Below are 72,089 nucleotides of genomic sequence, written 5' to 3'. Positions count from 1 at the left end.
TAAAATCGCTAAAATGACAACATTAGATGACAAACACTCCGGATCGGGAGAAACACATAAATAAATTATACAATAGTACGGTATATCAAAGTTACAAAACGTGACGTATTTTTTGTAAAGTTCATTCCAATACAGATAAATTTCTAAACACATCATATATAAAATTGGGATTGAGTTTGTAATGGTGTTATTTTATATACATATTTCTAAACATTACAAGAATATTATCACCAGCCCAGTAGTCAGCACTTCGGTGTTGACATACATATCAATTATATGGTCGTTTTTATAACTTACCTGTTTGAAAAACTAAGAATCTTCTTATCCCAAGCATAGATTACCTTAGTCGTATTTGGCACAATAATTATATTAGAATTTTATGGTCCTCAAAGCTCTTCAACTTTGTACTTTTTTTTCTCTTTATAACTATTTTGATCTGAGCGTCACTGATGAGTCTTATGTGGACAAAAACGCGCGTCTGATGTATTAAATTATAATCCTGGTATCAATGTAGAACTGTGTTTCTAATGATGTAACTATTTGTACTTTTTATCCATATCGGTTCAAACTGTGTTATTGAAAACAAATAAATCATGTGCACATAGTTGCTTTTACTTTAAAATCCTATATACGAATTGACTGATTAATTGTCTTAACTTTTACATACATAAAACAAATGAAAATAGAATTCAAACCACAAACGATAAGACAAACACAATATCCAAATAGACTTACAGAAGAGACATCATAACAAAATACATGAATGTTGGATATATAAACACAGCGTATAGATCAACCAATTCGTAATGGTTTCCATAAAATTTACAAAGTGTCAATTTTAATAGTTCCTCCTCATAAGTCTGTTTGGACAGGTTTTTTTATAAGGAGTACTCTCCCAGTGTATATAAATTGTGAATCATTTTGACTGTCGTATAGTCCAATCAATCTAGCATTTATAAATTTGACCCTAACCCGAAAGTAATTGCAACAGAAGATTTTTTTTAGTTTTAATCTTTAGCATTATATCCCAAATATACACAGAAAAAAGTCCCATAAAATCTAACTAGAGGAAGGCTAAAAAAAATCACCATTCAAAATTCCGATGGAGATTTGCATTGAAAAGGGAGATAACTCTTGCAAAAAAGGCAAACACATCAATAAAAATTGACACAAAATTATAACGTTACCGCTTCTATTCATCAGAATGTATTGATTCTTGATTTTTTAGCGGTCTTTAGAGTATAAAAAACAACCCTAAAGGTGTTTTCATATATTTTATCAAGCTGTAATCTAGATTTCGTAATTCATTAGTTGATCATTTATTGAATTTTTCAACATGTCAAGGTAAAGAATCTCAAATTTAACCAAAATAATTAAACATGTATTCTTCTTTTTGTGGTTTAAAGTTTCTTTAGATAAGTAAGTTACTGAAAAAATATAATATACAGATATAAACAATAACAAATTTTCACATTATTTCTTCAAAATGGTTACAAAGCTTCAAATTTGCAATATCTTTAATGAAAAATGCACGAGAAAAATAAAACTACCCATAACACTTCGGTTTTGAACATTTCATGCGCAGAATATTATATAATTTAGTCAAATACAAACTTATAACCCCATCAAAGTATCATACTTTACATAAATTTCAAGAAAAAACAACCAAAAACTGATAAAAAGACTCATTTTTGCTAGAGTTATCTCCCCTTTCAGTGTTCATTTCCATAGGAAATTAAAAATGCTGATTTTGATTTTTCCTCAAGTTAGAATTTATGGGACTTTTTTAGATAAGTAAGTTACTGAAAAAATATAATATACAGATATAAACAATAACAAATTTTCACATTATTTCTTCAAAATGGTTACAAAGCTTCAAATTTGCAATATCTTTAATGAAAAATGCACGAGAAAAATAAAACTACCCATAACACTTCGGTTTTGAACATTTCATGCGCAGAATATTATATAATTTAGTCAAATACAAACTTATAACCCCATCAAAGTATCATACTTTACATAAATTTCAAGAAAAAACAACCAAAAACTGATAAAAAGACTCATTTTTGCTAGAGTTATCTCCCCTTTCAGTGTTCATTTCCATAGGAAATTAAAAATGCTGATTTTGATTTTTCCTCAAGTTAGAATTTATGGGACTTTTTTCTGTGTATATAAAGGGCACAATGCTATAGATTAGAACTAAAACATTTTCTGTTGCAATTAGTTTGAGGTTAATTCTTAGTTTGACTGTTCAAAGTAGTATGCGAGTATGTCTATTGTAGAATAAAGAATGATGGGGAAAGCTGCGTTTGTTTACTTGTTTAAAATACAAAATAAACGCTTTGAAAGAATGTGTTTACACAATTTAATTCGAATATACTGTAGAATATGTAAGTGCACAGTTTGTGCAGATTTTTAGTTAATCTATTATAATGAAATTATTAATCATTTTGATCATACCCCCTTTTGTAAATATTACATGCTCTGCATTTTACCAGCTTTTATGCCTAGTTTACACTTATTTGGTTTTTAGCTTTAATACCTAGCTTATGCTTGCATTCTGCTAATTACTTTTATCCTTTTAGTGCTTCATTTTGTGCTTTGTAATGTTTTGCATGTGTATTATGTGTTGTATCTTTATATAAAAGTCTTGTATGTCGGTTAAAAGCTCATTAGATCATATGTTGTCTCTGTTTGTATACCTTGCCGACTATTAATAAAGTTTATTTATTAACTACTATTATTAAACCCTTTTAATGTTATGAATAACAGAATTAAAGTCCAAAAAAGTGTAGTTAAAGCAGCTGAAACCGTAATATTGATTGTGATTCATTTCAACTATAAAATTTAATGCGATGCATTATTACTGCAAGTGCGATAATTTCTGATCTAGAATTTTGGAGGTGCAATGAATTTCCATTGTTGTTTTATATGATAATTCGACATGAAACAACTGAAAAGGTCTTTTAATGACTTTAATAATGACGATATTAACAATTTGAAATGCAAGATAGTCGTAGATGCTCACTTGAATATACATAGGTATAACCAACGTATTGTTTATTCCAGATGTTGTGCGTTATGTATCGGTCTCGTTAATTTTTTTCAGTAAGTTCGTTGAATCTATTCGCCATAGGTCAGTATAGTTCGTTAGTAAAACATCGAACACAAAATCACCTGTTATTAGCAAGCATTTAAACTACTCCAGCTATTTGACATTTCTAACATTTCGAATTGATGATTTAAACAACCTGAATTTTATATTTGCTTGACGTGAAACAGAACTTTACGGAGCTAGAGAAGCCGACTCATCGGCAGCGCCTGATTGCATATAAATATAAAAAAAGAACATGTGGTATGATTGCCAATGAGACAACTCACAACAAGAGACCAAATGACACAGAAATTAACAAATATAGGTCACCTTATGGCCTTCAACAATGAGCAAAGCCCGTACCGCATAGTCAGCAATAAAAAGCCCCGAATTGCAATCCAGTTTTTTACTTTAAAAAAGTATTTTAATCTTCAGGTCAAAGATCAAGCTCACACGAAAGTCAGGATGATATGTGTGACTTCGCTAAGGTGAAACAAATTCATATCATTCATATCAGAATATAGCTTGTGAGTTTGCCATAAGTTTGTCATGGATCCGAAAATATACTGGAGAAGAACATGAGAAGAATGTATATAATGTGTTTTAAAGCTTTCTCAACTGAATTAAGACTTAATATGATGAACATTAATTAATTTCCTTCAATGTAAAATGCATCGTATGTACTATAGAAATGAATTCAACGAAAATGAATATTTTGTATCATTATTCAATACTTAAATTGAATCGAATAACTAAAACAGCTTTTAGTGGAATTTGATCCCATATCAACAAGCTGAATTACAAAACCTGTTTTAAGTTATACAACATTAATAGTAATAACAAAAAGTGCATTTTTCTGTGAATGAAACTAAACTGCTGCTTTTCAATCTCCTCACACCTATATCATCAATTTATAAAAACAGTACACATTAATGTATTATTTCTTATTTTATTAAAAAAAATAATGAATTTGTCGGATGTTATTCATCATTCTACATTAGAAATTCATAACGGAAACAGTGAAAAGTATTTGAGAAATAATTTAACTTTGGCTAGTTTTTTTGTTTGATTTCTTCTTAAAGGTTAAAAAAAAGTACATTATCGGGTGGGTTTTTTTCTGTTTCACTTCCTATGTTGACATTCTTTTCCTTTTAATAACTGAAAACGCATCAGTCATGCGTAATCCATCTCTATTTAGGGGTTTTAAAAAATGAAGGTCACATAAATACTGATTAAAAAAGGTCAAATTAATCACTTGCAAGTGTATAATTCATCATCGATCTTTCTTTGCTTATTTTGAAAAAAAGTTTAACCATACTGCCTGCTTAAAGCGAATTATCATTTCACTATTTCACCTTCATTATTAATTGAACAATACAACCCAAAGTATAATTATTTTATATAGCTCGTAGCTAGTGCCCCTCTAACTACTCTGCCAAATCATTTTCATGATATAATGCAGCTTCCCTTATTTTCAATACAATTATGTTTTGCTTCAGATGTATAAAATCTATGATGTATTATTTTCATTTTTATAGCACTGGGAAGATACTCTGTTGGTACACTTTAGTCCTCGAAGGTATCTTCAGCAGTCGCTGCTTCAGTACTGACATGATTTGGAACATACTTTTCATTAATCTAAAGACTTTATTTAGAATATAACCTACTCCCTTATATATAGTTGATATTAGATGGATTATGTTTATGTCTTATAGCTCTCTGTGTGTTTTTGGCGTTCAAAAATTTGTCTTTTAAAGATCCTGCCGTGAATTAAGAAAAACTTTTCGGACTGATACAGTTTATTAGTATTATTCCCATTTGTTTAGATTATTGATTATTTTACTTCCTGTAAGAATGTCCTTATATAGTAAAATTGCTCTTTTTTTGGCATAGTTTTTAAAAGAAATATATAGCGTTAACTGCACTATGCGATAAAAGTATGACTTGCTGTTGCAACAGACTATTAATTTTGACGTCAATCATTGTCAATTTCATGTGCAAAGGCGGTGCTTGCAATTTGTTGCTTTGACAAACAAGAGGGTTGGATTTTATTAGCTTGACAAACAATTGAACAATACGGGAAAAATAGTAGATAACATTTAAATCTCGGTCTATTTCTGAAATTCATTCTTACATACTTTTGATTTTTTAACCCTGTATGCTAACATTGTAAATTTTAAAATTGTTTGTATGTACATTGAACGACAAATCTATGTGACGTATACAATTTTCTGACGTCAGACACACAAATCAATGAATGTGTTCGTAGATAGATGTTTTTGTGTTCTGTTAAATTGTTCCTTTTAAAATTGTTATACGATGATGACTGCTGCACCCATATTTTGACTATTTTATTTACTGTGTCTGTTTAGTTAACGCATCAATGTAAATATAACGGAATTTGTTTGATGAGACTGTCATCAAAGTGAGAGGGTTAGCGCTATAAAACCAGGTTTAATCCACCATTTTCTACATCTGAAAATGCCTGTACAAAGTCAGGAATATGACAGTTTTTGTCCATTCGTTTTTGATGCGTTTTGTTATTTGATTTTGCCATGTGATTATAGACTTTCCGAATTGATTTTCCTCTAAGTTAAGTATTTTTGTGATTTTACTTTTTAAATATTTGTGACATTTTTAGAGACTTTAAAATACTGTAGTTTCTGGTATAACGTTTTTGTTCTGCTTACTGCCGTTGAAGCCAAAATTGTTTGAATAATTTATAAGTCATTTGTTATAGATAAATAGTTATGACCACATCAGGTTTTTTTTGTAAGTTATTGAGTACTATGGAAAATGTATATAAGAATGAAATGGAAGGGGTATGTAGTAAACCTTGTTTAGACAAAATTCAAAAACAATACCGGGCAATCAAAGTTATGACACGATGCCTTTTTGGTACTTCATCTTGAAGTAAACATGACTTCATGTCTTCAAGAATGAGCAAAATAAAATACATCATAACAAGTTTAAGACAACCTTTAGCATCAACTTACAATGTAAGCAAAATTAAAAGTTTTAACTAGTCAATAATGATTTATATTCAGATAGACTTAAAAGACTCTTTTTAACTGTCAAGTTGATTCTTTAAGACAGCCTGTATGTATGCAGTGTTACATAAAGGGCTTCTTTTCATACTAAAAGCATTTTTTTTTACCCAGAAAATACATAAATAGCACTATTTGAGGTTGCACTTTGTATATACAAACCATACGGTTACCTCTTTCGGGGAAATATTGAATATTCATAGAAAATTAATTTTGTGTTTACATACTGGTTACACAGAGACATCACTTGGAAATATGTTACCAGTAAATATACATGTGCATATTGTTTATATTGAAATATATGGTAACCTTTCATTTGAGGTAGGGGTATTTAAGAAAATTAGTGTTGGTTTAAACTCTGAGAAGTTCAGAGCATACAAACGTTGAAAATATGCCGCACACAGCCCTATATTTTGACCTTTGAAAACAATTGTAGTGCATATGAACTTTCGATTCTAGAATAAGCTTTTTATCAAACTTCAAAGTAAAAGTGGTACAGTTTTAGCCGTAAAAGGAGTTCCTATGAGAAATTGCATTGTCAATATTTACAGAAATGCAACCTTGAAATAGTAAACAGTCAGTATAATAATGATATTAATGTTGTGTTTAACATTGACTACGGAAAATAGTAGCCAGAGTGAGAGACGATAGTGCACTCCCCTTCGGGTCGTCCACTATTGTCTCTCACCCTTGCTACTATTTTCGCATACTCAATGCTAAACACAACATTGTTATGAAATATATGTGAGTATAGTGTCAAAAATTGGTAAATTCCTAGTATATTATAATGTATACTAAACATTTTGCATACTTAACTTCCTAATCAATCAAGAATTAAAATTTGCACATTACCATTTATTCCCCATGTTTCAAGTTTCCCTATGATTTGATTCTCTTCGTTGGAACTCAGACTAAGATCTAGTATGAGCTTCTTCATCAGCTTGAATGCATTAGAATACATTACAGCATCCCATTTTGTAAAATCACAGTGAGCCCACGGATTTCTCAAATCTCGTCGTACCTTACATAGACAAAAAAAGTATATTACATGAAAAGCTTGATTAAAATGAGGAAATAGTTGGAACATTCATTAGCAAACCATCAATTTTGTTTTGCAGCCTGTTACTACATTTTGCCTACGGGATTCTTGAACAAATGGGTATTTTGATATCATGAGGACGATGACTATTTATACATAAATAAATAGTGACATTTACTTGGGTAAAAATTACACCGACGACTTAGATTGTTTTCCTAGTTGATATATTTATTAATTAAATTGTTTTCTCAAAGTACAAAAAATTGTATTGTCTAATGTTAAAGATAACCATCTGTTAACAATGGTTTGCGGTTCTATACACTCAAATAATTATGTTTCCTGTAATAGAAATTCCACTGTATCTCAAATAATTAAAATAACCTCGATTAGATCAGAAGTTCACATCATGCATTGAACTAAGTGCAGTTTGCATAATACTTGAATTATTTTATCATCTCAGCGTGTAGTTTACATCACTCGGTCTGTTTAATTTTCTCACTTGAAATATGCAATGATTTAGCGATTAAGACCAATGGTTTTATAAATAAACATTATAACTAGAAGAAAAAGACAAATATTGATATATTTTTAACAATTAGTAATATATCAGCGTACACAAATACTTTACGTACTTCAACTGCATCGGACCTTAAAGCTGGAGCGAATTTGTCAATGCTGATAACCAATTCCAGCAAAGCACTCGTTTCACATGTTTCATCAAACCCTGTATACTGTGCCATGTGTGTGAGTAGAAAAAGCTTTGATAAATCAACAGCATGCTTGATAGTGTAGTTGCACTTTGCCTTCTGGAAACGATACAGTGCTTTGTTGTTATTGACAGCTTCATAATTCAGGGGGAAATGTGTTGGTGGGTATTTTTCTAGATGAGTTGGATATATTTGAGTGTCGATCTTATGATAGCTATTTAGCTCATTATAAAGGTCTGATAAAATGGGAGCAATGTAGTTCCTCAATGCTGGTGCTATAATACTATGAAGACATATTCCAACAACCAACCATCTTTTTTTGTTATCATCTAAATCCGCTGGAGTTGCTGTAAATATGATAACAAATTAAGAATTAATAATTGCCACATAAGTATCAGTTAATTATTTGTTGAAATGCACATCTGGTGCAAGAAAATTGGTACCGTAAATTAATTTGATCTTACCCTTTATAGTCAGGATACGCTGCGGATTCAAACAAAGCACTCTACTTAAATTCAGTTTGAATAGTTATATTTTGGGCTCTTTATAGCTTGATGTTCGATATGAGCCAAGGCTCTGTGTTGAAGTCCGTTCTTTAACCTATAATGGTTTACTTTTACAAATTGTGACTTGGATGGAGAGTTGTCTCATTGGCACTCATATCACACCTTCGTATGTCTATCTGTGATTTTGTTTTTTCAGTAGCTGAAACTCACTGGTATGTAAGAGATAATAATTTAATATTTTTCAGCATTATAATCCAAAACATGTTCCGTACTACAAATCTGAATATTTTTTTCATTTTTTTTATATATAGGTCAGGGTGTCTTAAATTGTGAACTTTCCATTTCTATGTATCAACATTCCAGCAGCCCCTGAATACAGAGTATATATTTCCCAATTGATACGATATTCCCGTGCTTGTATTTCCTATCATGATTTCCTCGATAGAGTGTTGCTACTCAGAAGGAAGCTATTAAACCAAGAGTTACAAATAATGAAGTCGAAATCATTCCTTCGTAAATTTTACGGACGCCATCACGATTTTGTTGACCGTTATGGAAAAGCCTGCATACTGAGTAATTGATACGATATTCCCGTGCTTGTATTTCCTATCAAGATTTCTTTGATAGATCTAGAGGATTTCTGCTCACACGGAAGCTATCAAACCAAGAGTTCCAAATGGTGAAGTTGAAATCATCCTTTCTTAAATTTTACGGACGCCATCACGAGTTATTTGACCGTTATGGAATAACTGTTTCATAGATGATAATATTATTGAATATGTTTCTTACGTCGTAACTACAATCCCTTTCCCTTTTCATGACTATGACCTATCGAGTTGAACTATTTACCGGGTTTGTAATAACATAAGTAACACGACGGGTGCCACATGTAAATTAGGATCTGCTTAACCTACTGGAGCACATGAGATCACCCCTAGTGTTTGTTGGGGTTTGTGTTGATCAGTCTTAGATTTTCTATGTTGTTTCTTGTGAACTATTAATTGTCTATTTGTCCTTTTTTTCATTTTAAGCCATGGCATTGTCAGTTCATTTCCGATTTAAAAATTTGACTGTTCCTCTATTATCTTTCGCTCCTCTTTTACAATTTTTTAACTACTTAAAAATATTTTCCTTTTGATTTTGCCATTTGATTTGGAACTTTCCAATTTGAATTTTCCTCAGAGTTCAGTATTTTTGTGTTTTATACTTTTTCCAGCTCAACATAACATGAGTTTTTCTTGTGAAAAATATGTCGATTATGATATATATGTCGTGTACAAGTTGCGATTTTGTACAGGTTATAACGTGTACAAATATTGTACATGTTATAACTTGTATAATGCAAAAATACAAGTTATAACATGTACAAAAGTACCTCGTACATGTTATAACCTGTACAAAATATTGCTTAAAAATGGTTTTAACTTGTACAAAATCGAAAAATAAGGATATGTTTCTATTATCGTAACAGACGTTATTAACCTCAATAGTATTTTCACTACTTTTTTATTATTCCTTCATGTTAGTGTGTTTTGTCCTTTTTTGGTATAGTTAATGGCCAGGGGTCGGTATTACGAAGCATTCCTAAGACCTGTCATAAAATATATCTTAGGACATATCTTATGATATATCTTAGAACATGTCTTATGATCCTGTTATGTCTATCTATGGTCATATCTTTATTTGATGAATTATAATTGTGAGTGTCCACTTTGAGGGTAATAGTAAAATAGTTTCATTCTAGTTGACACTAAAAGACATAAGAGGATAGCCAGGACAGATGTGTCTACAAATAAAATTGGGAATGCAAATGGGGTATGTGTCTAAAAGATAACAACACACCTATGGAGCAGACAACATCCAAAGGCCACAAAAACATGTTTTCAAAGTAGAGGATATATATTTAAAACATCAAAATGACATTCGCCTCATGCAATGATGTTATAGTTTATAAACAAAAATTAGTTATAAATTTACATAAGTGACATGCCGAAGGCCAAAAATGTTGAAGAGTAGATCCAAAGACATTGATAATGAAGCGTGGTCCAATGAAAACTATTTCAGCTCTCTCTTGCTTTTACAGAGTAAGAATATAAGACATTGTTTAAGTCTTTGCATGCTATACAAAGAGAGGGAGGAATATTTCCCAAAATTATTAGGCATTGTTCTTAAATTTTTTGGAAGAATTTAGTTACTAGAACTAGTATGTAATGTAATTGTCATTTAGAAAATGCACACCAAGGGTGACTGGGGTATAGAAATATGGTCACTTGGTCTTCTCCCGACCGGCAGTAAAACGCTTGCCGAAGTGGGGCGTCCGTTTAGCTGTGCGGGATGTATCAAGTTCGCAGTCACGTCCGGTCAGAAGGGGGGCGTTAAATCCGATGCCTCGAGTAAAGAGAGTGCCACGCTCTTTGCACGTTAAGAACCCTTGCAACAACTCTTTGAGGGGTCCACACTTATTTAAGCCATGATGGACTGCATAAAACATACAATTACATGAAAACACATTTTGCCAATATAAGTCATGAAACAAATATTCCTAAAACTTTGTGATCATTCTCCTCTACGGAAAAAGACACGTTCTGGCCTTTTTATTGTTGTTCTTTATGCATTGGTGAATTTAAATGTACATTTTATTTCATTAAGATTTATCTTAAATTTTGTACAAGTTAAAACCATTTTTAAGCAATATTTTGTACAGGTTATAACATGTATGAGGTACTTTTGTACATGTTATAACTTGTATTTTTGCATTATACAAGTTATAACATGTACAACATTTTTGTACATGTTATAACCTGTACAAAATCGCAACTTGTACACGACATATACATTGATACACATAACTTGTATTGAATATGATCGCAGTAGTCTTAATTGAAATAGGAATACATACCTGTTACTAATGGAGAGTTTGATGTTATCTCATCGACTGCATCTTGTAACGATTGTGATATTGGTAATTTATAGTTATCTGAAATGGAAGGTTTCTCAGCCATGCTCTTTTTGTGACAATACTGTATGAGTTGCTACAGAATGTGATCATACATAGTGTCTTCCATTACTTAAGCTGTTGTTTGGTTGTTGTTGGTTTTTGTTTCATCATTTGTAACTTTCTTTTTGCTGATAAATCATTCTGTAATATAATAATTTAAAGCATAGAGTCATTGACCAGTTACGGTTTTCAAAATAGTTTTACCCAGTATGACTTTTTTTTACAAAATGACATATTTGATGGTTTGTGCATTATGTATTAATATGGCATTTTTTCTCTCAAGTTTTAGTAAGCTGCATCATGCATTTGATTTTCATTTTTTTTTGTTTTAACGCCACTTTTAAACACCGCATTTAGGCTATTTCGTGGCGGCGGCCATTTTTATTGGTCGGTGAAGCCAGCGTACCAAGAATAAAACCAGCGACCTTCGATAGGAAAACTGACAATCCTAGTCAATTAAGATTGGAGTCGAGTGCACCCGCACGAGCGGGGTTCGAACTAATTGTTTTACATTGTCTTATCGGGGCCTTTTATAGCTGACTATATGCGGTATGGGCTTTGCTCACTGTTGAAGGCCGTACGGTGACCTATAATTGTTAATGTTTGTGTCATTATGGTCTTTTGTGGATAGTTGTCTCATTGGCAATCATACCACATCTTCTTTTTTATATTATAATTTCAGTGTTGACTGGCTGGTGATTACAGTATTAACTACTTAAACCACACGGCCGCCGAGACCCTTTTGTATAAAACATGTAGGGGGTAGTAATATAAGCATTTATACGATTTTGCTAAGACAAAACGTATACTTAGGAATTAAGTTATTGTTTCGCTTGACAAAAACAAATACAATTCAACTAAGTAAGTTTTTTATAATTTCATAATTTCACACTTAACAGCGGTGTAATACTGTTACTTTAATTATTTATCCCTTATTTTATTTAATTTTACTTACACTGTATCGTAGTCCAAATGTATCCGTTCATTGTATGTTCATTTGTGTGTAATGTCTTTTCAATCATTTTAATTGATATTTTATAGTGTGTCTTTCTATGTTGTCAGTGATGTTACATTTATGTTGCAGATAAGGGTGAAGGTTTGGTATTATTAAAACGTTTAAACTCTCTATAATTGTTTGCACCAGTCCTAATTCAGGAATCTGATGTTCAGTAGTTGTTGGTTGTTGATGTGGTTCATGTGTATTTCTAGTTTCTCGTTTTTTTATATAAATTTGAACGTTGGTTTAACACCAGTAATTTGTGGGGACCCTTTATAGCTTGCTGTGAGCCAAGGCTCGGTGTGAAGACCGTACTTTGACATATAATGGTTTACTTGTAAAAATTGTGACTTGGATTGGGAATTGTCTCATTGGTACTCAAACCGCATCTTCTTATCTTATAGTATGATTAAAATATATCATTTTGTCATTTATGCTTTGGGTCAGAAATAGAGGCAACAGTATTATACCGCTGTTCAAAAGTCATAAATCGATTGAGAGAAAACAAATCCTGGTCAAAAGATTTTATTGAGAAAGCGAAATCGAATTGATTACGAAAAGAGAACCGCCAAAACCTGTGAATTAAATGAATCAGAGATGTGTCAGTATTTTAATAATTAGGGGGGAGGTATAAAAAGAATAGTATAATATGACTCTAAAATCTATATTGAATGATGTTATCGGGATTTAAGATTTGACAGTGTTAGAAAGTGGTGAAAAATTTAAAAAGGCTATCATTAATTGATCCTTTATGGGCCAGTAAATACTACCATGCCACCTATAACAAACGGTTTGTGTTTACAAAAATAAGGTAACAATTCACAAAAGTTATATATAAACAATCAGTAAACAAATCTTTTGGGAAGCAAAGATACTGTAAAAAACGTCTCTACTTTTTAAGTTTTAACCTCGTCGTATTTCATAAACTTGAGTCAAGCGTAAAATTCATTCATACCGCCTTTTTTGTCCTAACTCTTTGAAGGATAATAATAATCAAATTGGAGATATCTATTTCATCTGAAAACAAACCTTTTTATAATATTCATTATACTAAGTTTAACATAACATTTTAAAATATGCTATTATAATAAAACTACTTAAAAGACTTCCATTGTACTACGACTAAAAGTCAATTTGCAAGATACTGCAGTTCATAAATGATTTATATATCCTGCAAAGTATATTCAAATTTAGATATTTTCACAAAAGTTTTATAACAATTCAAGTAAATCGTTAGGTTTGAAAATGCACAATTGTATTGATATTCATAATGGCTTGATTTGTCAATTATTTTTTTTTAATTTCAATTTAGTTTGTATTTGTTAAATGATAGCTTATAATAAAGCTGACATATGCAGACATGATTATAACAAAAAGTTGACCGTTGTTATTATTGACATTTTTACCTATTCGTCTGTTTTGTTCACCCATCGTTGTCCATATAATGAATTGTATTATGCGACTGTCATACACGTGGGAGGTTTGGCTAGTAATTATACCAGGTTTAATCCATCATTTTCTACAGAAAAAATGCCTGTACCAGGTCATGAATATGATGAATAAGGTTGATCTTTTGATTTTGCAATTCGCTTAGGGACTTTCCGATTAGAATTTACCTCAGAATTCGGTATTTTTGTTATTTCACTTTGTAATATCCGGTCCGAGATGTCTGAATTGGCTGTCCAACTTTTTTCGGTCGATTTGACTCTAGCTGATTATACACAATCTTGTTTTTCATAAAACAGTTAAATTTACTATATAAACTGTTCTCTTGTACACCAATATTAAAATGCTGCAAACGTATTATTCACAATGCATTCTTGATTCAAATAGAAAATAAGATATTAATAAAATTAAATAAAACTAGAGGCTCTAAAGAGCCTGTGTCGCTCACCTTGGTCTATGTGAATATTAAACAAAGGAAGCAGATGGATTCATGACAAAATTGTGTTTTATAGTTTAAACATATTTATTCATCATCAATACAAATATATAATCATACAAAAAAAACACAATAATAACAGGATTCGTAAACAAGCTATATATAGCTTATGTTAATCCGTTCCCTTGAAATACTAACTCCAGTTAACTATTACATAAATATAGCATGCAATATTACAATGATATGGAATAAGAATAAATTAGTTACTATGTAACTGAAAAAGAAAGGAGGGAAAATTTTAAAATAATGAAAAGAAATATAAGAAAAGAAGAAAAGAAAAAAAAGGTTAAAAAAAGAAAAAAGAAAACTTCACTGAAATACTATACACATGTTTAGATGGAATGCAGCTTTGTGAAAATAGTGAATAACAAATTGTGTTTTGGTGATGGTCTTGCTGCTTACAATTATCTCTATCTATAATAAACTTGGCCCAGTAGTTTCAGTGGAAAATGTTAATAAAAATTTACAAATTTTATGAAAATTGTTAAAAATTGACTATAAAGGACAATAACTCCTTAGGGACTATTGACTATTTCGGTCATTTTATAGACTTTATCAACCAACAGATCGAATGGAAAACAAATCCCATACCCTTAATTGGTGCAGGCATTGTCTAAAGAATAATGGTAGTTTATACCTGGTTTCACTGCTAGCACAACCTCTAAATTGTAAATGTTTTATGTACTGAGATAAATTCGAAAATATCAATCTTTATATACATTTCACTGAAAATAATTCTTATATGGTACGTCCCAACCTCATTCTGGATTGTTATACATCAGGAACACTTAATAAGTCCTCTTACATGTTACCCTGGAGCAATACTTTCTATTTCCGCTTGTTGTTCCTTTATTTTTTATTTTTTTAACTTTGTTTGCTCATATTCTTTCTTTATTTTTTGTTTGCTGTTTTACTACCAATGTGCCATGAAATAAATCAGCAGTAAAACGGAATTGAACAAGTATACGAAGTGCTTCAGATGCATAAAATTTAGAATATTTAGAAATATCATCAGCTCAGTCAGTAGTCAAGGAGTCAGTCGTTCAGATGTATCCGAACTTGAATGCTTTATCTTAGCTACCTTACAGAAATGAAATAAAAAGAATAGTCAAATCAATCTGAGATCATTTCTCCTTTTTCCTCAATCTAAAGTATAGGGATTGGTGTTTTGACATTTTTTTTATATATACGTCAATGAGACGATTACTAATGACAAAAGTGAAAGAAGTCATATTACAAACGTATTGATTTCTGACAAGATGAAATATGTTATGTGTTGAATGATTAAGGCAATAGTACTATACCGGTGTTTAGAAGTCATGAGTCGATCTAGAGAAAAGCAAGTTCAGGTTACAAACTAAAACTGGGGGAATCACATCAACTATAAGAGAAAAGATACTTACATTAAAAAGTCGCCGCCATTTTATGACAATACTACGATCGTGGATACGGCTTCGTGATTATTTAAAAATGTATTTGGGGAAAAAACCTTGAATTCGATATCATTGTAAGTGTTTCTTTTTTTAGATTCTATAACCTGGTCTGTTTTTGTAAACTAGGTTATAAGCGTTATTTCATTCATACCAACTTGTTTATGCTAACCTTTTTCAGCATGGTAATAATAACAATTTTTATTTTTTGTATTTCCTATTTTCAACAGTTTTAACAGGTGTTTTGATAAGACAACTTCCGAACCTGTACGTGCAATTTTGAATTTGAATTGAAATGTAAAATAATTGTTTTAGATACCCAGGACGATCTCTTTTGTTTACTTATTTGATCTTTCACATGTACACTACCTTTTATGGATCAGCATAAATTATTTTATTAACGTTTCGTTTGTACACATATTTTACGGTAGCTTGACTTATTTTAAATGAGTTGCAACGCATGACGGACTTTAACGTGTTTACAGCTTATCGATGATGATGGGAATTTATTACGACCTAGATTGGCTATACAGTCCTCGAACGGTCGGCCATGGCTTGCGCCTTTTGTGTCATTTAAATTGTTTGTTTTACAGGTTATAGGAATGATTTGAGTGAACAGTAAATCGGCTTCAAAGTAGCAACCCTTCATCATCACCTCATAAGGAACATTTATGTCATGACTGGTTTCATTCCATTCAGTGGTTCTCTAAAATAAGACATTGCTTGTATTGTCCATAGGGTCTTATGTTAAAGTAGGTCTCCCGCTTGCGGCCATCTTGGGTGATGGGTCGGCAGCAACACTTGGTCAGCATCTCATAAGGAACATTCACGTCATATTTGGTTACTTTCCCATTTTATGGTTCTTTATTAGTTGACATTTGTATGTATTTTTCATTTGCTGAGATGGTCCTATTTTAAACGGAGTTCACCCCAATCCCGCCCCCCCCCCCCCCCCCCCCCCCCGGCTGGTGGCCATCTTGGATGACTGATTGGCTTCAAAGTAACACCACTTGGTCGGCACCTCATAAGAAACATGCATGCCATGTTTGTTTTCGTTCCATTTAGTGGTTTTCTAACAGAAGATATCTGTCTGTATTTCCCTGTTTTCATGAAAGTTTGGTGACTTCTTCTGACATAACAGTTACACCATAGACATCCCAAATAACACCATAACGTGACGGTACCCAAATTGCACCTATTTTGACAGTTTTTTCACCTACGTTTTTTTATGATCAAGAAAAAAATGTCCATACTGGGTTTATTTTGTAGCCCTATCCTTCTTTATTGTATAGGTAAACCAATACCTCCAAACTATCCATGATTCTGTAATGAGGAGTACCCAAATTGCATCCATGCTTAAATTCACATCGTCAAAAGTCTAATAACCGAGCTTTTGTTTAATTTCTTCAAATATTTTGAACAATTGGATATTAGTCCATGCTTAATCTTCATATTTTACGAAATGGATACTTATAATATATTGTATTTGCTAATTTTAAGAAGATGACGCTTTCATGACGTCGCATGATGAGGTTTTCGTACATTTTGCTTTTTCAGTAAACAGTCCATCTGTTGATAAACACTGTGAACGTTTTGTGTATATCTAAATATGTTTACCTATGTTAAAAGACGTGCATAGTACCAAATCATAAAAATACAAAGTGATTAGTCTCTAGGAAATCTTGTAGGATTTCTGTTGCTATTTTTTCTAAATAGGTGCAATTTGGGTACTCGGTGCAATTTGGGTACCCTTACGTTAGACTTCCGATATTACACATTAGACTTCTGAAATTATTTAATATACTGGTACATCCATTAAAACAAGATTGCACACTGACACACTGAAATGTCTCGCCTTCTTTTCTAACCATTGATATTACGTTGATAGTCTTAAATATAAAGGCTTTACTTCAACTTTCACATAATCTTAACATGATCAAGGAATATGAGGTCAATGTCATACAAACGGAACAAGAAAACCATGTACACCTTACAATCATTAAATACGGTAAATAAAGTTGACATATTGCATATAGTTTAAGTAAAACATACCAAAACATTGAACAATGAATCATGAAAATGATGAGAAAGATTAAATAAAACCTGCAAGACCTACATGTACATCATAAAATATTTCCATGGACCTATTGAATAATGTATTAGAAAACAAGAATGTGCCCATAGGTTAACAAGAGTGCACACGCTGAAATGTATCGCCTTCTTTACTAATCATTGATATTATGTTGATAGACGATATTATGTTGATAGACCTAAATATAAAGCTTTATTACAACTATCACATAAACTCAACATTAACTAAGAAAACGAAACATTGATCAATGAACCATGAAAATGAGGTCAAGGTCAGATGAACAATGCCAGACAGACATGTACAGCTAACAATTCTTCAATACAACAAATGTAGTTGACTTATTGCTTATAAATTAAGAAAAACAGACCAAAACACAAACACTTAACACTTACCAGTGGACCGTGAAAATGAGGTCAAGGTCAAATAAAACCTGTGTAACAGACATAAAGATCATAAAATATTTCCATACACCAAATATAGTTGACCTAATGCATAAAGTAATAGAAAAATAGACCAAAACTCAAAAACCTTAACTTTGACCACTGAACCATGAAAATGAGGTCATGGTCAGATGACACTTGTCAGCTAGACATGTACACCTTACAATCATTCCATACACCAAATATAGTAGACCTATTGCATATAGTGTAAGAAAAATAGACCAAAACACAAAAACTTAACTATAACCACTGAACCATGAAAATGAGGTCAAGGTCAGATGACACCTGCCAGTTGGACATGTACACCTTACAGTCCTTCCATACACCGAATATACTAGACCTATTGCTTATAGTATCTGAGATATGGACTTAACCACCAAAACTTAATCTTGTTCACTGATCCATGAAATGAGGTCGAGGTCAATTGAAAACTGTCTGACGGGCATGAGGACCTTTCAAGGTACGCACATACCAAATATAGTTATCCAATTACTTATAATAAGAGAGAATTTAACATTACAAAAAATCTTAACTTTTTTTTCAAGTAGTCACTGAACCATGAAAATGAGGTCAAGGACATTGAACATGTGACTGACGGAAAGTTCGTAACATGAGGCATCTATATACAAAGTATGAAGCATCAAGGTCTTCTACCTTCTAAAATATAAAGCTTTTAAGAAGTTAGCTAACGCCGCCGCCGCCGGATCACTGTCCCTATGTCGAGCTTTCTGCAACAAAAGTTTCAGGCTCGACAAAAACTCTAATTTGACATTGAAATTAGAAAGATCGCATCATGAGTTTCAAGTTGATTGGACTTCAACTTCATCAAAAACTGCCTTGACCAAAAACCAAAAAGTGGGAAAAACGGACGGGCTAACTAACAGACGCATATACCAGAAAACATTATGCCCATACATGGGGCATTAAAAGATCAAAACTCAAAATATCAAAATTTCAAATGTAGTTGCCCTATTGCATCTGTATTAGAAAAAAAGACCAAAACTAAAAAACTTAACTTTGACCACTGAACCATGACAATGAGGTCAAGGTCAGATGCTACCTGACAGCTAGACATGTACATCTTACAATCATTCCATATACCAAAAATAGTAGGCCTATGGCTTAAAGAATAAAACAAGAGTGTAAACCCTGAAATGTCTCGCCTCCTTGACTTATCATTGATATTATGTTGATAGTCCTAAATATAAAGCTTTATTACAACTGTCACATAAACATTAACCAAGAAAACTAAACAGCTGTCACATAAACTTAACATTAACCATGAAAACTAAATATTGTCAAATAAACCATGTAAATGAGGTCAAGTTCAGATGAACCATGCCAGGCAGGCATGTACATGTACGGCTAACAATTCTTCCATACGACAAATAAAGTTGACCTATTGCTTATAGTTTAAGAAAATCAGACCAAAACACAAAAACTAAACACTGAGCAATGAACTGTGGAAATAAGATCAAGGTCAAATAAAACCTGTGCGACTGACATATAGATCATAAAATATTCATATACACCAAATATAGTTGACTCATTGCATAAAGTATTAGAAACAAGATGCTCCACAGGGCGCATCTTTATACGACCGCAGAGTTCGAACCCTGAACAGTTGGGGCAAGTATGGGCACAACATTCAAGCTTGATACAGCTCTGAATTTGGATTGTGATTAAAAAGTTGACACAACATAGGTTTCTGAAACAGAATGAATGTGGTCTAAGAACTTAAACTTAAAATTTTAAATTGGACATTAACCCATTATGGGCCAATATCCAAAATCTAAACATATGGTTAGATTCAGCATATCAAAGAACCCCAAGAATTCAATTTTTGATGAAATCAAATAAAGTTCAATTTTGGACCCTCTAACCCTCAATGTGGAACAATTTGATAACTGCGCCTAAATATCAAAAATCTAAATACATGGTTAGATTCAGCATATATAAAAAAAAACATATATTCAATCTTTGTTGTAATCAATCAAAGTTTAATTTTGGAAACCCTGAAAACTGGGCCTATAATCAAAAAGCTAAATACAAGTTTTGATTCAGTATATCAAAGAACCCCAAAGAGCCGTGGTGTAGTGGTTAGCGCATCGGACTACTAGCACAAAGGTTACTGGTTCAATCCTCGTTCCAGGGAGAAAATTTCAGGGACTGAATTTTCGGCTCCCCCTCGACACCATTTGCGAGTATGATCTTGAGAAACGATGCTAGTCTGTTGGATGGGGAAGATAAATGGCTGACCCGTCTTTCGAAAAAGAGTATGCTAATGCCACTACAAGGGCAGCACTCGCACCCGCAAAGTGGAGAGGGATTTATATAAGTTGTAATAACTTGTTTCCCAATCCACTATAAATAAATATGTTTAAACTACAAAGAACCCCAGGATTCAATTTTTGTTGATATCAAATTAAATTTAATTTTGGACCACGATTTGAACCAACATGAAAACTGGTCCCATAAGCAAAAATCTAAGTTCATGTTTAGATTCAGCATATCAAAGAACCCCAAGAATTCAATTTTTGTTAAAATCAAACTAAGTTTAATGTTGGATCCTTTGGACCTTAATGTACACCAATTTGAAAACAGGAACAAAATTTTAAAGAATCCACAAACACAGTTAGATTTGGCATATCAATGAACACAATTATTCAATTTTTGATGAAATCAAACAAAGTTTAATTTTGGACCCTTCGGGCCCCTAATTCCTAAACAGTTGGCACCAAAACTCCCAAAATCAATCCCAATCTTCCTTTTATGGTCATCAATCTTGTGTTTTAATTTCATAGATTTCTATATACTTATACCAAAGCTATTGTGTGAAAACCAAGAAAAACGCTTAATTTGGGCCCTTTTTGGTCCCTTATTCTTAAACTGTTGGGACCAAAACTCCCAAAATCAATCCCAACCTTCCTTTTGTGTTCATAAACCTTGTGTTCAAATTTCATAGATTCCTGTTCACTTAAACTTATTATAATAAGTTTTAGTGCGAAAACCAATGTGTCTTCAGACGAGGACGACAACATGACGCCAATATCATACCAATATACGAGCAGTCGTATAAAAATGGACAAAATTCAAAAACCTAACATTGACCACTGAACCATGAAAATGAGGTCAAGGTCAGATGACACCTGCTAGCTAGACATGTATAACTTACAAACATTCCATATACCAAATATAGTAGCCCTATTGCATACAGTACTAGTATAAGAAAAATAGACCAGAAGGCAGAACACAAAAACTTAACTATAACCACTGAACCATGAAAATAAAATAAGGTCAAAGTCAGACGACAACTGCCAGTTGGTACACCTTACAATCATTCCACACACAAAATATACTAGACCTATTGCTTATAATATCCAAGATATGGACTGGACTACCAAAACTTAACCTTGTTCACTGAGTTTGAGGTCAAATAAAAACTGTCTGAAGGGCATGAGGATCTGCAAGGTATGCACATACCAAATATAGTTATCCTATTACTTACAATAAGAGAGAATTTAACATTACAAAAAATCTAAACTTTTTTTTCGCGTAGTCACTGAACCGTGACAATAAAGTCAAGGACATTGATCATGTGACTGATGGAAACATAGTAACATGAGGCCTCCTTATATAAAGTATGAAGCATCCACTGGCAGGTTTTCCATCTTCTAAAATATATAGCCACTGCCACACCCCTATCCCTACATAGAGCTTCAACAAAAAACAGAACACAAACACTTAACTACATTCACTGAACCATGAAATTGAGGTCACGGTCAGATGACACCTACCTGTTGGACATGTACACATGTCCTTTCATAAATTCTAAAATATAAAGCTTTTAAAAAGTTAGCTAAGACTGCTACCGCCACCTCCACCAGACCACTATCCCTATGTCAAGCTTTCAGCGAAAAAGTCACAGGCTCGACAAAAACCATAGACATCCTTTTAGAATAAGAATTTAAGATATTATCTTAGTTGCCTCCAATGTCTTAAATTATTTACAGCAGCAACCTTAATAATGTGGACTGTTTTCCAATTATGACAGAAAATAAACATACTTGTCTAGAAGTTTTATAGAATAATTTTCATAACTGTCAATGTTGCACCCACTGCAAACTATAATAAAAACAAAAGTATATGTCATCCCATATTTAATTTTTCATTTCTGGGTATAAGAATAGACTCGATTTTTATTAAATTAAATTCACTTTTTAAATAATTAACAACAAAACAATACAAAAAGACAGTGACAAGGCATAAAATATAACAAGTTTACAATAATGTCTTATACAAACCCCAATGGATACTTAAATGAATAGTTCAAAATGTCATCATGTGAAATACTATAATTCCTACTTGATAATTGTTTACAATAGATAATACCATTATTGCCTCTGCTGTAATCAGCTGATTCTGTTTTATATTGCACTATCAGATAAATAATATATATGAGTCAGGTCCTGTTTTTTGGCATTACAAAATTTTGTGACAGATGAAATCTCAATAGTTTAACCCCTTTGGTCTTAAGCCTATTATCATCTTTAATGTGACTTCAAAATTAAAGAAAAAGACCCACTAATCCCTATTTTTCTTAGTGCTCTATACACAAACAGAAATACACATCTAGTGAAAGTTAAAGTGTCTTGTTATATAAAGTATATTTCGAATACAAAGATGGTTATATATAGTATATTTTAAATACATTTAAGTTTAATCATTTTATTAGAAGAATTCATTGACTCTTTACAATGCAAAAAATCAGTTCTTATTCAAATGAGCACTTTTTGGTGCCAAATACTCTTATTTTTTTCAAAGCACAGAGACCCTTTTTACAATTTTACTCCATAATTATGATGTATACAAATTTTCTTTCTAATGGGACATCATTTATAAAAATGTTGTTAATTTCAATTTAAGTCTTTCAGAAGCAAACATCCTAAATTTGAAAATTCTACATCAAGTACATTAGTAACTTTAATTCTGTTTGACTTTGTTTTAAATTTATCATTATCTTGTTTTCAAAACAATAAGAAAACATCATATTAAAGCTGTTATCTTGTTTGAAAAAAAAATAAGAAAACATCATATTAAAGCTGTTATCTTGTTCGAAAAAAAATTGAAGAAAACATCATATTAAAGCTCACGTTAAACATTCTAAATTAAAATCGTCAATCTTTGGAGTCAGACAAATAATCTTAATAAACTTTGAATAGACAGTGCATGTTATGACATATGGCCTACAAAGAAACCATAGTAGTAAACTAAATCAATTTAACCCAGACAAAAAATAAATTTTCTTTGAACCACTAATATCGAATACAATGTGTGTACTCAAGAGAAAATAAATTATCACATTTCTTCTTTATCTACATATAAAGTAAGCAAAGAGTTCACAAAGAAAAATTGTTTTGTTTTGAACAAAATAAATATGAAAAAATTAGCTTATGTTAACAAAATGATAACAAAACGATAACTCCCATTTCTGAAACATGACCTTGAGTAATTTAACATTTTCTACCAATAGCCCTCAAAAATAAAGAAAAGATACTAAGAATCTACTTTATATCTTAATATAACTTGTAAAAATGATCCATTTCATGTTAAGAATATGTTACTTTAATCATATTTTTCTTAATTCAAAATAATCTGCAGTTATTTCCCTTTGATCAAAAGTAACACAATTAAAAAAAAAATCTTACTTTCCTTCTCTGAGGAACAAATGTGAATTTAAGACATAAAGCTTTTTTCATTGTTATAAAATAACAGGATTTCATTTATTGAAATTCTTAAAATTATCATTCTCTTTTTATTCAAGAGAAATGAACATTTAAACACTTTCAAACAAATATCTCATCACATTTAAAGATTCTCGCATATAAATATGTATTAAGTACACTATATACTTACATCTTATTCAATTGAATGTGTACCAAGTATGTTAAATCTTGAGGTTGTTTTTTCTTTCAGTGAACACAGTGTTATTTTAGCTATTATAAAACAAAATGGTAAAATTGGTTGTTTCCAAATTTTGTATACTGCAAATAATGAAATTACTGTTAGGTGTTTATTAATGGGAATTATGCAAATTATGGAGTATCGTAACATTCAGATATCCCATACTTATCTTTGTATGATTTTCAGGAAATGGCAATCGGTTATCTTTACTCTTCACTTTTAACAAATATTACAATGAATTAATAGTTGCAACAATTTCTGAATTGACATTAACCCTTTCCTCCATAATGACGCATAATGAGAACATCTGACTGGAATTGCATTGATGAACTATTCTTTTTATTTACAATGCATTGATACGATTTTTTTTTTATTGAAAAAATCCTATGCAAATCAAGTATGTAAAAAAATAATTCCATGGAGGAAAGGGTTAACTAGTAATGACATAGTTTTCCATGGTTATTTTACATTTTATTGACCAGGTTCATTGAACAAACAAACACCCTTAACATCATTGGTCTGTGTACACATTCAAATAGATCATCTGTAACTATATGTATTATGCAATATTTGTATTAAAGCTTTATGCTTGCTCAAGGCCACTCAAATGGTTGTATAGTAAAATTTTGTGTTGTGAGTTTATGATTGGAACCTATCTAAATATATATCGTCAAGCATATAAATCAAATAATACAGTAAATACAGGTTTAACTAATATTTTTCCAAAATTTGATCCCCAACTATTTACTCATTAATGACAAGGGACCAGTGACATACTGAATTTAAAGATACAATTGGATAATAATGGGGGAAAATCTAGAATATACAAGTTAATATAAGTTCCATATAGGACATATATCAGTAGTGTTTTCTAACATTATTTTTATATTGTGTTCATGCACAATATACCTATTGTAACTTTTATACTAATTTCAGTGACAAAGAAAAAATAATAATAAGTATGTCTTTATTCTCCAAAAGCTTGTCTTAAATGTTTTACTATAAAGTATATGTTTGTTATCAGTGTTTGTGACATTCTAGAGAAGTCAGGTATTGATATGTTTAACATAGTGGTAATAAATGTAAAATCTAAAAAAAAAAGTGAAATAAAATATGAATGACATTAAAACGTGTAATTAATGATACAAAATGCCTCAATACTTTAAAATATATGCTATAATTCTCAGTCTATTTATTTATTGTTTTCCCCAAGGAATTGATTACTTTTTTATAATCAAAGTATGGTGCTCTTGATCTCATTACTTCATTGGTCAAAGTTTAATTATGTTGTCAAATTTTCTTGCTTTCCACTAATTGCAATAGTGTGACCTCACGGTAAAAGATTATCAAGCTTGATGACATCATATTTAAAAGAACACAACTGTTACAGATCATTGAAAAGATTCATTCTTTGGGGAATAAAATATAAATGACCTCATTTGAAGGTTAGTTTCATAATCCTGTTTTAAAATATAATACAATTGTCCTTAAAAGAAGGGTTGTCTACCTTTTGAGAGGGATTTTTCAAAAGGTTGCAAGTATATAGGATGTGACCAATCTTAAAGTCTAATTACCTCTACAAAGTAAATCACAGACACATTTATAATTACAATACAACTTACCGGTACTCATCATTTATACTTTAGGTAGGAAGATAATCAACAAAGTTTTCTCAAGTTTAACAGGAAAATGAACTTTTTTAATGTTTTATGTACATGTGATCTTTATGCTACAGACATAACCTTTAGAACTGATATCATTAAAAGATGAGAAATCCTGACTAGATTTTGGCACATTCAATACACAGAATTAATAAATGCATGAGCTAAGGGGAACAACTCTATAACTGCTTCTAAAATAACACATTTTTTAAAGATTAGTTATCATTAAATTTTTGACAGCTTTTCACAGCTTATTAAAATGAGATTCAAACTTTGTAACAAAAAGTAAATGATCAGACAAAACTAATATCATTATTTGTATTTATTTAAGGAAGATACTAAGACTTTTGAATGAAATGTCTGAAGTAAATTTATGTCAATTTGATTTCAATTTTAAAGCTTTTAATTTAAACTTTAAATCAGTATTGTAAAAAAGTGTAAAATAATTTAATTATTTACAAATATCTTTATGGAACATTTCTAATTTAAAGCCATCTATTAAGAAAGAATAAATAAAGCTATGCCTAATTAATACGGTAAACATCAACATTTATTTTTGCTCACATTTTCTAGCATAATATTTCACTCAAATGTACTTTTTTCAACATGAAATTTAAAGCAGTATCACCATGAATAAACTATTTCTACCAAAGCAATGGCACTAAAAGAATGTAAACTAAAATTTAAACTATATTACAACATTTCTTTTCGATATTTTTAGACTTATAAAAGATAACTGAACATACATAAATGTTATTTTTTGCTTACCTATGAAGTCATTAATGTAATTGCAAATAGTCCAAACTTAGAAAACAAAGATATGTCTTTTAGATAAGGACTACAACTGTTGCATCAATCTGTCACTATCACTCTTAAACCAATTTTCTTGTTATTTGCTCCCCCTTTTCAGAAGTAATTCTAGTGATTAAAAGGTAGATTTGATGTGACATACTTTTGTTGTTGTTGTTAAATTGATAAATTACTTTTAATATCATCCATTTCTGTTGAGAAAAAAGTCAGTAGCAAATGAATGACAAGTGTTTCAGTGTAAAGAAAACAAAACAGAAATCTTAATGCTGAGTATCTTTTCTCACTATACAAAAAACTTTAAAATTAAGGACTAGGCCAAACATCTTACAACATTTAAAACATAGTCCAATGCATTTGGAACACAATGTTAAAATACCAAGAGTGAGAAAATAATAACATTCATTCTAAACAATCTATTTTACATTGAAACAATGCAGAATTTATAATTCTTTGTTTTACTTTGTTTGGCACAACTTCATTTGTACCCTTAACATCCAATGTCTTTACCAAATAACTAGATTGAACTTATAAAATATCAAAATTAACTGAAACATAGCAAGTTTTCAATTCAAACCAATGCTTAAAGAACAACACAGAAAGTTTTCTCTCAGACTTAAAATTAAAATCTGACAGACAATCCTTAATTGGTGATAATGTTACTATTTAAAATTGTAAAACTCATAGGAAGTCAAAATGTAAACCTATTCACTATGATGTCCATCTTGAAAGAAAATCACTGTCTAACTACTGTTGGGTCTTGTATTAATTAAATATATAATGTAACATAATAAACTTTATCATTGCTTCATTATATCAGAAAACAATAGTATGCACTTTTACTATATTACTTCATCTAAATGTGAACTTTTATGAATAACAATACATTTAACACATACACTGATTTACATATATATGAGACAATTCACATTTTAAACCTTAACCTTCCCCATCACAAATGGACAAACAAATAAATATTGAGACACAAAAACAAGATTTTTCCTTTCCTTTTTGTTTAAAGTACAGTAAGAGAAAGGATTTTATAAATATGAAAATGCTTAATAACAAATAGTGCAATTTAAAACATGTGAAAAAACTTGTTCTTATTTCGTTGTTATTGATGTTATAAATCTGTACACATACATTAATAGGAATAATATCAACTGCACAAAACTGCTATGTTATATAAATTCAATTTCTTTTTGGAATATTTTCCTATGGAAATAATTCATAAATATAATTTATTTTCAATTTTCAGGTTGGGCCCCTATCTTTTTTGAATTTTTTTTTCACCTTTTGCTAAAGAATATTAGGAAAATTAAACTCAGCAACCTAACGAATAAAAGAAGCATGGTGACCTGTGTTATTACTGTCCTTTTCAAAGTATACACAGTAATTGCTTGTCATCTAGCAAAATTTATTTTTCAAGCAATAAAATGAATAGATGTTTGTGTACCCCAAATGTTAAATGTAAAATGAGTCTACAAATCATGATGTGTTAACCTTGACCTTTGGCAAAACTTAAACATAATTCTCTGTCCCTCTTGTCTCCCCAGCCACCGTTAGGTTTGGGGTCCCGTAATTTGAACTTTGATTGTCCTCCCACTGACAGAACGTTGGGAAATAAATGCTGTTTATTAGACTGTAACTGAGTTTCTATCTGTTTCTTTTTATTGTCTGGCTGACAATTCTTCCCTTTGTGATGAACACCACTGTAAATAAAAAAACAGTTTTAGTAAAACAACTAAAACTAAACAATTATAACATTTGTCTGTGTTATTCTTTATCTATTGTGTTTAGCTTTGGTGATTAAAAGTCATGTCATGTGTCTTGTGTAAGATAGTAAGTTGACCTTAAGATGTCTTCTTGTGATGACCTCAACATAGCCATGATACCCATATAATGATATTACCACAAATTGGTTTATTTCTATCCAATATGTTACTTTTAGATAAAACCATATATACAATCACCTAAAATATATATAGGTAACATGATATATGATTATGATACACTAAAGAATGTCTGTTGGTCAGTATACGTAGTTGGCCGTTTGTGGTACCCTCAAGTTGTCAAAAGAAACATATTTTTTCTTTTTTGTTCATTTAATTTTTTTCTGTTGGCTAGAGCACTTCACATCTAACATATAAACATATTAATGCTGTTCAGATATCAAAATAATTTAAAAAAAAAAAAATCATATTTGATCAATGATAATCCAGTTATAATTACCATTCCCCGATATGAAAGACTCTGGTTGCCTTCATCTTCATAACTTTGACTTTATCTGGGATACACTTCATACTTAAATGTTGTAATGTCCAATCCCAATTGTAATCATCAAAGTTACAAAACTCCTGGAAAATAATCAACACACCATATTATATACATATAAATATATACATCTTTGAAACATAGGTTAAATTAATACAGTTGTCTGTGATTATGTAATCATCAAAGTTTCAAAACTACTGGAAAATAATCAACACACCCTATTATATACATATATCTTTTAAACATACTGTGGATTCATTTATTTTCGTCGGTACCAATTTTTTGTGGATTAATATAGGAATATAGGAAAATAGGAAATCTCCTGGTTTATCCAAAGTCTGCATACAAGCATATATAAAATTTGTCATCATAGATCTTTTAATTTCGTGGTTTACCTGTACCATTGAAATCCACAAAAATTGGTATCCAACAAATGATAATAAATCCACAGTTGTCTGTAATTATTTAGGCATCAAAGTTACAATAAATCATATATCTCAATTATTAAAGAAATATTCTAAAAGGAATAAATTGATATGATTGAAGTCTATTACTTAAACCTCTTTTGAATGTATATTAACTAGATGGTGTTTAGTATAAATATGAAAGAAATGATGATACAGTAAAACAAGTTCATGCATTGCTATATCCACTTAATCAAATATCCAAAATCATAATATTGCACTCCTGGACACAAAACAATCCTAATAAATAATGTTGAAAGCGGTTATGAATTATGGAAAAATTGGACCAAAACTGATGCTACAGCACAAAGTATGCATAATTAAGGTGTCACCAAATTGTCAGAAGTTATTTTGTATTAATACGATAATGTCACAACATTTTCTTGTTAATATTTTGACAAGATCTAAAATCATTGAAATCTTATGGACCATTTTTATCCTTTGAGAACCTGTTTTAGAATCAACCATCCTAATTAGTATCTAATCTTCTCTGTGATAATAGTTGCTTACATAAGGCCACTCACACCACATCTTCCTATATCTATATATCATCTTGTCTTAAAATCTTTTTTACAAATGAAGGACTTACTGAAGTACATTTTTTGATATCCTTCCACAGATCTCTAGTAAATGCCATGCCCATATTATGTCTTGATGATATCCAATGTCCCAGTTCAACCTACAAAAGGAATGGTAGAAATTATATACATTTCTTTGTAACCATCTTAGTTCATTTATATATTTATCTTAGTTCATTTATATATTTCTGAGTTTAGTATTACGTTCATTATCACTGAACTAGTACTCATTTTTGTTGAGGGGCCATCTGAAGCATACCATATCTCACGTTCATTTAAAGTATTTTGTTGAAGAAATAAGGTGGAAAGAGCTTCTTCATTCAGTCGTGCTTTGTAAACATAAGTGAATTTTACATATCTGTTTCTGGTCCATGTTTTACCATTGTCAAGTCAACATCCGGTTTTAGGAATATGATTTTAAAAACGAAAGTAAAGTTTTTGACAACGTCATTTGGCACAAATAAAGAGTCTAAAGTAAATATAAGCATGCTGATGTGCACTTCTAATGATGCACTGCTAATTTAACTGTTTACATCAGAACACTAAATTTGTATCAAAGTAAAGTTTAATATCGTTTTTTTTTCTAAATCTGATGTCAATCATTGGGATGGCCCTCTGATTACCATAATTGTCCTTTGTGACTTAGTCTTAAGGGATTAAAATCCAGATCAGCTGTAAAATGTCTGGCTGGCTCAAATATTTTTTAGAAGTCCTGCTCAGGGTGAGGCAATTTCTTGCTGTATTGTAGACCTATTGGTGGCCTTCAGATGTTGTCTATTCTTTGGTTGGGTTGTTATCTCTTTGACACACTCCTAATTTCCATTCTGAATTTTATCTTAGTTTTATCTTTTTCATTAAAGACAATATGCATAGTAGGTAAGTTGGCAGTAATCAACAAATTTCTTTAAATATGGTCCTGTAAAAAAACCAAAGTAACAACTAACAAGAAGGGGTGAACAATATATTCTGTAATAGTTAATCAAAATGATCTCTTTATTTCCTGGTCTAGATATCAGTCGAAAATCTGCAGCATTGTCTATGTACAAATCTTTAATAAGCTAGTTTTATGTCTTTCTCATAAAATGTTTGTATTTTCATCATTTCTTCTGTTTTGTTTGGTAAAAATTGTATATGCAGGAACCTGATCTTCAATAGTTGTCTGTGCTGGTGTGGTTCATAAGTGTTTCTTGTTTCTCATTTTTTATACAGATGTCAGTTGGTTTTCCTGATGGAATAGTTTTACACTAGTCTTTTTTGAGGCCCTTTATAGCTTATTTCTTGGTGAGAGCCAAGGCTCTGTGTTGGAGACTGTACATTGACCTATAATGGTTTTTCTTTAACAAATAGTGACTTGGATGGAGAGTTGTCTCATTGCCACTCATACCACATCTTCTTATATATACTATGTATATTTTTGCTCTTGTTGCACCTCAGGATGACCGAATTAGTATAAAGTTATCACTATCATGTCATATCTAACAGATTATTTAAATTAGAAAGCTGTTGTTATAGCATAACAATACATAAATAAGTGAAGCAAAAACTTCAAATTACACACCAGCAGGCCATTCACAGTCTTTTTTATGAAAAAAAATCAATAGCTAACTATTGCTAAATTATTGAAGCAAAAAATCAAAATTACATACAAGCTGGCGAATAACAGCCTGATTTATGGTGAAAAAAAATGAAAATAAAAACAATCCATTGGATAACAATATTTAGCATTCATAGCAGGAGTAATTAGGAACTCAATATTTCATGTCCTAGACGTCTTTGGCTTGCTTTTGAGTATGGAGGCTATCTAATTGATTTATTTGCCCCAAAGGCTTTATTCATATGTAATTGTGTTTAAAAATTCAATAAATGCAATTATAATCCTTTTTTTATTTCTCCCTTGTATTGAATGGTTGGTCTTCTGTTGGGTTCAGGGAAATTGTGAGTGTGAACCTCTTAAATCTGTTCATGTAAATTTTTACCTTTCCTGAATTTATTGAATAACTTTGTGTTTTATCGTAGTTCCCTGCAGTAAGCATTCTACAATCTTTACAATCTCTGAAATAGTAAACAACAATACATAAACTAACGGACATAATTGGATATAAAAACATTGTTAATGTTAAATCTATCTTCAGATTTGGGTTGAAAAATATTAATACACGTTTCCTTAAATTTCATTTTATCATCAACCCTCAGTCGTAATGTTTTGAGTTTGTTATGATAATGCAAGCTGTTATATGCTGTTAACATTCATTTAAAAGAAAAGAACAACACTGAAAACAGTCCATCAAAATATAATCGCCACTCAAAAAAGCCCCTTAAAATATGTCTGTTGCCACCCATAGTAAAGGATTCCAAATTATGCAAATCAGTTAAGTACTGTAAATTCAAAAATTATTGGTGTGCATTTATTATTGTGATTTTGTCATTTTAAACTGAGATGCAATTTTAATATTGAGAAAAATCTTGTTAAATACATTTAAAAATTTCAAAATTAAAAATTTAAATTATTGCGATAATAACCCTTAGGCTTTTGCATTTTTCTCAATAATAAAACCACCATAATAATTTCTGAATTTGCAGTACATTATACTAGTACTGTAGCATATATTTATGAAGCACTGGACGTACAGCAAACAACAATCAATCAATGTTTTACTTAACAAACAACAATAGGACAGAGTAACAATATCAAATATTCTTAGTTGAAAACAGTTCCAAATATTTATGAATGTTTACATTATTATATTTTAGGTGAGGATAAACAACATGAAAAAGGGGACCATTGGGAATGACAAGAACAACATGGAAACATTAGATGTTCTGTGAAATACATTTCTTAATAATCATGATTATTCCAAAGTTATTTTATTAGTCTTATCTATTGATTGGTAAATGCCATGGCAACTAATAAATTGATACATGTATAAACCCATTTTATTATATTATGAACATGATTTACCCCAGTACTAAAAAGGCTAAATATTTCAATTTAGTAAGTGTGCATTTTATTTGGTAATAAAGGATATGGTTGACAAACTTTATTGATGTAACGACTCAGCTTTCAACTCACAAAGGTAACTTTCCGTCACTGTTGTCTTTCGAAAAATAACTTAAGAGACTCTACGGGAAGCCCTCTTGACCAATCATATAAATGTATGCCATTATATGCAAATCATAAAAAAATTATCATCAACTATCAGCTGATTTTAATCCTAAAATCATTTATAATAAGTACCTAACTAAGCACATTCCCCAACAATTCATACTGTGGATTCAAATAATTTTGTGGGTATCAATTTCTGTGGTAATGGAAAACTTTGCATGAATCTTGATTTTTGAATGTAGTGGCTTTACCAAAGTCTCCATACAAGTCTATTAAATATTTTTGAATTCATTGAACATTTAAATTTGTGGTTTAGCTTAACCAACAAATTACATGGAATAAGTTATCCTATAAATAATAATGAACACACAGTAAGCTAGATGTGTAGGAAAGACGGAGATCCAAGTGAGAAATACATTTCAACCATGAAATGGAAACCCATAGGCAGAAGAGCATAACTACCAAATTATATAATGCCCATTATGTTTTGAGAAATTGTAATATCTATAATCTAAATATCAGAGTTATAAAGCATTGAAATATCACAATTATTTTGGAAATGTGATTTGGAAATATTTACAAATTAATACATTCATGATCCTCCTATTTTTATATATATATATTAAACAATAAGCTTAAAAATTATACAAGTTTTATATCTCAAAGTGGTAAAAATAGTGATGGTAATAATATTTGTCCAGGATAATATGTTATTTCTTTTACTGAGAAGGAAATAATTCCTTTTGACAGATTCTGTTGCTGTTTACCTAGCCATTTAGAATTTTGACAATTTAACTTGTACATTGAAACTACAAAAGCTTTTTTTTCTTCGTGGAAAACATTGAATGGCAACTTTAAATTTCACCTTAAAAAACAAGAGTGCACACGCTGAAATGTCTCGCCTTCTATACTAATCATTGATATTATGTTGATAGTCCTAAGTATAAAGCTAAGCTTTATTACAACTGTCACATAAACTTAACATTAACCAAGATAACTAAACAAAGACCAATGAACCTTGAAAAAGAGGTCCAGGTCAGATGAACCATGCCAGGCAGACAGGTACAGCTAACAATGCTTCTATACAACATATATAGTTGACACATTACTTATAGTTTAAGAAAAATAGACCAAAACACAAAAACTTAACACTGTGCAATGAACCGTGAAAATGAGGTCACGGTTAAATAAAACCTGCTCGACTGACATAAAGATCATAAAATATTTCCATACACCAAATATAGTTGACCTATGGCATATCATGCATATAGCATTAGATAAAAAGACCAAAACTCAAAAACTTAAATTTGACCACTGAACCATGAAAATGAGGTCAAGGTCACATGACATCTGCCCACTAGACATGTACACTTAACAATCATTCCATACAACAAATATAGTAGACCTATTGCATATGGTATGAGAAAAACAGACCAAAACACAAAAATTTAACTATAACCACTGAACCATGAAAATGAGGTCAAGGTCAGATGACACCTGCCAGTTGGACATGTACACCTTACAGTCCTTCCATACACCGAATATACTAGCCCTATTGCTTATAGTATCTGAGATATGGACTTGACCACCAAAACTTAACCTTGTTCACTGATCCATGAAATGAGGTCGAGGTCAAGTGAAAACTGTCTGACAGACACGAGGACCTTGCAAGGTAAGCACATATCAAATATAGTTATCCTATTACTTATAATAAGAGAGAATTCAACATTACAAAAAATTTGATCTTTTTTTTCAAGTGGTCACTGAACAATGAAAATGAGGTCAAGGACATTGGACATGTGACTGACAGAAACTTCGTAACATGAAGCATCTATATACAAAGTATGAAGCATCCAGGTCTTCCACCTTCTAAAATATAAAGCTTTTAAGAAGTGAGCTAACGCCGCCGCCGAAGCCGCCGCCGGATCACTATCCCTATGTCGAGCTTTCTGCAACAAAAGTTGCAGGCTTGACAAAAATCATTGATTAATTAATTTGACTACAAAAAATAAACTCCCAGATGTTAAAACACATATCCCCATATTCATTTCATGGAGCAGTTCTCTATGCAAAATAGGACCAGGTAAACAGGAACTGATTCTGAGGAAAAGTTTAATTTCCTTCAGAATAAAATATAAGCTCAAACATTAACTCTAGGGATTTTACCTCATCTTTACCATTACAATGATGTTAGTTAGGAAAACTCTTAAATTTAGAAATTTGCATAAAATTTGTTAAGTGGATAAGAGAAAATCTTACTGAGATTCTGATCATAATGATAAAACAGCACAGATATAAGTGTTTTTACATGTTTATATACCATATCTCTCTTACTGGTTCATGAATACTTATTTTAAAGGACAGACTATTACCTTTTTAAAATATTTTTTTTTCGTCTCTAAAAACAAGTTTATTGCACTATATACTGTTATAGAAATCTTTAAAAATATATAGTAAGTAGGATATATTTATGAATTCAGAATATACTTGCATTTAAAGATTTTTCAATAAAACAGCAGTTAATACATAGATTCTCAACAGATTAGGCATAAGAAAATAAGTTTTATGTCTGAATAACACAAATATTAAGCAACATTAGTCAGAAGATAGTCAAGGAGTTTTAAAGTTTTTTGAAAGAAGTGAACAAAAGTATTACTGAGAATAGTATCATTTGAAATATGAATTGCTACAATAAAATACTCACTTATCTCTGTAAAAGTAATGGAAAAAATAACTCATAATAATTGTATGGAACGTTTGTAGTGTCCAAAAAATGAAAATTTAAAATGTAACACATTTTTAATACTGTAAATTCAGAAATTAATGTTAGTATTTTTTCATTGCTAAAAAATGTGACAGAGTTGTAAACACAATAATTTAAACTTGTATTTGAAATACTAATATATGAGTTAAACAGGATTTTTCTCAAAATCAGAAAAATATTAAAATCTCATTTTTAGTCTCAAATGACAAAATCACAATAATAAATGCATGCAATAATTTCTGAATTTACAATACTACTGTAACATGTTGATTTCTTTGTTTTGTTTTAAAGAAACTGTTTCATTATGGATAGTGACCCACTTATATATAACCGTACTGAAGAGTGTGTTTCAGAATGACACAAGCTGTTACAAAATGAAAGATAATATTATGTAGATTTGTTTTCACATTGTCTTCATCAAAATACTATTTCCTTTTCCTTCTTTTTCACAGAATTGTAATCTATATTTATGTTATTTTATTGAAAAAGGTATATGGATATTTTCTTTATCATGGAACACCAAGAGAGAAAAAAGTATTTAATGTGACTATTCCAAGTTAACATGTTGGACAGGTTTGTCAGTACTTGTGGTTTATTGAGTTCACACTTAAGAATCATAACTTATCTATTGTTCTGAAACCAAGAGGGAGTTTATCAGCTACAATCACATTTAAAGGACAATATGGCTTTAAAATGGGATGTAGAAAGAAACTTTTGAAGACTATAAATAACATGAATAATATGTTGAATTGCTTTTTCCTATGCAAATATCATTGCTGTTTTCCATGGCTTATGAAGAGTTTGAAGTAGAAAATTATCACACCAAAAGATTAAACAGAAATTTATGAAAAAAGCAATAGATTTTTGTGTATCAATTTATAGAATTCAAATCTTGAGTTGCCTTTTTAAGTCAGCATCTTTGGAAGTTTTTTTAATGCTTATTATATAGAATGACTAATGGCTTTGGTAAATAAAATTGAAATGGGGAACATGTCAGAGACAACAAACCGACCAAAGAGCTGATAACAGCTGATAAAGGCCACTAGATGATTTCTTGGTTTTGTGGCATTGAGTTTTCCTTGTATTGTTGAATGACTGTCTCACCAATCTATACCCTATATCTATTTTTTTTCTTTCTCATTCGTATTCTACCATGTAATTCAGATTCTTACTTTTTCTTTAAATGATTCATCATCTGTAATATCGTTATTACGTCTGGTGCTACATAATAATCTTCCTCCAATAGCAACACCAAACCTGTGTAATTCTTCATCACGGTCAGCTGGTCAAATACATGGAATAACTGGAAATATAAGTAAACACATACAAATTATCAGTAAAATAAAATTGAGAAAGAAAATGGGGAATGTGCCAAAGAGGCAGTGAAATAACTGGAAATATAAGTTATATAAAAACATACAAATTATCAATAAATTGAGAAAGAAAATGGGGGCTGTGTCAAAGAGACAGTGTGATGACTGGAAATATATGTCTATAGACACATACAAATTGTCAATAAAATTGAGAAAGAAAAATGGGGGCTGTTTCAAAGAGACAATCCGACCACATCAAGCCTCTATAGTTCTCTATCAAAGTAAGTTCATATGAAATTATTGATTACGTCTGAAGGAAACCCTAAACCATATCTTTTTAATTGGTTTGTCAATGACATGCAGATGGAAATCTGATATGTTCTCAATCTATTAACCTTCAAGTTTTTCAAGTGCCAGTATTTTCATTTTTTAATTCATTACAAGAATGTGTCCATAGAACACAGATGTTTCACTCACACTATCATTTTCCATGTACAGTGGACTGTGAATTTGGGGTTAAAACTGTAATTTGGCATCACAATTAGAAAGATCATATCATAGGGAACATATGTATTTATTATCAAGTTGATTGGACTTCAACTTCATCAAAAACTATCTTGAACTAAAACTTTACTTAACTTTTATATTATTTCTAATTCACTGTCAATATCATGGAGGGGTACTTCAATAGTTATGTAAATAACTAGGAAAGAATGACCTACACTTATATACAAATCAAGACAAATTTCCAGGTTCATTTGAGAGTTTATTTGAAAGGCCAACTGTGAAACGAACTGATTTAATTTGATATCATAATCGACCTTTAAATAATTTAAGATTCTGAATGGCATATTTATATATGATATTTAGATCAAATCAACATAAAATTGTCAAACTGAAATGCATTTTAATAAATGATGCTATAAAAAAGGGTCATTTTTAAATAAGTTCTCAAACCATTATAACCCAAATATTTGGCACATCCCCCGTACACCTAATAATTGGAAGTGACCATCATCCCCAGGCCCAACCCTGTGGTCAATATCACACCAATGCCACATGGTCATATCCTAAGATTTTAAATTTTTATTAATAAAGTTTTGAGCAATCTTATATATCTGATTGAAAGACAAAGACAAGCAATCCTCAATCTGGTAAATTGTTTAAAGTTGAAGTAAGTTACATGGTGAACAGCTGTTCTAAAAAGTAAAGAAATCACTAATTGAAGAAAATATTAACATAAAATGTGATTTTTTTTATAGCCTTACATGTCAAGCTGTTATATAACAATGTTTTTATTGGTCCACTTTTTGAACAAGGAAATGGACTTTAAAAGCAACATATTGAACTATTGAAATATACAAATGTATCTGCTTTTGATCTAATGAATAATACACTCCTTTTTCTATCTGTATTTGTATGCATAATACAAGATATTTCATTCAAAAATGTCATAATATTCATCCTCTTTTCAATGAATTTACTTTGAGTTGTTAAAGAAAGTGTCTGAACTAGCTTTGAAGATGTGGCTATAGAGCCTCTTTCTATTCTTCCCTCTGTCCCTTATTGGTTTCCTGAAGAAATAAATACTTTCAATTATTGGAGAAATATCATTTAAAACCTAAATTAAGAATGGAAATAGGGAATGTGTCAAAGAGACAACAACCTGACCAAAGAGTAGATAAAATCTAGTAAAAATGATAAAGTTAATTCTTTTTTAAGGTAGATAGGGTGTCTTCCTCCATCTTGGATTTTGAAATACTAGAAAACAATGGGTATATCTTTCATAAAATGTGCAAATTTTGAGAGTAGTAGGTAATTCATGTGTAAGAATTTCCATTTCAATACAGAAAATGACATTTTTTATCATATTTGTAGTTGTATATTACAACAAACAGAATACTTTATTCGATTTTTTGCCAAATAAGGGGAGGCAACTCAAATGTAGAGGAAGATAATTCAGTTAAGTTACTTTTACAATAGAATGTTTTAGGAATTTACCTATTTTATTATGTAGCAAGAAATGGGTCCTGCAACTAAGACATAGCACCTCTCTTGCAAAAAACACAATATGTATAAAACCAACTGAACTTGGCAACCATTTTACTCATAATAAATGATAATAACCATGAATGACAAAACATTGTAGGACCAATGATGTTTTGTTTGGCGGTGTATGAACTATGAACTTACTTTCCAGAACCAATGATGTTTTGTTTGGCAGAGTATGAACTACGGACTGACTTTCCAGAACCAATGATGTTTTGTTTGGCAGTGTATGAACTTACTTTCCAGAACCAATGATGTTTTGTTTGGCGGTGTATGAACTATGAACTTACTTTCCAGAACCAATGATGTTTTGTTTGGCAGTGTATGAACTATGAACTTACTTTCCAGAACCAATGATGTTTTGTTTGGCAGAGTATGAACTATGGACTGACTTTCCAGAACCAATGATGTTTTGTTTGGCAGAGTATGAACTTACTTTCCAGAACCAATGATGTTTTGTTTGGCAGTGTATGAACTTACTTTCCAGAACCAATGATGTTTTGTTTGACAGTGTATGAACTATATGAACTTACTTTCCAGAACCAATGATGTTTTGTTTGGCAGTGTATGAACTTACTTTCCAGAACCAATGATGTTTTGTTTTTCCAGAACCAATGATGTTTTGTTTGGCAGTGTATGAACTTACTTTCCAGAACCAATGATGTTTTGTTTGGCAGTGTATGAACTTACTTTCCAGAACCAATGATGTTTTGTTTGACAGTGTATGAACTATATGAACTTACTTTCCAGAACCAATGATGTTTTGTTTGGCAGTGTATGAACTTACTTTCCAGAACCAATGATGTTTTGTTTGGCAGTGTATGAACTGACTTTCCAGAACCAATGATGTTTTGTTTGGCAGTGTATGAACTGACTTTCCAGAACCAATGATGTTTTGTTTGGCAGTGTATGAACTGACTTTCCAGAACCAATGATGTTTTGTTTGGCAGTGTATGAACTGACTTTCCAGAACCAATGATGTTTTGTTTGGCAGTGTATGAACTGACTTTCCAGAACCAATGATGTTTTGTTTGGCAGTGTATGAACTGACTTTCCAGAACCAATGATGTTTTGTTTGGCAGTGTATGAACTGACTTTCCAGAACCAATGATGTTTTGTTTGGCAGTGTATGAACTGACTTTCCAGAACCAATGATGTTTTACTTGGTAGTGTATGAACTGACTTTCCAGAACCAAGGATGTTTTACTTGGTAGTGTATAAACTGACTTTCCAGAATCAAGGATGTTTTGTTTGGCAGAGTATGAACTTACTTTCCAGAACCAATGATGTTTTGTTTGGCAGTGTATGAACTTACTTTCCAGAACCAATGATGTTTTACTTGGTAGTGTATGAACTTACTTTCCAGAATCAAGGATGTTTTATTTGGCAGTGTATGAACTTACTTTCCAGAACCAAGGATGTTTTGTTTGGCAGTGTATGAACTTACTTTCCAGAACCAATGATGTTTTGTTTGGCAGAGTATGAACTTACTTTCCAGAACCAATGATGTTTTGTTTGGCAGTGTATGAACTTACTTTCCAGAACCAATGATGTTTTACTTGGTAGTGTATGAACTTACTTTCCAGAATCAAGGATGTTTTATTTGGCAGTGTATGAACTTACTTTCCAGAACCAATGATGTTTTGTTTGGCAGAGTATGAACTTACTTTCCAGAACCAATGATGTTTTGTTTGGCAGAGTATGAACTGACTTTCCAGAACCAATGATGTTTTGTTTGGCAGTGTATGAACTTACTTTCCAGAACCAATGATGTTTTGTTTGGCAGTGTATGAACTTACTTTCCAGAACCAACAAGTGAAACTGCGAGCTACTGCTCACTGATGATACCCCCGCCGCAAGTGGATAATATTAATAGTGTAAAAATATGCAAGTGTTCGGTAAACAGGAAGTTGTCGAGTGATGAATCTGAAAACGCATCACACGGTATAGCTGACTTATATAAATCCTGAAACCAAATTTCAGAAATCCTTGTATTGTAGTTCCTGAGAAAAATGTGACGAAAATTTTCAACTTGGCTATCATGTGTAAAATCATACAAGTGTTCGGTAAACAGGAAGTTGTCGAGTGATGAATCTGAAAACGCATCACACGGTATAGCTGACTTATATAAATCCTGAAACCAAATTTCAGAAATCCTTGTATTGTAGTTCCTGAGAAAAATGTGACGAAAATTTTCAACTTGGCTATCATGTTTAAAATTATACAAGTGTTCGGTAAACAGGAAGTTGTCGAGTGATGAATCTGAAAATGCATCACACGGTATAGCTGACTTATATAAATCCTGAAACCAAATTTCAGAAATCCTTGTATTGTAGTTCCTGAGAAAAATGTGACGAAAATTTTCAACTTGGCTATCATGTGTAAAATCATACAAGTGTTCGGGAAACAGGAAGTTGTCGAGTGATGAATCTGAAAACGCATCACACGGTATAGCTGACTTATATAAATCCTGAAACCAAATTTCAGAAATCCTTGTATTGTAGTTCCTGAGAAAAATGTGACGAAAATTTTCAACTTGGCTATCATGTGTAAAATCAGACAAGTGTTCGGTAAACAGGAAGTTGTCAAGTGATGAATCTGAAAACGCATCACACGGTATGGCTGACATATATAAATGTTGATACCAAATTACAGAAAGGGTGGATGTGCAGTTCCTGAGAAAAATGTGACGAAAGTTTCATGGGACGGACTGACTGACGGACGGACTGACGGACTGATGGACGGACGGACGGACAGACAGAGGTAAAACAGTATACCCCCCCTTTTTTAAAGCGGGGGTATAATGATGTTTTGTTTGGCAGTGTATGAACTTACTTTCCAGAACCAATGATGTTTTGTTTGGCAGTGTATGAACTTACTTTCCAGAACCAATGATGTTTTGTTTGGCAGTGTATGAACTTACTTTCCAGAACCAATGATGTTTTGTTTGGCAGAGTATGAACTTACTTTCCAGAACCAATGATGTTTTGTTTGGCAGTGTATGAACTTACTTTCCAGAACCAATGATGTTTTGTTTGGCAGTGTATGACCTTACTTTCCAGAACCAATGATGTTTTGTTTGGCAGAGTATGACCTTACTTTCCAGAACCAATGATGTTTTGTTTGGCAGTGTATGAACTTACTTTCCAGAACCAATGATGTTTTGTTTGGCAGTGTATGAACTTACTTTCCAGAACCAATGATGTTTTGTTTGGCAGTGTATGAACTTACTTTCCAGAACCAATGATGTTTTGTTTGGCAGAGTATGAACTTACTTTCCAGAACCAATGATGTTTTGTTTGGCAGAGTATGAACTTACTTTCCAGAACCAATGATGTTTTGTTTGGCAGTATTTGGCTTCTCTATAATGACCATACTTGTCTGGATGGTTTGCATTGTTACATTTTATTTTTAAAGCTCTGAAATAAAAAAAAATAAAAAGCAAATATCATTAAAAAGTTATAACCACAATATAAATAAATGACAAATGATGAATATTTTAACAATATAACTTTATTCACTCTGATTATTCACAATCATGATTTATATTAAGGACAGCTTTATCAAGAAACTACTGTTTTAGTATACATGTTCCACTTATTGTGCCTATTATAGCTGAAATCAATATATCGTTGCCACAATTGTATTCACTTATCATAGCCACAATCATATCCACTTATCAAAGCCACAATCCTATCATCTTTGTCTTGACTATGACAACAATGAATGCAATGTCTAACCAAGCAACAGAACTGGTACCTCTACAATGTCTACTAAGATCTGTATCATTAACATGATTAATGCACCTGCAGAAATGACTCTTATAGTTTATGTGTTTTTCTTAAGCTTTGACTTGTAGCTTTACGTGTACAAGTTTGTAGTTTGTAACTTCTTTTCAATAGTACAAAATGTATTTAACACTGCAGTTGCTAAGAACATTAATAAAACATAATGTATCCAGGGTGTTAAAATCTAAAGTAAATTTTTGTGCAAAACTCTTAAATTTCACAAATTACCTTTTTGATTAGTTACAAACACTTAATATCTACTTATTTTCCTATTATATACAAATTTCAGTGTAAATTATTTGAAAAGTCACACGCCTCCATCGATTATAATGGATTTTGAAGCTACATTTCACTGTCATTAGTCAATGTCAGACTATTCATTTTAAAGTAAAGCTTCATATGCAATAAGTGATAAGTTTTCTAAGTGATATCTTACTGATCTTTTTTTACATTACGTGGACAATCATTGGGGTGTTCACCAGGGAACTCTTTGGGATGAAGTTGAGCTGAGACAGGGAAAAAAATCTGCATTACCTGTAAAAAGACAAAAACTTTTTAAATTACTGTTCACAAACTTAAATATTACAAATTGTAGACATAATCATTGTAATTATACAAGATAGAAAATTACATTGTGGACATGTATGTCCAACACTAAAAGTATTAAGTATCATTTAGCCTTAGAAAACATCTTGATACTCATACTGAATAAAATATAAACCAGGACCCCTACATATATATAGCTTTGGATTACAGACATGTATTAATAAGGACATTTTAAACTAAATCCATATATTTACATCTGATAATAATCAATTATCTTCCACATCAAGTATTAACCATTAAAATGACAGGATTTCAGTACAAAATCTATGATTTTATCAGTAAATATCTGTTAAAGTATAAGCTTTCCTGTTCCTATTACGTATCATGTCATCTGCAGAAAAAAATCTTTTAATGATGCCATTATAATTTTAAAAGGCTTGAATAAATTTACAATTTTTTTTCAAATCCAGGGGCCAAATGTTTCAAACTTCAGTACAAATACACTTCACATAGACAAAATTATAAAAAAACTTTATTATAATCTGCAAAACAATTGATACAAATCTGCTGTTTCTGCAGTCAAGACAGCCATGACAGTAATGCAGAAAAAAAATCAAGTAATTTTTCTATTAAAGTGACCACAGCATTATATTATCTTTCCTTCAATACTAGATTACTTTCCAGGAATATCTAAACATAATGAATATTCATCATTAATTTATTATTCTGTACTTCATATTCTATTGATTATATATATGCATAGAATACTTGCCACTGGTCATTATACAACCAACAAGTAGTATAATTACTATAAATATCTTAAATTTAAACAGGATGCTGGCTTACATATATATGCATGAGAAGTTGAAGACATCTTTTTGAAATATATAAGGTCCCTATAGGGGTTTACAATCCAGTGATGAATTCAGGGGAGGGGAATAGAGGGTGACTGTACTCCCAACCACACCTGCCTTTTTGATAGAAAAAAATATAATATTAAAAAGAATAAAAAGAGATAGTACCTAAACCAAGATGAAATATCTGAACAACTGTGTGAAGTTAATTCAGAACAACAACAAAATTTGTAATTTATATTGCTCATATATCAATATAACCCAAACTTTAACTTAAAACATTATCAAATATCAATATACCAATATGGTACATTTGTACTTTAATTTAACACAGTTGTCATCGATCATTTGAAATAATCCATTTGGATGTAAATTACACTGTCAAAATGACCAGATGACTGTAATAATTATTATTCAAAACAGATAAATAGTATTTTTTTCATTTTTTTGATTTTTTATTAATTATCATTTGCAATGCAATTGTTCCAATTCAGGAGATAAACCCCCTGAACAATATATATACAATGTTACTTCGTTGTACAATGTTGTAGGAAATATGGTACTATTTATTCTGCCATAGGCGACAATATTAACATTTTCTAAATTTACCACTTTTTAAGATAAAAACCTGGATAAAACAGTTATATGTTGTGTTGGTATACTTATTTATTGTGTTTTAAAAATTAAAGCCAAATAGTATCATGACCAACTTCCAATGGAGCTTGTTTATGTTATCCATGCCCACTGTCATTTTGCACCAAATTTATGAAATTTTGCAAGTCTTTTTGAATAATTCTTTAGAAAATATTTCAATAGGTTTCAAAATTTATATTGTAAATATACACCCTGCAGTTATTCATAGATAAATAAAAAATGTATTGTACCCTTACATCCAATCACAGCACTCCTAATTTGACTTCCTCCACCTGTCTTGGGTACACAAAAGGCCAACCTAATGCTGGGAAAATTAAATACTATTATGACTACCGTTTTCCCTGTAATCATGGTAATATAAAGCTCTCAAGATCTGATCCCAATAAATTAAAGAACAAGGTTCCTTATCATGTATCCAACTTAACATGAGCACTGTAACCATGGAAACTACAATGTGTAGTTGGTCAACAATAATAACACTTAAATTAAGAATTTTAAAATAGTCACTTGTAACGAAAGTCAGGGTTGAATTTACTAAGGATGTTTGAAGGAGGTTTGAAGGAGAGTCCAGGGACTTGTCATTGTCCATGCAACATCAACAGTCAAGAGGAAATTTTATAATTTCAGTATACATGACAAAATTGAGCCAGAAAATGACATTAAATTTAGATAATTTATAACCATGATAATGATGATATCTCATACAACACTGGTGCATCTTTGGACGCATCCATTTTTAGAATAATTAGTCCAGACATACAGATTTTCATGAATCAAGACCAGTTTTGCCTAAGAGAAAACCCCTGGACTCAATGACATACCTTTAGTGAGAGCCCCAGGATTCATGGACTCCCCTTGGTAATAATAAGTCCAGGACACATGATATAGGCTTAGTGAGAACCCCATAACTTACCTTAGTAATGATGAGTCCACGAATCATGATCTGGCCTTATTACCCTGATATATACATGTACAAGATGTGCAAAAACATGTCTTTAGTTGAAGACTTAAGCTGATCCAAACTTGCTCAAGATGTATTTAGCTTGCAATTGGTGTTTTTGTGTGCAGGCTCTGTTTTCTCAGTTTGAAGTACACTTTATCTCTGTTTACTTATAAAACCTCTATTAGCTATTGAAGCAGGGCAGAAAGTGATTATAAGGCTGTACTTAGGTCAAGTTTAAGTCAATTGAAACATAAAATCATATAAAATTCAACTTATTTTTTCTTATTAAATTTGTACTATTATATCATGTGTATACCCAGTGTATACATGTATGATAAATATATTCATGTAATATTTATGTGTAATGAAAAATTTTAAATCTTGTATATATATGGTAATTATGCTTGTAGTTTAACATGTTTAATATATATCAAACATATTAAATTACAAGTTTTTGTTATATCATCAGTTGCAATGAATTACACGTACATGCATTGATTTCACAGTGAAATTAAAACCGATAATTTCACATGTGAAATAAATCTGGTAAATTTACATTTTCTACTTTAGTTTCATAAAAAAGACATTTTATCAATGTGATAAAAAGAATAACTAATCACAGAATTCAAATAGCAAAAAACATTCAACAAGAATATGTCCATCGTACAAAAATGTAGTACATACATGTATATACAGATGCCCATCTGCACTATAATTTTCAATGTCCAGTGGACCATGATATTTGGGTCAAAACTCTATTATATATTATATTATAGGGAACATGCGTGCTAAGTTTCAAGTTGATTGGACTTCAACTTCATCAAAAACTACCTTGACCAAAACTTTAACCTGGAGCGGAACAGACAGACAGACAAACGGACTAACAATCAAATAAACAGATGCAAAGACTGAAAACATAATGCCCCTAAGTCACTTAGTCTCTTAATCTTTTTAAATAATCACACATTATAACTTGAGTTAAATATGAGGTTAACCATTTAATAAATTTGAATAGTTGTGGACTTGTGGTCGTTGATCAAGGCAGATTATCTTTCCTGTATATTTTAGGTGTATATATTCATGATCAGTTTACAAATTATTTTTCTTTTCTATTTCTTTAAATGTGCATGAAATACTCATCATACATTAATGTATTATGTTTTAGTTAAAAGTAGGTTCAAATAAACAAAATATGTTTACTACCTCTTGAAAATAAAAATAAACATACATGTAGTTTGAGTTGTCAGGAAAATTTTAAATATGACTTAATGTTCATGGTCATAACATATGTACAGGTTGATATAAAAAAAATGATAAAATATTTTAAATGACATTAATATTGTTAGAGCATTGTGTAACAGAGGCCTGAAGCTACAAACACTAGTAATTATAATATATGTGTAAATTAAATTATATGCAAGAACTAAAACATTTCTAGTCAGAAAAAAACATATGCTCTTTCATACCCGACTATGTGAGTGACTGTGAGTATGAGCTTTGCTCATTTTTGAAGACTGAACCGTGACTTTTAAGACTGTAAACCAACTTATTTTCGCTGATACTTTATTTCGCTTTAAGCGCTTTCGATTCCAATTCACAGTGATTTGATTTCTTGATTTTCAATTTTACTTGATGTAGTTAAATGAGGAAAGATCTAAATCATATTTAGACTACATGTATTTATATATTCGCTATATTTTTCTACTGGCAAAAGTCGCAAAAATAAATTGCTTGCGAAAATTGGTTGGTTTACAGTAGTTGTTAATTTCTGTTATTTGGTCTTTGTAAGGAGTTGTATCATCGGCAATCATACCACATCTTCTTTCTTATTAATTTTGTTATATACAAACATTACAAATAATCCACCAAGTCTCAAAGTGCACTGTTTGCAATTAAAAGTGAATAAAAATAAGATATGAGATCATTAAAATATTATAAATTCAAGTAACCAAATATATATTCCTTGTATTATGCCATTTTTGATAATCAATAATATTATAAATTATAATATTCATTTTTCACTTTCATCAGAAGTCTCTCAATCTGAAAATTTCCAACAAAAGACAAACTGTTTTTGAAAGAAGGTTTAAATATATGGCACAGTTCTGTTAATTCACAATCAATAATTTCACACATCTTTGGGAAGTTTTGTTTAAAATGGTGTGAAAACTTCTACTTTATATTGCAGGATCCCAGGATAATAAAGATTTATTACTGCTGACATTTAATGAAGTTAGTGCCTTTAAAATCAAATTTCTTTGGCATTAATCCTCTTTACAGCTATGCCCTTTTTAAAGCTTAAGTCAGTAAAACTATCTCCGACTGTCACATCAATGTGTAGTGGCATCAATATCTTTTAATTGGATTTTTTATTTCAGTATGTTCAGTAAAGTGATGAGTGAACTCTGCCAAAAGACAATCATACATGCAAAGACAAATGCATTTTAAAAGTTCAGTTACAGTAAAATGTGTCATACATGTATCATTTCATGAATTTAAATGGTTACCGCCAGTAATTAAAGGCAATTTTTTTTAATTGAAAGACAACACCTGTCTTGAGGGAAATCAACTCAAAATATTCTTTTAAAACATTACGATTTACTCCACCTTTTCTTATATATATATTTTTGCATTTCATTTTTAATTGCTAAGAACTATGCTAACATTATAAAACACAAAGTTCAATAAGCTTATCGCCTAGCCAAAACAGTATGGATTTCTATGCATCATCATTTACTTATTTATATTTCACAATCCCTTTATAATAATGGATAACACAGGGTAACGAATACTTACTGGATAAAAGTCAATGAATAACAAAGGTTGACCAATACTTACTGGACAAAAGTCAATTGTTTCTACAATGGAATTCAGCTGCTCGGAAAACACATCATGACTGAAGATAAGTAACGTCTTCTCAATTCCTTTCACTTTCCGTAAAGAGTCTAATAAAATTTTTAAATAGTTTGCTCTATCATGTACTTGTACAACTATCACAACACTTTCTGGCCCTAAGCTCAGACCATATTTTTGAAGATTGTGGACATATTGGTCCGCGTTTCGACGGTCAATTTCTAATTTTATTTGAGTTAAGTTGTGTTCTGGTATATTGTGTCGTGAAACAAATGTTTGATTGTACTGATTTGGCAGTATTAATACTTCTACTTTAGAACTGTTCTCAGGACCATCTAAATCCTGCAGCTGAGATCGGTCTGTTTGGACATGAGCCTTTAAATTGTTACTGTGACGCAACTTATACAATAAAGTTCGATCATATGCATCGGAATTGTTAGGTTCAAAGTTCATCAACACGTGAAGATTTAGAAAGACAAACAGTATTAAAACTATCATAAACAGAGATCTTATAAGTCTCACAGGACGAAATCTCATGTCTAAAGGTGATGTTAATGTTGGCATTACGTCAAAGATTTGATATGTGTATAAACAAAATATCACAGCGCCCTCTATACTGATGTCTATAACTACAAACTTATATCTCCACACATATACCTCCAAACAGATTTCTCAACACAGATATCTCTATATCACAGATTTATTTAATATTTCAACATCTCCTGATGTTAAGGAAAATGATCACAGTTAATTTTATGGGACTGTCTTTGATACATTACGCCATCATAATGTCTTGAAAGTTACAGATTAAAACTGTCATTTTATCAACAAGTGATATATATCCTACATGATACTAAAGCTGCTGACATCTCTTTCTTAACTTTCATGGCCAATAATTATCTGTAATAGAACAAAATCAATTATTTACACATACATATATAGGTACATTTTATATCAATTTCACACTGTATCAAATGGCATGTAATTCACTAAGAATATGATATACTAGTAAGCAATAATGTCTATAAACTATTAGGAATATCAATTGTTCATTAATAATTTATCTCTTATATATATACACACAAAAAAGTATAAGTATTTTTACAGTAAATAACTCTAAAATACATGTACATGTACTGTATATACATATGTTTTAAAAATATTCTGCAATTAAACTAGAGGCTCTAAAGAGCCTGTGACACTCACCTTGGTCTATGCGCATATTTTTAAACAAAGGACACAAATGGATTCATGACAAAATTGTATTTTGGTGATGGTGATGTGTTTGAAGTTCTTACTTTACTGAACGTTCTTGCTTCTTACAATTATATCTATAATGAACTTTGCCCATTAGTAACAGAGAAAAGTATTTGGTAAAAATTTACATAAATTTACCAAATTAATGAAAATTGTTAAAAATTGACTATAAAGGGCAATAACTCCTTAAGGGGTCAATTGACCATTTAGGTCATGTTGACTTACTTGTTGATCTTACTTTGCTGAACATTATCGCTGTTTACAGTTTATCGCTATCTATAATAGTATTCAAGATAAAAACCAAAAACGGCAAAATTTCTTTAAAAATTACCAATTGGAGGGCAGCAACGCAACAACCGGTTGTCCAATTCATTTGAATATTTCAGGGCAGATATATATTGACTTGATCAACAATTTAACTCCTTGTCAGATTTGCTCTAAATGATTTGGTTTCAGAGTTATAAGCCAAAATCTACATTTATCCCTGTTCTATTTTTAGCCGTGGTGGCCATCTTGGTTGGATGGCCAGGTCATCGGACACATTTTTCAAACAAAATACCCCAAAGATGATTGTGGCCAAGTTTGAATTAATTTGGCCAAGTAGTTTCAGAGGAGAAGATTTACGAAAAATGGATAAAAATTTACTATAAAGGGCAATAACTCCTAAAGGGTCAACTGACCATTTCGGTCATGTTGACTTATTTGTAAATCTTACTTTGATGAACATTATTGCTGTTTGCAGTTTATCTCTATCTATAATAATATTCAAGATAATAACCAAAAACAGCAAAATTTCCTCAAAATTACCAATTCAGGGGCAGCAACCCAACAACGGGTTGACCGATTCATCTGAAAATTTCAGGGCAGATAGATCTTGACCTGATAAACATTTTACCCCCCCCCCCCCCCCCCCCCCCCCCATGTAAGATTTCTTCTAAATGTTTTGGTTTTTAAGTTATAAGCCAAAAACTGCATTTTACCACTATGTTCTATTTTTAGCAGTGGCGGTCATCTTGGTTGGTTGACCGGGTCACGCCACACATTTTTTAAACTAGATACCCCAAAGATGATTGTGGCCAAGTTTGGATTAATTTGGCCTATTAGTTTCAGAGGAGAAGATTTTTGTAAAAGATTACTTAGATTTATGAAAAATGGTTAAAAATTGACTATAAAGGGCAATAACTCCTAAAGGGGTCAACTGACCATTTCGGTCATGTTGACTTATTTGTAAATCTAACTTTGCTGAACATTATTGCTGTTTGCAGTTTATCTCTATCTATAATAATATTCAAGATAATAACCAAAAACAGCAAAATTTCCTCAAAATTACCAATTCAGGGGCAGCAACCCAACAATGGGTTGACCGATTCATCTGAAAATTTCAGGGCAGATAGATCTTGACCTGATAAACATTTTTACCCCCATGTTAGATTTCCTCTAAATGCTTTGGTTTTTGGTTATAAGCCAAAAACTGCATTTTACCCCTATGTTCTATTTTTAGCTGTGGTGGCCATTTTGGTTGGTTGACCGGGTCACGCCACACATTTTTCAAACTAGATACCCCAATGATGATTGTGGTCAAGTTTGGTTCAATTTGGCCTAGTAGTTTCAGAGGAGAAGATTTTTGTAAAAGCTAACCACGACGGCCGACGCCGACGCCGGACGCCAAGTGATGAGAAAAGCTCACTTGGCCCTTTGGGCCAGGTGAGCTAAAAACTGTAAAAGGCAATATTGCAACTTGAACTGAATCATATAGATAATAGACTTATTTTTAGCAAAAAGCTCAGAGTTTATGTTTATACCATATGCTGAATTCAAATGAAGATTTTTATGTCTACAGATACTGCCCTCGGACATGGTATATTACAGTTTTTATGTGCATTACCAACACTGAATCAAGAACACTTGTTTTATAAATTATAAAAGACATAATTTAATTTACATGAGTCATTTTAATATATGGATTTGGAAAATTAACCAAGTCTTCAAAACGATATTTTTTTTGTACTGTATGTGTACATTATGTCATGTACATGTATGTATAGTGGACAAACATATACCTAGAATTATCAGTATTTAAAAAGAGGCATATGGAATCACATTTTTGGACTTTCAGGATTTTTTGCATAGAATTTTCAGAATCTTTTAATTTGCAGATATATAAAGATTTAAGCACATGATTACATGTATGTAGTCCTTCCAATTAAAGTTTTAAAACTTTACAATCTGTATATATAGGTAGTATGAATAAAACTGAGACCAATACTCTTAAAAGATTATTAGTACATGTATATATCACTGTATGTTACATCAAGCTCAGTGTTCTCCCCAGAAATTTTGGATAGCATCACATTTTGCGTAAAAAAAATTAACTATTTTTTTTAATGTCATTTGTCGCGTTGCGTTGATGCTCTATTTCCTTTATATGTTTTAGTTTATATTGTTCAATTCATAACTGAGAATACAATTAAACTATAACAACAAAAACATTTGTTTCAGTTTATGTTTTCTTTATTCATTTATAGTTACAGAATTATTTTTTTCCTCTTGTGCCAAATAAAAATAAATATGTGCTTTCAGTTACCCAACACATAAGTCAAATGAATGAATGGTTCATTATAGTGCAACCTGTATAGATACAAAACTAAATATCTATTACACAAAATTAACTATTTTTTATATTATATTAAGTTAAGATAAAGTAGCAAAAAAAATATCAATTTAAAAACTTTTTTTTATCATGTTTATGAAATTCATTGTTTCGTGGCACTCAATGAATTAGTCCCTGTTGTTTCTTATCTTTACATCAAAATGATATGTATTTTTAACAAAGTTGTCTAACAAATAGTCTATTAATGCGTAGTTTTCTCTATTGGTATATTTTTTCTGTCTACTGTCCGTCTGTTGTCATTATCGTGAAAATGCGGATTTTTGTCATATCTGGTCCGGTTCCGATCCGTAGTTTACACAAAAATGTGCAATGGCGGCCGTAGAAAAATTTACGAAAATGAGTCCGAGAATAAATATTGTTTGACAAGAGATTGTGAATGAATAAGACGCTTTTAATGCATTAAATGCATTAAACATAAACTTAAGCCAATTATGATCACTTTTTAAAGAAGTATAAAACTTATTTTAGCTCAAAACCAAAATTCTCGCTCTCGTATAATTTACCGGAAGAGAAAGAAAGTATTTTTTGGAGAGTTGCACAAATAAACAACCTTTTAAAAAAAATCGTTTTAATCTTTGAAATTTCGTAATACAAAACATAGATTTCGAATTGTTTTTGTGATTGCATTTTTCCATGTCGAAATTGGTGATTGCAGACACGTGGTATTAGTCATGTCACGAGTGTCAGCTTGGGATATTCGCATCCAAACAGTTATCACCCTGAGGGCAATTAACACCTGGCTATTTAATCTCTTAATTGCCTTTAGTGTCCGACTTAAAGGGATTACAATTAAAGGTGATATAATTTTTATGATCATAATCGATGAGGGGGGGCAAGGGGTTTAACTGTTATGCTGTTATGGGGCATTTTAATTCTTTGTTATCTGTTATTCTGAAAATATATTTACTGTTAGCTGTTATTGTCTTATTCTTTGTTAGCTGTTATAGGACTATTATCTATTTTGTTATCTGTTATTGTGAGAATCTATTTGCTGTTAACTGTTATTGAAAATTGGAATGTTAGCATTTTGACAGCCAATCTTCCGTAGAAATTGAAGATAATTGAAAATTGTGATTTGAATGGATAATAGTCTCATTGGCACGCTTACCACATCTTTTACAATGCATATCTATTGGGGTCTTTCTACTGGTAATATCGGGTGACCCTGTATTTGCAGAAGAATTTCAGTAACATACATCACATGAATATATTAAAATCAATTGGTCCCAGGACCAGTCCAGTATATATTATTATTATCCTTTGTAATAAGTTCCGTTGTCTGTGAACATGTAGCATTTTGTACAAATTATAATTCACTTATTACTTGTACACTATGATAACTTATAGTATGGATTTTGTTATAAAAAAGCATTGGTACACCCTATAGATTTTTTTTTATTCAATGATCACACAGTAATCTTTATGCTGTACTATTACACCACTGTCCCTGATCAGGGGAGGATAAGACACCAACTAGCATGCTTAAGTTGACGCAGTTACATTCTGTATGTGCCTATTTCCAAGTCAGGAGCCTGGATTCAGTGGTTGTAGTTTGTTACTGTGTTACTAAGTTTCTCGTTCACTATTTTGTGGATAAATTAGACAGTTAGTTTTCTCCTTTGAATTGTTTTACATTACTAAGTGGTATGAGTTTGAATTATGTCTTTGGGAATTGTACATCTTTTTCTTTTAGCATTTATATTATAAGTGTTACTCCCTCTTTTTTCGATTACATGAAAGAGAACCCTGACCACCATATTTTTAAAAGCTTTTTAATTGCTTCACATGGCGAAAATTGAAGCTCAGAAACCATTGATGCAAATAAAGATGTCACCGGTCTTCAATTTAATTTTTCGACAAATACCCTTTTAAAAATCCTACAGCTTCTCCAATGCTGTACCCAAATTTTCCATATTCTATAATTTCACATAAGATGCATGATTGGTGTTTCACTTGGTGTCATCAAAATTTCACTAGGTCCAATTTCTATTATACTATCAGAATTGTCACTAGGTCCAATTTCTATTATACTATCAGAATTGTCACTTGAGTCAATTTCTATTATCAGAATAACCATAACTGGCATGCGTGTATCAGTTACATGTCCTGTCTCCACTGATCTGGATATTTTTGTATTTTATAAGTAAGTTTTATCATGAGGTCATTAAGTACAAAAAATAGATTGTGCATCAATTTTTTTTTATTACTTGTAAAGTATATATATTGCTTTTCAGAAATAAAAAATTTAAAAATCAAATTAAATAAAAAAACATAAATCATTAAAAATTGATCCCTTAAATGCCCTAGATTAAAACTATCCGTATATCAAAAACAGAAGCTAGTAATTTCGTTCGGAAAAATTCAACATCCATACTATAACTTATTGTACAAGTTACGGGAAAAAATCAACCAAGGCAGAACTGCCTCAACGACCGAAACGTCTTGTTTACACAAATTACAATTTTCTAGGTCCATTCCGCAAGTTATATACTAAGATCTACGAGTCATCTACTGGGTTGGTCCTGGACAGATTTATTTTCATATTTCATTTACTGTTATCTGTTATTGTCCCTTTTCAATTCCTTGTTATCTGTTTTTCATCAAATCAATTCACTGTTTTGCTGTTATGGGGACCCCCCTTGCCCCCCCTCATCGATAATAGATGAAAGTTCAAAGTTGAGGACAAGCAAAATAGCATCTTCAAAATAATTATAGCGTCGCGGGAATAATTATAGCGTCGCGGGAATTATTATAGCATCACGGTGAAAAAATATAGCGTCGCGGTACCGCGACGCTAAAACGGCCTGGGGAGAACACTGCTGAAGCTACATGAACATTTGGTGAGGTACGTATTGAACAATAACATTGATCTGAATTTAAAACCTTAACCTCACAGCAACATTCATTTCTGAACATTTTTGAAACAGACAACAATGCCTAAAGTAAGTTTATTGCAGAAATGATCAAAATAATTAGAAATAAATAAGGAACAAACAGACAGACAGACGGAGATGAACAAAGGTAAAGCTTATTGTACCCTCCGCTATTGGGCAGGGGGGTGCTTTAAAGATAATTACACATTATGTAAGAATCCTGGGTTTTGATTGGTTGATAGCCAGTGTATTTTTCACCAATTTACTGTTATCAAATGAATATCGTTCATTTTTAACGCTGCCGGGGTATATGCAAAAAGAATATGCCTTTTTTACCCTCCCTGCCATGGTATTTGCCAAAAAATACACTATCTGACTGGAAACTTGTAACGTCACAATCAACAAAGCCTTTTTGAACGTAAACATTCGGTGTAATTAAACAAATATAGCATGCATGTCCTTGAGGGATATTTGCAAAAAATACCAGTCTTGCATGAGAATGAATTTCCCTTGCCTTACAGCTCGCGAAATTTAACATTCTCTCGACTGGTATTTTTCGCAAATACCCCTCCTTAACATGATATATCTGTTCACCATACCAATGACGGTAACATGATTGGGTAAAGAGATTGTTGTATTTTCAATGAAGGCCACATAGTACACCAAAATCTAACACCTCCAGATATGAAACTGTTAAAATCATCAATTCTAAAGCTAAGGTCATGCAGACCTGCCAGAAAGTGTGCTTACATTTTGTACTACATGTATTCCTTGATATGCAGATGCAGAACTACAGTATACATAATATCATTAGGAAGCTTACCAAGCCTTTATGTGCATCTACATGTATTACAATCATTATAATTTGGATTTGACATAACTGCACCATACATATATATATATATATAATAAGAAACTTTAAACAAAAATAGTTTATTTTGTTATGTAGTGTCACAGTCTATAAATATAATGTGTAAAGGCAATAAAATCCAATAAAAATTTGAATTGAATTAAATAATTCTAGCATAAAGTAATAATGACCTCCCATGTTTGTTTGAGGTATGTGGTGTCATGTTGAAACAGAAATAATAAGTGTCTCACATTTTAAACACAAGATCAAATGTGTAAATCTGCTAAATATGATGGCATGGCCATGCAGGTACATATACATGTATTCTCATGTGCAACTCAAATTTTGATATTTTTGGAAGATTTAATTTTCTGTTAGATTTGAAATAATTCCAGTACCAAATGAAATATGATTTTCTTAAAAATATTTGTCGAACCTACCCGCTATTGAATTTCCCCCTCTTGTTTGGAGCAAGACTCTTCTGATTTTAAAGAAGAGTCTTGCGCCAAACAACACAATGTAGGATTAATAACCTACAACTGTCAAATTCAAGGGAATATTTTTTTCTACTTATTTTCGTATACAACCGGATGTGACTAACTATAATTTGGTGGTATTACACCTTAATAGGTATAATAAAATTTAAAAAACAATATGACCTACCCATGGTACAACACTTTAAAATTTCTCTTATTTTGATATGAGCGTCACTGATGAGTCTTATGTAGACGAAACGCGCATCTGGCATACTAAATTATAATCCTGGTACCTTTGATATTTACTATTTCCATCAGATTTTATGAATATACAATGTATATACAAAATGCAATTTTAATCCTGACAATTTGAACACTTAACCTCCAGCAAAAAAACACCCACTACTGTAAATAATGTCATTTATTCCTTATAGAACAATTGCTATTATGTATTTTATAAGGTGTCAATCATAATAAGCTAGTAATTCACAGGTAACAGGTCATTACAATGTAACTCTTTGTCATTTTACTACAGATTTATAATGTAGGTCTATTAAATTCTCATAACTTTCACTAGGAGCAAGTCTTCTTGTTTATTTATATATATCCAAGTAGCATACAGATGTATGTACATTCATTATTATTATTATATCAATCCAATTCTTACAGTCCATCATTTCACCAGAGTCACTAAGGGCATATCCAACAGTTTATTTTTGACGGTGAGAATTTTTTCCCATGAACAATGTGGAAGATATTTCATTCTTTAATTGACAGAGAATCAAATTTTGCCAAAAAAAAAAATTAGTCGTCGATTTCGTTTTTTCAAAAAATACTGCTGAAAATTGAACATTTTTGCAATTTTGGAGTAAAAAACGTTTTTTATTTTAAAAATTTAAATATGATTTTTAATCAACATATACTTATAAAATGGGGCTTAAATTAAAGCAAAATAATTCAAGATGGTTAGAAAAATCTAACTTTACCATTTAGAGTATAATTCTTACTCAAATAAAGCCAAAAGGCGTTATGATGGACCCAAACAACGGCAAGAAATGAACATTTGAAATGCACATTTTTAATTTATTAAAATATTTCTAACAGTGGAACGTCATAACGTCATAACATTTTGAAAAATATTTGACACCGTACTCATTTTTAAGAAAAATCCAGAAATATGATATTGTTTACTATAATCCCTTCCATAAGCCTCACAAATTGCGCCAAAAATTAAGACGTTTTGGGAAATAACGTTACTATTTCCCCGCTAATTTTTCAAAGGCAGTGCGACGGCAGACAAATGTATTTATACACTGTGACTTTGTTGGATAGTTGTCTCGATAGCACTCATAACATATATCGCATCTTCTTATTTATAATGAACTAGTATATGGACGAGATGACAATTCAGTTAGTTTTACATGAAGTGTTTTTCTTACACTGATTTATATAATACCGTCTATAATTTCACATATCGAAATTAATAAAGAGCTAGTGAAATTTTGCAACCAAACACTTGTCTAAAAACTCACTGACTGTATTATTTATTCATGTTGCAGTTTTGGGCTTTTTATTCTTTATAGGCTTCTAGCTTTAACAAAAATATGTATGTTGACTCTTAGTGTTTTGAATTATATGTGTCCTTCGGTTGCTGCCGTATTAATGTATATACATTTAAAATCTTTTTCAAAACAAAAGGATTGATTGGACAGGATATAGAAATATTCACATCTCTGGACTTCTCACATTCGACAGTATATCTTTACTATAATTGGGTGCGGCCGTTTAGCTGCTCGGATGTATAAATTTACAGCCTCGATCGTTTAGTCGAAATAAAAATGTCGTATATCCTATACATAGTGTAGTGAGAGTATCGCACATCTATACGTTTAAAAACCATCTAAATAAATGGTTCAAGGGATATCCGAACCTTGAATAAGATCTCTTAACAACAACAAATGTCACATGAATCTTCAAATAAGTCACATGGCTGATTTTAACACATCTGTTGCACCATTTGCAGTTGTAGATGTCATGAAAAAAACCCTTTAATTTAAAACAGATCAGAAAGACAATAACTTGGGAATAAACTCCACCTGGTTTGGCTGCATACAATGTAACCACTGATGTAGACTACTATATAACTATATTATTATTGGTTATTCAAACAAATAAATTCAAAGAGAAAGATGCGGAAAGAAATTCTAAAACTTTTCGTTTTAAAATAAAATATAGATAATTTTTTATACCAAAACTGGAAAACTGTTTAAGACAATTATCAGTTGAGAACTAATGATTATGCATCACTATATATATGCAACTAATAAATTGATTGCTCCCGTGCTCCAGTGGCAAATATATCACGCATATTTACGACAAGGCGAAAGTGGATCTGAATAAATGATTGATACATTATTAAGATAAAGGGTTTGCTAGCGGTAATTTAAGCCTAATTAACATTAAAACAATTTTCCACTAACAAATAAACAACAAGTTACCTTATTGAAATATAAGGACTTTGTTAGCTACATCTATTAATTTTATAAGTTATTATGAATTTTTATCACAATAGAGAAACATGCTATATAATGGTTTACTTTTATAAATTGTTATTTGGATGGAGAGTTGTCTTATTGGCACTCATACCACATCTTCCTTTACCTATATATATGGCATTGTCATATGGAAAGATTTCAATGTCCAAAAAAAATTCAAAAATGGAAAAAGATTAATTTGTCTATGTTTTTATAAAAGTGCATGTATCATTTCAATTTTAAATCTTTTGAAATTGCAGAAAATGTTACATGTTTTTTATGTTTTCTGTCTTTGTGGCAGATTTAATTCCATTTTCACATTAAATATTTACTCTGTCATATTGATTCATATAACCATATTTTATTATTAAAAGGACTCTGACCCATTAATGAAGGCACACATATTAATTTGTTTTAATTAAAATCTATTTGTATGTGTAAAATATGTATACAATATACATGTATGTACATGTAGTTTGGAAAAGAAAATAATCAAATCAAAACATTACACTTTGCCACAAACTATATATAGACACAAAGTTTTAATAATTTTAATTTTAATTATGTACATGTACATATGTAAGTAGGTTATTATTCAAATTTGTGGTTATAAAATTAATTTGTATATTGTATCTCTCAATGCTTTTAAAGGAAAGAATTTGTACAAGTATATTTTTTCAGATAATCATTTTTTTTTAGCAGACAAAGCCAAATAACACATAAAAACTTAAAAGACATTAAATAATAGACAAAGTGAAATGTGAAATGATGCCAACAGCATTCTATTATAAATTTTAATAACACTTCAAAATATATCAATATATATTTCCATTGGACGAGAAGGGGTGAGTATGTTCTAATAATATCTATATACATGTATAGACAAGAACAACTCTTTTAAAAAAAATTAAATTAGAAATTAAGTTAAAAATTTTAATAAAACAAAACAATGTTTTTATATTTTATAACAATGGTATAGGTATAATTAAAAAAATATTTATCTTAAATGTTGTCACACTATTAAATTATCATTTAATTCCTTTACTTACCCCAGATCAATGAACAGATCACAAGTGATCAATGTTTGAATGGCTATCCCTATGTAGCTTATTAACCATTCTAGGTCAATGAAATTCATGTTTATAATTAGATAGATATGACAGCCTGGAGTTAATAAGCTTCAAGTTAATTTTCATTTAATTTTATCTACAAAACATGAACCAAGGTTACTATAACAATAACATTGACATGCAGATAAGTTGTTCTGGGTTGCCTAAGTTATAAAATGAAGATACCAATGTGTAAATCACACTTGTCTTGATATACCGTTTGTCCTACAGACTCTAGCTATGTATAGATACTCCTAGTCCAGGAGTCAAAATTAGCACAGGAGTGATGGGACATGTCCTGTAAAAACATTTTATGTGCTATCTTTAGCTATTTTTTGCAAATTTGTGTTAATACATTCTGAAGACTGAAGTAAAATTAAAAGAATCATCAATTTGGTCCTGTAAATGCCCAACCCTAATTTCTATGTCTGGACTCCACCCAACTTTCAATGCACTAGAGACACCATCCACCTTTCTTACTCTCCCCTTAATTGATGGCAAAGGAGAAGGATAAAAAATGCCTTGATTTTATTTTTTGGGCAAATATTTGTGAAAAGAAAAAATACATTCATGATTCTACTGAACCATAGCAACAAAACATGTCTAAAATATTTCTCAATTTATCTTGTTTTACGAGGGTAGGGGTGGGGTTAAATGATTAAAGAATAATGCCCTTAAAAAATGAAGATTAGAGAATAACGGGCAAAAAAAAATGAAGGTTGGAGAAAAAAGGGGTTAATTTTTTGAAGATTACAGAAAAAAGGGATCTGCCTTTTTTGAAGAATAGAGAAAAAAGGGGTGAAAATTAAATGTTTACAGAATAACAGATATAGTACATCAATAGGTTTTCATTATTTTTTAAGTAACCTTATGAATCATATTATTATTATATATTGATATAAGGTTACAAAACGTCTCAGGTACGAAACGACCTAGTAAGTTACGAATCCACTAGTTACGAAATGACCAGGTTACAAAACGACCTGCACCCAAGCTAACAACAATGAAAAATTATATTGGGACGAAGTACCCAATTACAGAGCTATAGAAAATTCAATAAAAAAAAAAATTCCCGAAATTTTCATTATACTAATATGACTAATGAACTCAAAATCGTTCAAACTTTATTTTGTCGTGTTTTGAATTCCTGCATTAGTGCAGAACGCAGAAATCTACTTCCTTTTTCCGGTCTTGTTGTCATGAGACTTTGAGTTGTCTAGTTAAATATAGGAAATCAAGGAACACAATACCAATTTCATTTTTAATAATTCTTCAAATGTCTTTGATATGAATTAATTTTACCTGACAATCACGTCTCTATGTTTACATTGAACATGATGTCCATAGGCGGATCCAGGGGGGCCCTGGCCCCCCCTTTGCCCTTTTGTGGGAAAAATTTGGTTGATTATATAGGGAATCATTGAAGCATGACTGGAGCTGGCCCCCCTTAGGTCAGTCAGTAGGCCCTCCCTTAGGAAAAGTTCTGGATCTGCCACTGATGTCATAACTCAAATAACGTCACAAATAAAATCCCTAACAACAGAACAAAAACAAGAAACGTTACAGTATTTCGGTTGCTTTTTTTAACAAATATTTAAGTTACAAAAAAAAAAAAAAAAAATTCATACAGACTTCGTCCCCATTTACAGGTAATGCCTGCCTCATATTAGCCTTCCAGTCAACAGGTCGTGACAGTGGTTCAATTTAAAGGGTCAGGTGAGGATTTACTTTCAATGACGGTTGTTTTTCTATATATATAGGATATCAGTTGTGTAGGATACTGAAAGTAAACACGCTTAACAAACACATCCTACAAGAGGTACATTGTACAAGTGAACCCGTACTTGGGACTCCAGATCTCAAACGACCTGAAATGGAGTTTCCACATAAATAACATCAGCAAGAAAGCCAATGCCACCTTGGGCTTTATTAGGAGGAACTTGACATGCATGAGGAACATACCAGAGGCATGCAGAAAAGTTGCATACATATCCCTAGTAAGATCGACAATGGAAGATGGCGCAACAATCTGGAATATATCCAAAACAGAGGCATAGGATTCATCAAGAAAAATTACAGGAGTCGAGAAAGAGGGTCCATAACAAACATGAGACGACAACTTGAAATAGAGACCCTAGAGGAAAGAAGGCACAGCCTCCGTCTTATTCTGATTTACAAGGTCAGACTACACGAATGAATTTTATTTTTACAGGACATTCGGTCTGGTAAGCATCCTAGCTTTACCAGACCGAATGAAATTTTACCAGACCAATTTTTTTTACATCTAATTGTATATTATCTGACAAAAAACAACAAACATATGACTTTGTTGTGCCCTACTTCTCCCCAAAATGCACAAATTAAAAGAAAATGATGTAACAAGAGGGTATATTGTTATGAAAGTTGTGCACAATTGCTTGAATGCATTTCAGTGAAGAGTAATGTCCCATTTTATTGGATTTTGACAATGTTTGTGAACTAAACATAATTTAGAGTTTCTGTATAAAATATTATTTCCTGTTTCTTCTTTCTTTTTCATATATCTTTTGGTTTTCAATTCTAGTGTTTATATTTCATCATGTTCATACATGTACAACATGCATGATTTTTTTTTTAGTTTCTTTTTAACATTTCATTCTTACATAATTAAATTCATTTGACAATCATTTACACAAACTTTTTGTGAAAAGAATACCAATTATCTAAGCTAAGGCATTATTTTTTTTGAGGATTTTTGTACATTTTTTTTTTTAAATTCTATGATAATATTTGTGCAATGTTGAACATGATAGCCGTCATTAATCCAAATAAGTAATACAGTAGTTGTAATAAAACTTATATTTTAGTCATGCATAACTGATATTGACGAATTTAGAATAGTTCGTCCATACATCGTTGTTCTTGAAACAATCATTATTAGTATACATGTAAGTTTCCTGACGTATAAGCGCCATTGAGGATGAGCTCCAGAGAAAGCAGACTAGTAGCGTTTCGTTAGTTTGTTTGTTGGGAAAGGAGAGGAAATGCAACCACTTGTACAGATAAACGACAGAATTACCATACAAGAATTTATAGTCAACACAACCAGAAAGAGTTCCCATCGTTGGACGGGGAATATGAAGGCTTCCAAGAATGAACAGGTGACATGTCTAGCTCTGAACACATAGAAAACGGATTATCGACATCGACCACTTGTTTTTGATATTTGAAACTGCATGCATATATACGTATACGTTTATGATAGTGATGAGTTCTTGCGTCTGACGAAAACTTAATTCCTGCATGGTTATATCTTGCCATACGTTTAAATTGGTTTGTACATGTAAGGTGATTACTCAAAATCGTTATTTGAAAATCCTGTTTGTGAGATGTAGATTCATTTCAATACAGAAATTTCGTCTTTATATTAAGTTTCACAAGTATATAACACGGAGCAGAGATGGGTCCGATTACTTTCGATGTAATTGATTAAATTACAATTACTTTGTCATTTGTACGATTAAATTAAATTAATGATTACATCATTTCTGAAAGTATCTGATTAAATTAATGATTACATTGGCAAAGTAATCATGATTACATCTGATTACAATGAATTTAAAAACAAAACATTTTGAATGATGTGAATGAATAAACGTTCAATATAACTATAGCATTTGAGAAAGTATTTTATTTGGTTCAATTATAAAATGATAACTTCAAATTAAAGTTCATTTATTTAAATAAACACCAAATTTCACTATATATATATACATTACACTTTATCACCAATGATCTCTGAATTATTTTGAATTGAATTTAATAACGATATTTCATAATCAAGAGTTTTTTTGTTTGTCTTCTGACCTCTTTCATAATTTATATGTATTCCAAGTTGCAGTTTATGGAAGTTTAAATGTGGATGAAATAAAGTTACCAGTTAAAACTATGTTAAATTGTAATAGAAATGCTTAATCAAATTGTAAACAATATGTAAGTACTAAAAATCATTGCATTTTACATGTCCAGTCCAAATACAAAAAAAAATTAAACAACATATTTGTCCAACTTTTAATTTAGTTTGTGCTAATTAGATAAATTTTCATGTCTGATTTATCTTTTATCATATATATTTCCCTACAGCTATACTCAATTGGTAATTGCAATAAAAACAAACATTAATTAGTCTCCTACCTGTCAATTCAAAGTTGACAAAAATCACAAAAATTAACAAAAGATTATAATTCAGGGTTAAAAAAAAGTATTACTTGAATATATAACAGTTATTATCAAATATTAATATGAAGATCATTATAAAACGATGAATATACATGTATGTACAATATCTTTTACCAAAAAGGTATATAATTGTATTATATGTCTCTGCTTAGGCTAATGATGACTTTTCAATACTGTTACTTTATTTTTTACTGAAGTAGACATGCTTGAAGTAACCAAACCATTTTAGTATGTTTAAAATTTATCATATATGAATAACAAAGAGGTTCATTTAATGACCAAAAACACAATTTTAGATTTTTTCCATTGTAATCAGAATGTAATCAAAAAGTAATCATGATTACAGGGTATTTTGAAAAGTAATTGATTAAATTAAATTACATGTAATCAGATTTTTGGCTGATTAATGATTACACTGATTACTTGAAAAATAGTAATCAATTACAGCTGATTAACGATTACAATTACAATTACCCCAAGTCTGACACGGAGAAGCTCTGAAGGCACATTACTCCCATTTTGTTTGGGTGTGAACCATCGATGTTTACAGCAATATCAATGAATAAGATGATGATGGTAGAAAGAACTATGGGCATCATGTGGCAAATATTACATGCCTATCGGACCATGAGTTGTCAATCTGTATGAAAAGCTTTCCAATACAACCATATTATTGAGAAGGAATGTTTACATGCTATACTCTCTTACTAGTATTACTGGGTTCTTGTGGCGTTCACCTTAGACACACATCTTTTTAACGATGTTTAAAAAAAAGACAGAACCAATTTAATGTCATATTTCCCTATTTTTTAAATATAACTAAAAGTCTTTTATCTGACAAGAATACCCCTATTTAGCGGACAAGTAATTTATTCTTTTTTCTGTTATTGAATACCAAGAAAGAAAATAAATCCCGAAATTAATTTGAAACTTTGATACTCAATAGTTTCCCAGCAAAATATTCACATCCCTTGGGGATAATCAGTGTTCGTCCAGTGGCATATATAACAATTGTGATATAAATCTGTGATTTTACTATGTCCACAACTTCGATGAACCAAAGCAAATTATACATCGACCTGTATTTAAATCCTCCTCCTCCTCCTCTTACATACTGTTGGCATACGTGGACTAGTCTATTTACAAATCTTTTACCCCAATTTATTCAAAATATATGTTTTTTCTTATGTTCAATGTATACATGTATATATTTTAAATTGCGCTATAGTTCCGTAACTTTCTACCCAGTCGTATAAACGAATAGTCGACAAGTGCGTACATTTTTTTAAATCAATATTTCTGGTATGTTCCAATCTGTCCTTCACTATTGACAATGAGTATATATTACATTTTCCCAAATTCACCCTTGGAAAAAATATTTAAATAGAGTTTAATTTCATCAAATCTTATTTTTTGGGTATTATTTATATTTTTATGAATAATATTCTTTACACCAGAAATGTTATTTATAAACAAGCGTATGAGTTTAGTAATGACAAGTAAGACAGAGTTGTATATTATACATCTGATAGTTCAAAATGGAAAGTTATAAGTTATCGGCCGTGTACACTGATCAATACCTGCAGAAGTGAAACGATGCATGAACTTGCAAGCCTGACAGGAAACCGCTTGAATACCTGGACGTGTCACCTCACACCCCTCACAATACCTTTGGAAGTAATACCTTTAGCCATGCTGGTGATCAGATGAGGGAAGATCAGAATTTATTTGAAAAAAGTTTATTACTTTAAAGAATTATGAACAAATTAGATTTTCGAAAACAATTTTCACGGAACACTTATTTATGATTTCAACTTGGACTTTTTACCTAATTCCAATATCAACAGTTTAAAAACAACATACCATGGTAATTTAAAAAAATAAGAATATTTTCCGTATCAAGTTAGTTAGTCGGATAAAACAACAGTAAGATCGACAAGATATCGACACGCAATTACGACTACATCGGTTTCTGTGGTTTTGTTCCTTTGTGGTTTATAGACATATCGTTGTTATTAATTGGGAAAGAAGACAAAATGGCCGAACGTAGAGAATTGATACTCTAAATTTAAAATGGATGGTGATCGCTTATCTAGCGGAATAAAACTTTAATATCTATGAATTTGAGCATTTTTATACAGAATGAACATAATATCAATTTTTGATTTTTTTGCGAAGTTTCCCTTTAATCGGCAAACCCGGAATTATCCATATCCGTTCCCAGAATCTGATCCGGTCTTATTTACATTTCCGGTTGTGCCAATGATGGCATCCATTGTTGTTTTTGACAGTCAGATATGTTTTTACCCGGATTTACACATAACTGGTTGGCGATGTTCGGCATAAAGCTAGCGGTTGAACAAAATAAACATCGCTGTGATGAATAATAAAGATGAAAATGAATTTGAGATCGTTTGGCAATTTTGCTAGAATGTTAGAAAAATCCATGAAAAAAAAATAGTATTTCGTGTAGTCTGCAAGGTGGTTGAGGGTCTGGTGCCGGCTCTGACAGCCGACAATTTTGTCATACCAGCACGACCTAAACAAACGATAAAAGCCAAAACGTATTCAAATTGTGAAACTGACAATATCATTGAACGACAAGTCATCAATAACACCAGAGGACTAAAAGTACCAAACAGCAACAAACCACAGTACATGTATAAACATTTCTTTTTTGTGGAAACAACTATTCACTGGAACCAACTACCAGATAAAGTTGTGCATGCAGGTTCTGTAGAGGCATTTAAGACCGCTCTACAAGAACACCGCCCATAACAATGGCGCTCCACCGTGTATAAAAGACTAAACAGGATTCTACACGTACCGTATACAGATACAGAAACATTATTTGCAGGAGCCCCTGAGACTGAGTTCCAGATTACTCCGGTCTGATAGATTATGGTTAGTCAGAAGCAGAAGCATGCCGAGAGTATCTGAATGGTGCAAAGAAAAAACTGATGATTGTCTAAACATGTCAAGTGAGTGTATCATACTTACAGTACCAGTCTACGTTCTTTACTAAGCCACAACATTTTGGTTTAGTATGAAACCGGATGTCAATGTCACGTGACTACTATTTTTGGGTGAAACTAATGACCTGAACGGATTTTTTTTTTTTTTTACTTTCTTTAAATATTGGTCTATGTTAATATACTAGGAAAGGTTAATAGAATTATCTTCTGAAATTAACCTCTGAAACAAATTTAAAATCAGATGCTCAAATAATGATTTAAGAGCTAAGATTCTACATTTTGAAAGAAGAAAAAAAATGGGTTTTACATTTCCAACTTTGATCTGAGATGAGAATACTTATACATGTTGTATAGTATAATATCAAATATCGACTTGCTAATATGAATGTAATGACATATTCAGTGGCGTAGCTTGTATGTATGCTCAGATGCTAAAGCATCCATATCATTTTGATAAAAAAAAAAAAAAAAAAAAAGATTTGAGGCCAACCTAAAAAATATGTTTGTTTGCAGTTTTCCGACTGTACCTTCAGACTGAAGAGTCGGTAGGTAGGAAAAATATTTTATTTTATCAGCCAAAATACAGTTTAAACAAGCAGTTACACTAAACCAAGTTTCTTGTGAAGAAAAAAAAAACATTTTAAAACAACAAACACTGGACATGCTGAAAACCAACATCAAATGAACAGGCATTTTCAGATAAAAAACTTTTTAACCAAAACTGAAACTTTAACATAGTGTCATTATCCAATTTATGACATAAAATATGGTATAATTATTGAATACTGGAACACTTATAAACAAGGAATGTCATTATGACTAGAACTGTTTTAAAGAAATATATTCAGACATGTATGCTTCTTGACTAGAATGTTTTCATGAGTAGAGTATTTTCATGATATCAGAAAAATGTAGATATTAAAACATTTATAAGACAATGTATTAAAGAGTGTATTTTTAATAAAAAAAATAACCATTGAATCTTTCTCAATTGAAAAAAAGGCAACTTGAAAAAAAAGTATTAAGACATTCGACTGTTTTCATATTTCTGACAATATTTAATTATATGTGATAAGGTTATATTTTTGCCAGGCTTTAATGAAAACCAAAGAAATCTAAAGTTTGGGGTGAAATCCATAGCACCCCATTAAAAGTAAATGGTCTGTACTGAAATGTTTTTAATGCATAAAAAAAATTGGCAGCATAGCTCCTAAGGACATGTTTTAATTGAATTCACACAGGCCACACAGTTTGGGTATATTTAATATTGTAAGAAAGTGAATAATTGCAATGAGTGGGGCAGCCCCCCTTATCCTAAAGGAGCATACTCATTGCAATCGAAGATAGATTTAATATAGAGAGAGTGTAGTTAGGGTTGCTTCTTATTGATTTGGCATGATCTATATCCATTAACATTTCAAATGAGCCCATTTCTCCGTACAGGCATGTTTACAGATATCCATGAAGATTTAAGTCACGGAGGAGTGGTTTCATCTTTGTCGTCTTCACAACGATTTGTAGAAAATATGCCATACTTCAAGCTGCTGTCGAATTATTTAACCACTGAAATTGGTTCCATAAAGTCAGGCTCCACAGATTCTGTACCCGATTTGTTTGAGACAGAATGGTTATCGTGTCAGCTATGAATATCCGCTGCATCATCGTCAATGATATCATCACACATCATTACATGTGCCTGAATCTGTATAAACAGTTTACTAATAAACTTTTTTGTTTGTTATTTGTCTTAAAATTGACACGAGACGACAGCGTAAAGTACTCCTCCGTGACTTCATGGATACCTGTAAACAATTTCCATGTGCTTTATCATTAAATGGTCACATGAACGCTTGACGGGAAGCTAAGAAAAACCGAACTTGAAATGCGTAATTGACCCAGACTTTAAATCATTTCCGGAAAGGACCCAAAGTTCCGGATCGCGTCAATAGAAGTATTAAAAAAAATTTCTTCAAATTTAAAGCAATAAAATTTTCACAGTCGGGAGGATTTTCAAGGGTCGGTCGGTAAACTGCAAACAAACAATATTTTAATTTAAGCCTGAAAAATAATGTGTTCGTAGGAGTTAAACATGTATCCAAATGTACTGACAAGGATGGAGATATGAGGATAACGTCCAATCATTTCGAAAGCAGTATGCGCTGTCTTTTATGTATGATCAATTAGTTTATGTAAACAAGATGTATCAATCGCAGAAAAGTGTTCTGACTTTCTGACTTTTTTTTGTGTAAAGTCTATGTCGTCAGCTAAGGCAAGCCCAGACAGAGGATGATGACAGGTAGGCCCACGGAGATGTCTCATTTGAAAATGGGCCAAGCGGAGAGATGGCTTCTACATCTGGCGTAGCAACGTTACAAAAACTAAACAACCATTTATATCCTGATATCGTTTCCTCTGAAAGACGACGTGATAAGAACGTGAATTTGTAATAGAGTGTGATCAGTCATGGGCTTATATATACCCGTATCCATCTAGATATAAATAATAATTGTTCAATAAAAAGAAGAGCCAATGCCCCCCATATTGCAAATTTTTTTATCTATCCAAGAAGCAAGGACAACAACTAAAAATAATATCTAAAGAGAAATAAAAGCTTTAGAGCAAATGCAATGGGATTTCTATTATAATTTTTATTTCAAAGGGGCATAACCGGTTAAAAATATTTGATCAGGACTTATTTTTGATAGTGTCAAAGACATTGCTGATAATTTAAGTTTTCATAAAAATCTGGCAAGAATTATACACATGAGAGTGCCAACAAGACCGAACAGACGGAGGGACGGACGCACGATATTTCCATGTACCCTGCAACGAGTTAAGCGAAAGAATAATCACTTCAGTTCCTTTATTCCGAAGTTCCGGCATATACAGAAGTGCCGCTGTAATGGGTCCGTTTTTCAGATGTCAAATATAAGATTTGGTGGAAACTTTTACATCAAATATTTATCATGTTTATGAATTGAATGATGGTAGTTTTGAGAAAACAATAAAATTATGTTGGAAATATATGAATGGGTGGGATTTTTGAAATTACAAAAAACTCTAATAATCCTTGGTGCAAATAAGAAATGTCCGAAAAAAATATATAATTTTCTGCAAAAAAAAAGATCTCCAAAACATTTTCGCCTCGCTACGTATACGCTCGGCGACAGTTTGGCATCCACATCATTTCAACCCTGGCTACGCCACTGATATTAATAAGAAGTCGACATTACAAATTCAACTTGTCGACTTGTTTTTTTGAAGATGAGGTAAAACCACGTGACTACCTTGGAAAAACATAGGTCTATTTTTAAATCGATTTCCAAATTTCGTTTGTTTAATATGCTTCGGTTGTGTGAGTTATTTTGTATGAAAGGGGGGACGGCAGTCAAATATCAGAAAAAAGTACTAAAAAATTACAATATTTCGGACGTAAGGGAGATGTAACCCCACCATTCAGTCAGGCCGTTTATTTTTCTTAGTTCTCAAATGGAATCAGTACTATACTAAATTCGTGAAGGATTCCACGGAACCCTCTGTCTCGTCTGAGATTGCTATTGACTCAAAAGGTTGCATTTTTTTCTGTAACATACACGATTTAACAAATATTTTTTTCTGTAGATGCTTTATTTTGATCTAAAAGATTAACTCATATACAACGATACACGGTTTATAACATAAATGGAGATTTACTTTATCAGGACAAAACAGTTTTATTAACTGCAAAACAAAACTCTTAGAAGTGTACTTCGTGTCTGTTTGTTGTTGCGATACACAAGTTCCCGGTCATGTGCACTCTTTTCGTTTTTCTTTCACTTTTTGTTCATTAATAAGTTCGTTAGTTTTCTCGTTTGAACTGTTTATCTGATTGGCAATTATATCACGTCTTTTTTCTTTATACTTATATAAAACTAAGAAGATGTGGCAGTATGATAGCCAATAAGACATATCTCCAAAACATACCAAATCACTGAGAAGTAAACAGCTATATGTCACTATATGGTCTTTAACAATGTGAAAAAAACCTACTGCATAGTAAGCTATGAAAGATCCCGAAATGATAAATGTGAAAAAAAAAATGAGAAACATAACAATCTAAAAGACGAAGACGCCAACGCCATTAATATTGACGACTGCATAACTATTTGCTTTGTCTCACTTCCACGACATTAATGTCGCAGGCTCGACACAAATCAAATGACTAGTACTTTATTATCAA

At 31.3% G+C, this 72,089-nt stretch overlaps 2 protein-coding genes across 4 annotated transcripts; both read right to left on the bottom strand.

Moving 5' to 3' along the window:
* Positions 1-7,731: 7,731 nt before the first annotated feature.
* On the bottom strand, positions 7,732-11,483 carry LOC143073786 (uncharacterized). Its single transcript, XM_076249543.1, has 3 exons — positions 11,293-11,483; positions 7,813-8,234; positions 7,732-7,737 (listed from the first exon to the last, which is right to left on the bottom strand). Exons 1-3 carry the CDS (start codon positions 11,393-11,395, stop codon positions 7,732-7,734), a joined length of 531 nt encoding a protein of 176 aa, XP_076105658.1. The 5' UTR covers positions 11,396-11,483.
* A 15,504-nt stretch (positions 11,484-26,987) lies between these two features.
* Positions 26,988-67,982, bottom strand: LOC143073419 (alpha-1,6-mannosyl-glycoprotein 2-beta-N-acetylglucosaminyltransferase-like). Of its 3 annotated transcripts, none has more exons than XM_076248959.1 (9): positions 67,896-67,982; positions 48,893-49,807; positions 43,494-43,591; positions 42,589-42,688; positions 37,080-37,210; positions 32,017-32,092; positions 30,052-30,141; positions 28,957-29,081; positions 26,988-28,436 (listed from the first exon to the last, which is right to left on the bottom strand). In XM_076248959.1, the coding sequence occupies exons 2-9, from the start codon at positions 49,469-49,471 to the stop codon at positions 28,223-28,225; spliced, it is 1,413 nt and encodes a 470-aa protein (XP_076105074.1). In that variant the 5' UTR covers positions 49,472-49,807; positions 67,896-67,982; the 3' UTR covers positions 26,988-28,222. The 3 variants fall into 3 exon arrangements, with proteins under 3 accessions (XP_076105074.1, XP_076105076.1, XP_076105075.1); XM_076248961.1 differs by lacking the exon at positions 67,896-67,982 and adding an exon at positions 60,618-60,635; XM_076248960.1 differs by lacking the exon at positions 67,896-67,982 and adding an exon at positions 57,222-57,320.
* Between the last annotated feature and the right edge of the window lie 4,107 nt (positions 67,983-72,089).

The sequence above is a fragment of the Mytilus galloprovincialis genome, chromosome 4, assembly GCF_965363235.1.
Source record: "Mytilus galloprovincialis chromosome 4, xbMytGall1.hap1.1, whole genome shotgun sequence".
Taxonomy (NCBI): Eukaryota; Metazoa; Mollusca; class Bivalvia; order Mytilida; family Mytilidae; genus Mytilus; species Mytilus galloprovincialis.
The sequence above is the reverse complement of the archived record's forward strand: the minus strand, read 5'-3'. Positions and strand labels throughout refer to the sequence as shown.

Coding starts and splice junctions, on each gene's coding strand:
- LOC143073786 (XM_076249543.1), bottom strand. CDS start 11,395: ATGGCTGAGAAACCTTCCATTTCAGATAACTATAAATTACCAATATCA. Junction 8,235..11,292: donor AAACTCTCCATTAGTAACAG/GTATGTATTCCT, acceptor TCATATTTACAG/CAACTCCAGCGGATTTAGAT.
- LOC143073419 (XM_076248959.1), bottom strand. CDS start 49,471: ATGCCAACATTAACATCACCTTTAGACATGAGATTTCGTCCTGTGAGA. Junction 37,211..42,588: donor AACATCATTGGTTCTGGAAA/GTAAGTTCATAC, acceptor TTATATTTCCAG/TTATTCCATGTATTTGACCA. Junction 32,093..37,079: donor ATGAATCATTTAAAGAAAAA/GTAAGAATCTGA, acceptor TTACTATTTCAG/AGATTGTAAAGATTGTAGAA.